The sequence below is a fragment of the Trachemys scripta genome, chromosome 4 (assembly GCF_013100865.1).
Source record: "Trachemys scripta elegans isolate TJP31775 chromosome 4, CAS_Tse_1.0, whole genome shotgun sequence".
NCBI classification, from domain to species: Eukaryota; Metazoa; Chordata; order Testudines; family Emydidae; genus Trachemys; species Trachemys scripta.
In genome coordinates, this window is record NC_048301.1 from 78,474,452 (window position 1) to 78,546,540 (window position 72,089).

Here is a 72,089-nt window from a genome sequence, read left to right on the forward strand (position 1 = left end):
TTACAGAGAAAAAAGGAAACCCATACATGATTAGAAATCAAATCTCTTCTCTGAGTTCCCATGGTCAGAATGAAAGCCTCTTTCTGCTGCACCTATATATCCCACTCATTTCTTCTCCCCACCTCCCAATTTATAAATCTATCCACCAGGGCAATAGCCCCTTCCTCCCCCCATTTTCTGTAACAGCTTTCTGTAGATAAAATACAGGACGGGGTTGCCTCCTCTATTCTACTGAGCATGAGGTAAGGACTTTTGGCAAAGAACAGTAGCTGTCTTTGAAATGCCCAAACCAAAGTACACAGTGTTGTTGTAGCTGTGTCAGTTCCAGGACCTCACCAACCAAAGTACAGCCTTTCACAGATCATTAGAACGGTCTGGCTCCAGTTTATTCAGACCTCTTTTTAAACCCATTTTTAATAAAAATTTTCCTGCCATGAATTATAAAATTAATGACAGACTCCAACCCCTGTCATAATAGAACTCCCAAACTACCTACGAGAGGTAGCTGTCATTTTGAGTTTCAGTTCAAGATCATTAATACTACACTCTCTCATGGAGAAATTTTTTTAGTTTTTTATTTTTTTCCCCTCACCTAAGATAAATATCACTCAGGCTGAAAGTATAGGAATACTATTATTTTTTTAGGTTGCTATTTGTTCTTAGAAAACATAAGTGAACAACATTTTCTACCTAATGAAAATTAAGTGCTTTAGGATTGTCTGAGGATCTTACTTGCAATAGTCAGCTAACAGGAAACATTTTTTCCTATAGTTAAATAAGCAGGGAAGAAGGGGTGGCTATCAACCGAAAAATACAACTAGACTTTTATAAAAGGTGTTTTTAAAAATACGGATCCAGCTCTTCACCAGAGATGCATGCTATTAGGCAGCACATAATTCACACTGTAGTTACTGTCAACCTAAAGATTAGCATAATTCCTTTAAAAATAAATAAATAAATACATAAATAAATAGTTTGCCTCATAGTGTGCTGGATAGATGGGAGAAAAGAAACATTTGAGCTGAGTGTAAAACATTTTGTTTCTACTAAGCTATTCAAATTGCTTTTTCTGCAAGATAACTACCTTTCAATTTTTGTAAAGTTGCATATTTTTGGGTAGAAAAGTGATGATATTTTGGAAGAATTTTAAATTAAAAGGATTTTTTTTGTCATTACTTCTTTTCACGCTGTCTGTTTAAAGCAAAAAGAAAGCCATTCAAGCTGTTGAAAGATTACTTTCATTTTTAAATTGTCACACAGTGCATCCAAAAAGTGGTGTCAAACTCCCCTGCGTGCGAGGAATTAAGAAAGATGTCCTAGCTTCAAAGTGCCATTGTCTGATAGGAACATGTTTTCCTATCCATTTGTGTCAGTTAATTCAGCAGAAAAGTGTTTGTGGGGAAAATAATTAACGCTTGAAATACTTGCAGGAAAATAACTTCTCTGGCTTTTGTTTCAAATGAACCACAACAATTTAATTATTGAGTCCTTTGGCAGTAGAAAATCACCCTGGCCAGTACTGTTAAATCACATAGAATGGTTTTTTAGGCTTGACTGCTGCTAGATGAGACTTAGTCAAAGCTGTCATATTTACTGGGGCTGGGCTCAAGCAGACAGCATCCTAGGTTTTCTTGGAAGGAACTTAACCCACTATGTGTAAACACCTGGAAGGCAGCATGGTCCACGGACACAATACAGGACTAGGAGACCTATATTCTATTACTGGCTTTGCTAGAATTTTCAAAGCCTGTTAGTGTATGTCTACACTGCAGTTAGACACTCACGATTGGCCCTTGCCAGCTGATTTGGGCTCATGGGGCTTGGGCTTAAGGGGCTGTTTAATTGCAATGTAGACATTCGGGCTAGGGCTGCAGCTGAAGCTCTGGAACACTGCCACCTCACAGGGTCCTAGAGCCCATGCTCCGGCTGAAGCCCAAATGTCTACACTGCAATAAACAGCCTCTTAGCCTGAGCCCCATGAGCCTAACACAGACCAGCCAATCTCAGTGTAGACATATTCTAAGATGCCTAAGTGGAAGGTGGGTGTGTATAAGTGACTTTCCAAGAGTGACCTCTCTGGGTTCAAAGAAAGACTTGCCTAATCTCGAAGCATTGGGGGTATGACTGAGTATAGACAGGCAAGTAGAATTTTCTAACTGGACAAGGTGGTGGCTAGCAAGACTTAGGCATGTTAAAGTTAGATCTGTTCATAGCACATCTAAACTGATAGGCACTGATCCAGGTTATCCACTTCAGAGCCACGTGCGTGCTATGGAGAACACCTGAGGTTTTCTGCTAATAGAAAAAGGGGTTAGTGAAGAAACAATACACATATCAGTGTGATGGAAATGTGATTTTTTTTTTTTTTTAAGTATATTGGGTACAGGATAAAAGGCACATTTAAGGGAAAAAAACACATTGGCAAGAAGGGTAGAAGAAATACTTGCCATTTTCTCTTAGTCTTTTGGAGGACGACTCTGGGGTCAGTTGAGAGTGTACCCTAGCCAGTTGAGTGTTTCAAATGGAAGACACGTCATTTAGGAATTCTTATAACTGATCAGAACAGAGCATTTTCACCACCAGTGCCTTTTCACCATCAGTGACCAGCTCCTGATGCTCCGAGAAAGGTGCAATGCTCATTTACTATACAAAGGAAGTTTCTTCCTATACTCCTTCAGTTACAGGATGGCTTGTGCCTTGAAGTATGTGGTTTTGAATATTCATATTTTTATCCTATCTAATATAACTGTTGATGTTCGAATTATCTATATATATGTCAAATCATTTTTAAAATTCTGCTAAACTGTTGGCCTCAATGGTACCTTGTGTCAAGGAGTTCCACAAGTTAATTGTGGATTGTGTAAAAAAAGGGACACTTTCATCAGATTTTAATTTGTTGCCTTTCAACATCCTCCAAATGTCCCCTTAGTTTTGTACTATGAAAAAAGAGTAAATAGCAGAGCCAGATTTACTTTCTTTCTACCATTCATTATTATTTGAGAAACTCTATCATGACCCCTTTTATTTTTTTCCTCTCTAAAATAAACTGCCGAAGTCTTTTCATGCCTCTAGTCATTTTTGTTGCCTATGTCTGTCTGAATTCCTTCTATTTCTACTTCTTTGAGATGGGGTGACCAGTGCTGAATACTGAATACCTGGCATACCATTGATCCATATAATAATGTTAGAATGTTTTCAATTTTATTCTCCAACCTAGTCTTTAATGCATCCTAACATTGTTTGCTTTTATGACATCAGAGGTTTTCACTGAGTTGACCACAATGGTGCCCAGATTGGAATTTGGAGATCTATCAGAGGAAATAGCCTGGTGGTCCATGTCCAGTAAAGGCAGGGGTGAAAAGGGTTGAAGGACAGAGGGTTGTGATGATTGGTCTGTGGAGATGATTCTAGGGGTAATGGTCTAGAATAAGCAGAGCAAGAGAAAAACTCATGGAGTCAGCTATTCCACTTAGGTTCTGTGGTGAGGGAGTTAGAACCCCACTTTCAGTTTCTGCAGTCATGCAGACTCAGATTACTGATCACTGATAGGTGAATACCATCTATTCTTTGATCTATGCTGTGAGCATCAAATTCCCTGCAAAACGATCCTGTAGGAGGACATTAACACCTCCTTCTCCTTGGTCAAGTCCTCTGGGCCCTGCCCTCCACAGCTCCTTTTGCAGGACAAGGTATCCTGATATGATCCCTGTAGTGGCACTGAGAAAACCATCCTCTGCATAGGGATGGTGCCAGTCCAGAACTCTGTGTGCCTCCTGCTGACAGGACAAGAGGAAAGGATTATACACTGCCCTTTTGGCTCAGGTCCATAAGAAACTGGAGTTGGCTTTCCAGTAAAGGGTTGTCAGGGAAGAGTCAGGACATAGATGTTTTATGCCTAACACAATATTATCTCCCTCATTTGCCATTTCGGGTGTATCCCCTCTAGGACTGGACTGAATTTTCCAATGAAAGACCTGGTTTGCTCTGGTTGACTCCTCTTTTGGACTGGGGCATTGGAGGGAAGGGGATGCGTGGGGAGGAGGCTCTGGTTGTCTTGATAGTTCTGTGAGCAAAGAACCTGTTACAAGGTTTCTCTGTTTTTTTCATAGATTCCAAGGCCAGAAGGAAGCATTGTGATTATCTGATCTAACTTCTGTATAACACAGGCCATAGAATTTCCCCCAAATAATTCACAGAGTATATCTTTTAGAAAAACATCCAGTCTTGATTTTAAAATTGTCAGTGATGGAGAATTCACCATGATCTTTGGAAAATTATTCCAATGGTTAATTACTCTAAGTGTAGTTTTTTTAAAAAAGTCTTGTTTATGTCTGAATTTGTCTCATTTCAACTTCCACCCATTATCATGTTATACCATTGTCTGCTAGATTGAAGATCCCATTATTAAATATTGGTTTCCCATGTAGGTACTTATAGATTGTATTCAAGTCACCCTTTAACCTTCTCTTTGTTAAGCTAAATAATTGAGCTCCTTCAGTCTATCACTATAAGGCACATTTTCTAATCCCTTATTCATTCTCGTGTCTCTTCTCGGAACTCTCTCAAATTGTATTAATATCCTTCTTGAACTGTGTGCAGAGCTGGACACAGTATTCCAGCCGCAGTTGCACTAGTGCCAAATACAGAAGTAAAATAACCTTTCTACTCATACTTGAAATTCCCCTGTTTAGGCAGGATCCCAGGATCACATTAGCATTTTTGGCCACAGAATCACACTGGGAGCTCACGTTCAGCTAATTATCCACCATGACCCCAAAATCTTTTTCAGAGTCACTGCTTCCCAGGATAGAATCCCCCATCCTGTAAGCATGGTCTATATTCTCCATTCCTAAATGTATACATTTACATTTAATGATATTAAAATACATATTGTTTGCTCATACCCAGATTACGAAGCAATCCAGATCACTCTGAATCCTTGACCTATCTTTTTCAATATTTACCAGTGTTCCATTTTTTGTATCATCTGCAAATTTTTTCAGTGATGATTTTATATTTTTTTTTCTAGGTCTTTAATAAAAAATGGTAAGTAGCATAGGGCAAGAACCGATCCCTGTACAACTCCAATGACAACACACCAGCTCAATGATGATTCCTTATTTACAATTACATTTTGAGACTTGTTTGTTAGCCAATTTTTAAGCCATTTCATGTGCAGCATGTAATTTTATATCATTCTAGGTGGGTTATCAATTAATCACAGTTAACACAAGGGATTAACGCAAAACAAATTAACACTTTTTTTTAAAGAGTGTTAATTGCACACCTCTGTTTTGACCCTCTTCACTTACTGCATTTCATCACTTGGAGGACATTGGCACAGATCTACCGTGTTCTCATGATTTGGAATGATTAAATATCAGAAAAAGTTAATGGAGCAAAGCAACAAAACTTCAGGTATTTTGAATGGGTATTTATGATTCTCTGGTTAAAAAGATGATTATCTGTAGCTATTGCAAGGTTGAGTTCCAATACCATTGGAGTACTTCAAGTCTGTAGTACCACCTATGCGCTAAACATGCTTTCACCTCCAATTCTTGTGCTACAGATAACCCACCAAAAGCAAATTAATCCTACCAGCAATGACAGAGTATGCTTACAGAGTTTCAGGATCACTATAAACCCATGGATCAAATAAAGTACAACAGCTTAACCAAAGCTATTGCAAAATGGATAGCTATGGGGGGCAGACCACTCAACACTATAAACAAGGAGGACTAAGGGATGGTATTCAAATTGTATCTTCCAATCAGTCATACACCTTGCCCTTCTGAGGAACCATTGCATCATGAATACATGACCTATGTCAAACTAGAAGACTACAAGTTGGAGCTGCTGAAAAATGCACTAGCTCTTGCTTTGACTAGTAATCACTGGACATCCTTGAGTAATCACATCTATCTTTGACTTGTGGCACACCTGATTGATGCTGCATGGACATTGCAGTCGTTTGTTTTAACAGTAACTCCTACTGAAGAGAGACATACTGAAATATGCAGCGAGTTTCTTGGATGTTGCAAAATAATGGAATATTCAAGAAAAGGTAACAACAATTAGTACTGACAGTGTATGTAATATGATAGCAGTAGCCAGTCATTTGTCTGTTGAACACATGACATGCACTGCTCACAGTCTGCAGTGATCCATTACAGTAGTGCTCAGTGATGATGGCTTTGAAAACGCAGCTGGCAAAATGTAGAAAACTTGTGGGCCATTTCAAACACAGTCCAGCTAACAATACAGAGCTAGAAATACAAGCTGCAAATGGGTAGAAACAAGAACCTCTTATATAAGGTATTTCAACCAGATGGAACTCCACATTGGGTATGGTTCAGCGCCTGCTTAGAAATAAAGCTGCTATCAGAGCCACATTATTTCTTCAAAATGACAATCTATCAGTGCCGACAGGTAGAGATTTTGAAAAACTGCAAAAGCTAGATACATTAATTGAACCCTGCAGGTTTGTGACTGAATTCCTTTGGGAAGTTGTATGTCTCCTGCTCCATGGTTTTACCTGTATTCTGCCATATATTTCGTGTTCAGTCAGTCTCAGATGATGACCCAGCATGTGTTGTTCGATTTAAGAACACTTTCACTGCAGATGTGACAAAATGCAAGGAAAGTACCAATATGAGATTTCTAAATACAGCTACAGCATTCAACCCATGGTTTAAGAATCTGAAGTGTCTTTCAAAATCTGAGAGAGACGAGGTATGGCACGTGCTGGCAAAAGTATTAAAAGAGCAACATTCTGCTGCTTAAACTACAGAACCCGAACTGCTAAAAAAGAAAATTAACCTTCTATTGGTGACATCTGACTCAGATGATGAAAATGAAGGTGTGTTGGTCCGCACTGGTTTAGATTATTATCAAGCAGAATCCGTCATCAGCATGGAAGCATGTCCTCTGAAATATGTTCGAAGCATGAAGGGGCATACAAATGTTTAGCATATCTGTCACATAAATACCTCGCAAGGCGGCTACAACAGTGCCTTGCGAATGCCTGTTCACACTTTCAGGTGACACTGTAAATAAGAAGCAGGAAGCATTATCTCCCGTAAATGTAAACAAACTTGTTAGTCTTAGTGATTGGCTGAACAAAGGGAACATCTACATGCCCGAAGGCCCAACAAGGCTTCAAGTCCTAATACTCTGTCATGATGCCCCTCTTGCAGGGCACTTCAGCCTCTTCAAAACTCAAGACCTGGTACCTAGGAGCTTCTGGTAGCTGTCCCTATGCACTTCTGTAGCAACTTGCATAAAGTCTTGTGATCTCTATGTCTAGACCAAGATACTTCGTACTAAACCACTTGGGCTCCTTCAGCCCTTACTCATTCTGCCTAGGCCTTCGTCCACCATTTTCTCAGACTTTATTGTGGAATTGCTACCCTCCCAGGGGACCACTACAATTTTTGTCAAGATTAACTTTCTAAGAAAGATGGAACATTTTGTCTAGTGTCACACTCTTCCCACTGCCCTGCAGACAGACAGCCTTTTTGTGGATAACATCTTCAATCTCCATGGGTTACCAGTGAGTGTAATGTCAGATCTTGGGTCCCAGTTCATGTCTGGCTTCTGGCAGGAATTTCTGTCTCCTCAGTATCAATGCTTCACCTTGATTGTGTATCATCCAAACACAAATGGTCAAGCAGAGCAGGGCAATCAGGTCCTCGAACAGTATCTGCACTGCTTCCTTAACTATCACCAAGACAACTGGCTGCCCCTGATTCCTCACACTGAATTTGCTTACAACAATGCTACACATGCCTTGACCCATCAAATGCTCTTTTTGTGTGTGTGTGTGTGCTAACTATGGGTTCCAGACTCACTTTCACTCTGAAATCCCCACCATATCACTGCTGCCCTGAGCTCACCACTTGCATCCACCAAAGACAGCATTCAAATGGTGTGCTGACTGGCACCATCAGCTGGCTCTCAGCATCTTTGTAGGGAAAAAGGTCTGGTTATCTGACTGAAACCTTAAATCCACTCATACACCTGCGAAGCTGGGCCATCAGTACATGGGGCTCTTCCATATCACAGAACAGAGTAATTCTGTAGCATCCAGTTTGCAATTACCAGAATCTTTTAAGGTCTTCCCCATGTTTCATGTCTCCCTTTTAAAACTGTATGTTGAGAATACCTTCCCACAACACATCACTCTTCCCTCCTGCTAATAACAGTTTGGGGCCAAGAGGAATAGATGATCTGGCAAATTCTGGACTCCTGACAAGTCCAAGGAAAACTCCAGTATTTAACAGATTAGGTAGGATATGGCCCAGACAATTCACCATGGTAACTTGCAGAACATGTCCACTCCTCAGAATGCCTGCTCACCTTTCACCAAATACCCTGAGAAACCCAGCCTTATGGCTCTTGGAAGACCCCCTCAAAAGGAGGGGATGCTGTCAGGGGTCAGGCTAGCGAAACCGAGCTGCTAGCCTGCTTTCCTGCTAACTTTGCTACTAGCCAACTAATAAACCAAAATGTTCTGCTCTGGAATGATCTGACTGGCTGCAGGGCCAGCCGCCTGGTTTATAAGCTCAGCAGCAACAGCAGAGCACTGTCTGCTAAACATGCCTTGGCCCCTGGCCTCAGCCCCCAGCTCTCTCCTGGTTTTGAACTCTCAGCTCTGATGCTTAGCTATGCCTTGTGGCCGTGAGTCTGGTTAATCTTTTACTTCAGCTTTGGTTTCTGACTCCTGGCTCTGACTCTTGGCTTCGCCTTTTTACTGAGCCTCTTTGGCTTACCCTGGGGCTTAGGCTTTGGCTTCTGACTCCCAGTTCTGACCCTGGGCTCTACTTCAGGACCACCCCTTCTGAGTTCAGCTCTAATTGATAGGCCAGATTCTTGCTTCAACCATTAGGTCAGACCACACATGACTTGGTCATTGACACAGGTATGGCTCAGTAACTCCAACTGGGTTATAAAGGAGAAGGGAGTGGCTCTTGAAGGAAAGAGAAGTAGGAACTAAGATAGAGGAGGGTCCTGGAAGGAAATTCTAGTTACAGTCCAATTCAGGGAAGAAACTTAGGGCTTAAATTTATGTTTTAATATATCAGCAAAGCCAAGTCCTAGATAGGGAGTGAGTTTTGACCCTGGCTCAGAATCTCTGCTCTCAGCATGTGGTAGGAATTCATGCTTTAAAAGCCATGACCTTGGTTTCAGCATTATCTTCTTCTGTTTCAGCCATTCAGCCTTTATTTTATCCTCATATTGCTCTATTCTTTGTGGCATATTATTTTACCCTTTGAGTCTCCTCTGCATCCAGCCTAAGTTCACTTCAGCCAAGACAAACAGCTATAACCTGGAGCTGTGTGTGAATAGATTGCTGGAGTGATACAATTATTGGAATTAAAGACTGGCTTCCCAGTGAATTTTCACACATACCTTGTTCTCTCCACTGTTTTTGAAGTGATTATTGAGATCAGGAACAGCAAGTGCCAGGTTCAGTAGAGAACATGTTTCAAAATAAAGCTCTTATGGTATTGAAAAATGGGGGGTGGAGGGGAGGGAGGTGGAATTTTGTGAACAGTGGCTGTTTCAATTAGAGCAGGCAAAACAATGAGACTCATGGCAAAAAGCATTGCTGAACTGCTGTGAGCCCCTGAATACAGGTTCAGAATCAGTTCAGAAGGATTTTTTTTTCTGAAACAGCTACGGGGAGGTCACCCAGCCTAATATCTTCACAATAAAATATTTTCTATCATTACCAACAAGGCAAGGACATTTAGAGTTATTGCTTCCTTCTGCATTCTTATCTCACCCCATTGAGTAGAAGGATAATCAAGCTTCATAACGTTATCTATGTATAGCGTGCCACACACCTCAGAACAGCTGAGTTAAAGATGGAATGGAAGCCTTCATCACTCTACCCCTCTTTGCATTGGGTAGGCTGAACTCCTTAAGAGTTATTTTAATAACATTTTAAAAGTTAAATACTTTCTAAAGCTTATTTTTAAAATAATAAAGGAGACTGATGAGATAAGCCTCAACTCTAGCCATTTAGACTAGTCATTGGTTTAGGATATAATTTAACAAAAATATAACCCAATTGGCAATGTGATGCAAAACCATCTCTAGCTATCAGATAGTTGAAAAATCAGAGAACAGAAACATTCATAATAATGCTGCGATCATACCCTCTGCTTCTTCTAGCGGGGATGATGAAAATCAAACTGATCTTTCCTTGAGACCCATGGCATCACATGCTCTTTCTCTTACTCCTCCTCCCCCCCCATCTCCTGGTAAACAAGGGAGCATTTCTACTGAAAAATTAGTTCCACGGAGCATCCATATGGGGGCAGATATGAACAGTATCATATCCTGTTAACCACATTGTGCTCCATTTAGAAATCCCCACAGGAGTTAATCTGTGGGAAATGAAATGAAACATGCTCAAACTTCTATTCAGATACCCAGCTGAAATTAACAAAATATCAGCAAATGCAAGAACAGCTACAATTGCCATGGAGATCCATTCTGTGGTCTCCAAAAGGAATAAGAATATGAAATTTTACTTCCATCAACCAAGTAGGCCTGATCAAACAGCCATATAATGTAAGGACAGGGACAACAGATAAAACATATTTGATCATTAAGGGTATGTTTACACTGCAGCTGGGAAGGAGTGCCATGGGTCAAGCGAGCATGCTAAAAATAGCAGTGTGACTGCTGCTGCCTGAGGCTGGAGCTTGGGCACTCAAGCCCAACTGACCCCTTCTGCTTGACACCCTAAGCAATTTTTAGCATGCTGGCTCGAGCTCTAGTCGCATAAGTCTGGGAGGCTCACTCCCAGCTGCAGTATAGACATGCTGTAAGGGGGGTTCAACGTGAATAACAATCCAAAGAGTTACTAACCTACTCTATGTAACTGCCGTGACATCAGCTGAATTTGCCTGATTGAACATGTGCGCCATTTACATGATTAACTGAAGCTGGTTTTGACTGAAGTATTTAATTTGTGGTGCAGTGTTGTATATTGTCCATATTCAGAACAGTTTGTTTAGATCTAGGGTTTTGATTCAACCTATTCTGTAATTTGGGAACATATGTGAAATTCTAATCTAGAACTAATTTCTTATTTCCGACACGCTCAAAGTTCACGGTTGTTTAAATGAGGCCTATCTGTAATAGGGATATCCCTCTCAGTCTCTTTTCAGAATGTACATATGTAAGAAACAACTATGAACATGAACATACTAACCATAGATACAAGGGCATTTTAAGATTTTGTGTGTGATATATATACACATACTCTATGAGCTATATAATTCTCCCATGATATGTAGTTTTAATTAGAGCTAGTTCAAAAAATGCAGTTTTCATATATTTTTTTAAAAATATATTTCACTAAGACATTGTAGATATTTCAACAATTTTCAGCCACGCTAGTTTTTGCATCTCCAGTCTTCCTGTTTTCAGAATTTTATCAGCCAGCTTTCTAATATATCTTTGTATATTTCATATGCTTTACTCCACCCATATTATTTTCCGAAACCCCATTTTCTTTTGATTATTTTCCAACCTGAAAGTGGTGCATATTGATTTGACTATTTGACTGCAAACTGTGGGGCAAGGACAATGTCTGCTTCACAGTACAAATGAATAATGAATTTCTTGCATTTCTGGAATGGGAAGTAGCTCCATTTGTTTTCCAGCTGTGAAAATAATGCTTTTGGAGTATTGTAAATATAGGGAGCACAGTTTAATGGTTACACCAAAAGAAATGAGAGTCAGAACTTCTAGATTCTATGTCCAAATTCTGTCTCTGACCCATTGTAAGAACCTAGTCAAACCACAGCCTCATATTAATCATCTAAAAAAATTTATGTTATAATATTTAGCTAACTCAAAGGAACATTGTTAAGCTTAATTAATATGCTGTGAGTCTTAGATAAAAGGTGTTATACACAAGTGCAAAATTGTTTATTGCAGACACACAGCAGGAAGGCTGGTGTTTAAAGCTTTTCTGAAATTGGAATCTGCAGAATTTTATATAACCTGTGATAAGCTGTAACTTTCCAAACTGCTTTTTCTTTAAACTTTTATTTATATGCAATATATAGGTGCAGTATTTTAAAATATAGTAGAGATAGCCTTAGAGATTTTAAGAACTAATCAGGAAGAGAGTTAAGGATCAAAAAGTCTAACAGTTCTACTTTATAAGTATCAAAAAAATCATTAAAGTTTTTGCCATTAGGTTTAGGGCCATATATGTAAAATATGTAGAGTAACCATAATGAACAACTTGATACAACTGCAGTAGAAATGTGTATGAGTAGCAGAGTGGAAAACTGTCATGAGAAAATATTCACCAAGCTATTTTATTCCTATGTTTTCTTCTAATGGTACATTAGTTTTCTACTGTATTAATTTTTTCAACGACCAAATGTTGTTTTGACTGATCTTAAGGCTGGAGGTATTATGTGCTGGCTGATGGGGCTGGCATTGTACTCATCACGTCATTTTGATGGGGAAGTCTGGAGCATAGGTTCTGTCGTCCTCAGTGACTGTCAGTGTCCTTTATTCCAAATACTCTTTCCTTCCGTCTAGATTTGTGAGATCACAGGTGCAACTTATAAATAAAAGAGATGGGCGTGAGCTATATTTAAACATTACACTGGTCTACAATTTAGGAGAAGTTGTCTGCTTCAGAGATAAAATGTGCTATTTATTATGTATTTTGATGTGCTGAATTCAAATATGACAATTAAAACAACTGGCTACTGTTTCTAAGATATTTAAGTTTTTACATTTTATGTCTATGTATATTGTGTAGATAGTAGAGTTTTAATCATAAATTGTAAACTTAGGTCTTTTCATGTGTTTATGGTTGCTTTACATGATAATATTTCACCTGTCCTATTTATGTAATACTTTAAAAATCAGCAAAAGGGTTATATAAATAAAATGTATTATGAAACAAAAGGCAAAAAACAATTATGTACATAGTTTAGTCCTATTCAGTGTCTACTCGGCGCTTCTTGGCTTGTCTCTTGTATTCATTAAATGGAGCATCTTTTGTCACTGTCCAGCAATAGACTGCAAGCATTGATGGGCTCCATTTGCCTAGATAGCGTTTCTCCATTGTTGCAATGTCCTGGTGAAATCGCTCGCCGTGCTCGTTGCTCACTGCTCCGCAGTTCGATGGAAAAAAATCTAGATGAGAGTGCAAAAAATGTATCTTTAGTGACATGTTGCAACCAAGGCTTTTGTACGCCTTGAGGAGGTTTTCAACCAACAACCTGTAGTTGTCTGCCTTGTTGTTTCTGAGAAAATTTATTGCCACTAACTGGAAGGCTTTCCATGGCGTCTTTTCCTTGCCACGCAGTGCATGGTCAAATGCATCATCTCGAAGAAGTTCACGAATCTGAGGACCAACAAAGACACCTTCCTTTATCTTAGCTTCACTTAACCTTGAAAATTTTCCACAGAGGTACTTGAAAGCTGCTTGTGTTTTGTCAATGGCCTTGACAAAGTTCTTCATCAGACCCAGCTTGATGTGTAAGGGTGGTAACAAAATCTTCCTTGATTCAACAAGTGGTGGATGCTGAACACTTTTCCTCCCAGGCTCCAATGACTGTCGGAGTGGCCAATCTTTCTTGATGTAGTGGGAATCTCTTGCACGACTATCCCATTCGCAGGGAAAACAGCAGTACTTTGTGTATCCAGTCTGCAGACCAAGCAAGAGAGCAACAACCTTCAAATCGCCAGAAAGCTGCCACTGATGTTGGTCATAGTTTATGCACCTCAAAATTTGTTTCATGTTGTCACAGGTTTCCTTCATATGGACTGCATGACCAACTGGAATTGATGGCAAAACATTGTCATTATGCAGTAAAACAGCTTTAAGACTCGTCTTCGATGAATCAATGAACAGTCTCCACTCATCTGGATCGTGAACGATGTTGAGGGCTGCCATCACACCATCAATGTTGTTGCAGGCTACAAGATCACCTTCCATGAAGAAGAATGGGACAAGATCCTTTTGACGATTACGGAACCTGGAAACCCTAACATCACCTGCCAGGAGATTCCACTGCTGTAGTCTGGAGCCCAAAAGCTCTGCCTTACTCTTGGGTAGTTCCAAATCCCTGACAAGGTTATTCAGTTCACCTTGTGTTAGGAGGTATGGTTCAGAGGAGGAGGATGGGAGAAAATGTGGGTCCTGTGACATTGATGGTTCAGGACCAGAAGTTTTAGCCTCTTCCTCATCTGACTCAAGTGAGAATGATTCTGGTGCATCAGGAACCAGCAGTCCTTCTCCGTGGGGTACTGGGCGTATAGCTGATGGAATGTTTGGCTAATACACAGTCCACTTTTTCCTCTTTGACACACCTTTCCCAACTGGAGGCACCATGCAGAAGTAACAATTGCTGGTATGCTCTGTTGGCTCTCCCTAAATCATTGGCATTGCAAAAGGCATAGATTTCCTTTTCCTGTTCAACCACTGGCGAAGATTTGTTGCACAAGTGTTACAGCATATGTGTGGGGCCCACCTCTTGTCCTGATCTCCAATTTTGCAGCCCAAATAAAGGTGATAGGCTTTCTTAACCATAGTGGTTCTACTGCGCTTTTGTGATGCAAAAGTCACTTCAGCACAAACATAGCAGAAGTTATCTGCACTGTTCACACAAGTACGAGGCATCTCTGCTCACTTTGGCTAAACAGAAATGTGTCCCTTTGCAAAATCAAACACTGACAAATAAGAGAGCATGACACTGTATGATTTCTAGAGCTGATAGAGGGCAATTTGTTCAGCAGAGTGATGTAAGCGTTGTTATGATTGCATTATCCATGACTTCTAGGAATAACATGATGCAATTCATATCATGTATGACGCAATACCAGCTTCAAATTGCATCATTCATTGTTTTGCCTAAAAAGCAAGTACTGTCCAATCCCAGTCATATATTTATTCATAGATCTAGTCAAAGATGTATTTTAGTCATTTCTGGTTTAAATGGAGATTCCTTCCCTTTATAACTCACTTATCCTCCGCCATTCCCAAGTCAAGGGTCGTATATACTGACCCAATAGCATATCTTGAAAACTAGCGCCAATCAACAATTTTAAGGATCATTTTCATTCTCAGTGACCAGAATTAGTAAAGTTTGACTACATTTATTTCAGAAGCATTTTGGCTGTAGAGGAGTGATAAGCCTCATAACATTTCTGTTAAAATTGTGCTAATATGCCTACTTTAAAGATAATACCCTTGTGGTATAAGTGGGTAGGTATCATTATCCTTATTTTACAGATGTGAAAACCGGGACAAAAGGTAAAGTGATTTGTCCAAGGTCACACAGTACATCTGTGCCAGAATGATGATTAGAATTCAGGATCCTCTGATTCTCAACCCTATGCTCAACTTCCTTCAGCATCAAAAAATGTAAGATTTTAAGCTTTGACTGAAAGCGGATAGACTTTAGCATTAGAGGGCTCCACTGACTAGAAACTGAGGCACAAGGAGACAAAGTGCCATGCTGTATGCCACAGAGAAAATCAGAGGCATATCCAAGGCAGAGAAGGATTCCTGAGTCATTGTCATATCCAATACAGCACTTCCCTTGACCACTGTTCACGTGGATGAGTTTTCCTATTAATTCCTTCATTGTTTGTTTCTCCTCTTGAGCTGAAGCTATAATCTATTCTAGACCTGGGAATTAGCTCACAGAAAGCCCTTCTAGCTTTTTGTATCTGTTTTCTGTAGAACCACTCATATTGTGAAGAAATGAAAGATAAATTATCAGTTCTTGTTTGCAAGTCAATATCAAATATATTTACATAACATCTAGAGGAGAACCATAATGTAATGTGACTTTGTGTTAGTCATTTTATTTATTTTGTTTTTAAGATATTTAAAAATATTTTAATCTATAAAGGACGAAGTTTGGTTCCCTCTGATTCATAGGTTTCCTTATGTGTTACTCTCAACTAGTATTTAGGCAGCCACCTGGCATTTGCCAAAAATGTTCATGAGTCCTGAAAATGTCACACATTTTTGAAGGAATGATCACTGATGTGAAAATTCAGACTGGAAAGCTACTGTATTTTATTCATTTATCCTCTTGTTTATAAAGCTTGAGTCACCCAGACAGAGAACATATCATGTGACTTTAGTGACATCAGAAAACATTAATAATTAATAATGACTAGTCTGTGAAAATCATTCATGAACAATCCATAGGCTGAAAATTATTCCTCCATGCTATATGATGAGAGCTTGTGTATACAGTCCAACGATTTGGACTGGTAAATGCACAATTGCTAACCCCCAAAAAAACAGGGGAGAGGGCTAGCTCAGTGGTTTGAGCATTGGCCTGCTAAACCCAGGGTTGTGAGCTCAATCTGGGGGGGGTCATTTAGGGATCTGAGGTAAAAAACTGTTTGGGGATTGGTCCTGCTTTGAGCAGGGGGTTGGACTACATGACCTCCTGAGGTCCCTTCCAACCCTAATATTCTATGATAACTAAATCCAGCCAGATCTACACTTAAGAAAATGGAACCATTTTCGAAAGCTCCATGAAAATTCATTTCCAAGCTAATTAGGTTCAAGAAGGAAATGTACTGTAAGTTCGGTTGCTGGTGAATGAGCTCAGATGGCAGTCCACATGCTGAACTGCAGCAGGTAACAGAAATAAAAGGAGCGTGGGGTAAAGATCACAGGGCTATACTTAGGGAGAAGATTATAGACTGAATCAAGCAAGTATTGACTAATTGAGAATAATACCAGCCATTCATTCATCATCAATATATCTTCCTGTAGCACGATTTGTTTTCCTTTGGAGATACTCAATGCAACTATTAGCTCAGCTGAGCTTGTGAGATCTGATGGAATCACAGAACATGCTGGCATTATTAAACAATTTTATTCCAGCTGAAACATTTAAAAAAGTTATCCACTAAGCTCAACATACTGTGTAGTCTATTTACTGCACTTATGCTTTAAATATGACAAGAGAGAGTGTGTGTGAGAGAGAAATTGTTCTTGCATTGCTTAGTACCGTAGTTTCTAATTTACTTTGCTTGTCAGGGGATTCTTGTAAATAAAACATTACATTTCAGGAGCTCCCTTCTACTGGAGAAATATTTTGAATAATTAATAAAGCAGCAGCATTCCATTTCCCAGCATTTAATTTAATGTTTACTCATAAATGCATTGTAGTAGATGATGACATATCACACCTCGCCATGGGAACATGAAGGCTAGGATTTCTCATTTGGTTTCTTTTCATACTATATTTAGTGTGAGCTCTTCATCAAAATCTAAGTATTGTGGGTGAAAAGGAGGACAGTGTGACTAGAGTTTAAATCTTATAAAAGAAGTAACCTCATCACCTCTTGTAGAATCCAACTTTAACCATTACTTAGTAACTATGTGCAATGAAAGTGAGTGGGTTTGGAACCTATTAGATCTCATCCTGTTCTCTGCTGAAGCTGTCTCAATATTTACAATTTTTTTTTCTTTCCGTGGTTGGCTGGAGATGATAAAGCACCAGAATGGGCTTAGCTGCTGGTCCTGGTAGACCCCTGAACCAATGTGGAGTTACATTAAAGTTATTTGCAGGATCAGGTCCCTAGTGACTATAGGTGGGGGAAATGGCTAATATTTTACTTGTGACTGTTGCTTATCTAAATTGATATTTCATGGCAGGTGCTGTGGTTACAGCAGGGGATTCCAATTAGACTAGACTAGACTAGACAGTGCTCACAACCATCTGTTGGAATTCAAAATGGCTCCTCAGTTCAACTATGGTAAACAATTCCAACCTCACCAATTTCAGTTTGCTGTGATAGGACATAAGTGTAACAGGCAGTTCCTTCATTACCACTAATTACTATCACACATTGCCTAAGCTTATACTTGAAAAATGTAATCACCAGCCTAAATTCATTTCGGGGCTCATTCTTGGTTATCCTGGTAGAGGCCTCTGTCAGCACTCACTGAGGAGGTCCCAGTGATGGAAATGAGTGAATTTTTTTTCTCTAAGGGGCCAAGGCAATCCACAATGTGTTTGGTGCTTGTGGGAAGTGGGGTAGCCAAAGCAGCAAAGGGATACTCTTCTGATTGGGTACATTCCCTTCAAAAGTATTCTCTGGCAGGGTTGCAATGAAGCCATAGTTATGAATTAAAGATGCCTTCAACTGGTAGTAATCCTAAAAAAGAGCAAACTCTGGCCTTATCTATGCACAAAAATTGTACCAATTTAACTATACCGAAATAGTTCCCTATGGGAATAACTATACTTGTATCTTGATGCCTGTATAATTGTGTCAAAACTAGGAATTGTAAAAATTGTTTTTATATCAATTTAACTATTTTAGTTAGGGCTAGAAAAATCACACCACTAAAAAAATAGTTACATTGATATGTAAAAAAAAAAAAAAAAAAACGTGTAGACAAGACCCAAAGTAAATTAAATCTCACTGTATCAGCTTTACATAATCCGGCCCATTATTTATTAGTTATGTAGGGAATGTGTTTTGCTGATAATACTGAAAAAATGAACCAACAATAATTGCATATTTATGAAGTGCTCTGCCCTGCAGGGAGTCAGTTAAGGCCAGTTCTCTCTTCTCACATTTCAAGTATGTTCTTATTAAATGAGAACTTAGGCCTTTGAAGCTAATTGAGGATCATATGGTTGATGCACTAATAAAATAGTGTTTTACTGACTCTGTGTTTGACTAAGGTAAGATGTGTTTTTTTGGGAGGGGGAGCAGGAGGGGTATTTTTTTCCTTCTTTCCCACATTGGAAATTGCTCATCACTGATATAGAAAAATGAGAATAAAAAGGCTATAGTGGATGTCTGCGATAGGTCAGCCACTTTTCTACTTTGATTACAAATTAGGAACTCTGTGTGTGCTGGCAAAATGAAAAAGAATCAGAGTTCACCAGTCGAGCTTTAACTAAAGGATACGAGAAGACAAATCAAAACATCATTATGCAACCCAGAATTAGAGAATGTAATAAGTTATTTAAAAAAAATGCTTGTTACTGTAGGGAATATAGAGGCAGGTGATCTATCTGTGTGGTAGAGAGATTTCAGCTGAAACACAGAAAGGGGAAGTTAGAAAACCATCACACAGTTATGCCAATACAAAAGGTTTATTCAGACGGACAAACCAGGGATTATTTTCATTCAAGCAGGATCAATGATTCCCTTGGATATAAGCAAGGGCTAGATTCACCCACAGTTCTATGTAGGCAAAAGTCAGTGTATGCCGTAATCATGATAAGATACAAAGATACGCTGAGTTGTAACAGTGGGGACACACATTGCCTATGATCTCCTTTCCACCAGAGGGCTTAGAGGATGGGTAGAATGATCCAAAAAAAATTGGTGGTACTGGCTGAGGATAGATGGTGAATATGGCAGCAGGAAGGTGGAGGAGATTCAGTGCATCACCATTGCTGTATCTATCAGTAGGGCTCCTACAGGTAGCCCAGCTTAAAGCTGCCTGTCCCATTAGGAATCTCCAGTCAAAATTTGGCTGCCCAAATCAATAGACAGGATATGCAGAGATGTTTCCAAATACAATGTTTTCCAACTGTTCGCCATGTGGGATCAGCCACTCTAACAGAAGATGCATGTAGAAAGAAGAGAGTGAGAGAGAGAGAAACAATACCCTTTTAAATATGATGTGCTTTTTATTTTACATCAGACTTGATCGTAAACCGATTCACTTTAGTCTATCCTTATGCTCTGAGAGAAGCATCTCATTGACAAGTTCTAAAAAAAATGCCTGGTTCACTAACCTTTACCATACATTTACACATGCTATTAAATAGCTGATTCTCAAGAAGGTCAAGACCGAGAATGAAACCATCTCTTTGATAGGCTTGGTGTGGTTCACACTCTGCACTGCCAGGTGGGAGGACCAGGTTTGATTTTCTGTCCTGGATCCTTGCTACTTAAGCCAACATCATGGGAATCATCATGGAGAGAGGGAGAGCATCCTACCTTGTGATGTAGGACTTTAAGCATATAGGCTCTTAAGTGAGGAAAATTCATCACAACGGCCTATAAAGGAAGCAAAGGACACTTCCAGAAAGATTTCATCCCTCCCCAACTGAGTCCTTAATCCAACTACAGACCGGGATATATTTTGCTCAGCTACCCAAAGCTTTATTAAGGCACTTTACATGTCTACATATTAAGTCAAGACTATTACCTCTTTCTTCGATATCTGTCATTTGTATCTCTGTATTTCTGTATGATGGGTGGCAAAAGGGATGTGGCTTGGTTTGAGAAATATCTAATATAAAATAAAAATCAGTATTTTGGCAAAATGGTCAAGGTTATACTGAGAAATGCTTCTAAACCTTTACAAACGTTATATGATTTCTAGAATATACGGAGATGAGTTTCTCCACACAGAATGACGCAGATTGTATGGTCACCAGCAGGGATCTGTCATAAAGCAATCTGGTTTGCACACGTGTATTAGCAGCCCTTGAACTTTGCTTATAATTTTATGTTTGAACCAGAGATGGGCCCAAACCAAAATGGCAGATGTGATCTCCCCTAAATGTTGGGCTTTTTCAAAGTCTGATTCTGGATCTGAATTTTGCAAGTGGCCTTTTGTTTATAATAAAACAAACCAAAACCTCTTCTCCAAATATCCCTAGCTTTAGTGGTGCTCAAAATCCAGATGTGATGTTTGCAGTTTGATACTGTAATTTGAATTAAACTTAAAGCCTGAAAGGAAAGCTCAGCTATAACAGCCAAGTCCATGAATATTTGATTAAAGAAGTTCTTCCTGGCATCAATTTAGGTCTAGAAGATACATATTTTACCTTCTTTAATGTATTAGTTCCCTCTTTGAGTGAGTTTTTATGCTGGTGACAGGTGTGGGTTTGACTGCTGTGAAGACTGAAGTTCTTGATTTATTCACAGAGCAGCTGCAATGCATGCAGGAGCAGAGCAAACTCCTCTCCACTTCCATCCACAACAATCCCCATCAGTGTGGTTCAAACTGGAGCTGGAGGGACATCATGAGGGCTGAGAAGATAGCTCAGTGTACGTGTTCATTCATTCCTTGGTTTCTCTGCTGAGACCACAGATCAGTGTCAGTTGTCAGTGATTTTGTGGTATGGAAGTTCACTAATGAGATCACCAATTCATTTCACTGAGGTCACCAAACAGCCACTTTATCCTCAAGTGACCTCATGTAGGGTGCCGCAACGATCAATCTTATTCCATCTCATTTTCAAAATATGAGGATACAAGCTATACTTGACCAATGCATTTCACAGATGCATAGTGCTTGCAGTAGATAAATACATGTACAAAAATCAGCTGGCTGTATCCTATTAGGGAAGGCAAAATGCTGCTTGCTAGAAGAGGAAAACACCTCAAGGAACTAGCTAACACCTAGACTGTACCCTCTACAGAAGACTTCCATTTGATTATCAGAGTAGTGCATGGCCTCTGGGTATTTCTAGATTTCCATTGGTTCATTGCTAATGAAGTTGCAGCAGCAGTAAGGATCTCCTTTTTCCACCTCTGGAGAGCAAGTAGACTGTGTATTCCTCTTGGGTAAGACCTAGCAACACCTCAAGTCTGAACTATTGTAACTCTCTACCTAAGATTGTCAGTGAAGACTAATACAAAACTCTAGCTATTATCCCACTCAGCAGCCCACCCTTTGAGCAGGCTTGTCACTGAGAGTGCATCATACAGTGCTCCACAACCTTCACTAGCTTCCTATTTGACTGTGGCTTCAGTTCAATTCCTGGGCTTCATCTTTAATGTTCTGGGACCAGGCTACTTCAGAGATTCATCTAATCCATTGTGGCCCACAAGGCAGCTGTGCTCACCAGTGATACAGGATATTAGAAAGACCCAGGATTAAACTTGGGGGAGCTATAAGCCCACCGGATTCTCCCTATTGCATCTGTAATGCCTGAGCAGCCTACCTGTAGAAATCAGAGTGAGCCCTAATACTATTTTCAGATCCTGATACAAATTCCACCTATTTCAAAAATGCTGTACAACAAGAGACGGATGGGGGTGGGGTAGGGAGAAGAAGAAGAAAAAAAAGCTTAAGCAGATGAATACCAGGAATGCAGATACAGGTGAAAGTCTTAATTTTATTGCTAATCTGTTTCAGATAGGAGTCTTTGGTGGATTTTTGTCAGTGTCAAATTGACTGAAAGCTGCAGCATATGGCCCTGATGAAAGCACAATGATAAAATGTGTCTTGTTTTTACCTGTCAAATTAATTTCTGCATTCATTCTACTTCATTCTTCATTTATTTCTCAATTCCAAGAAAGTGCCATCTGCCTCCGCACACACAAAATAGCAACTCACTGTCCAAATTTTCTGAAGTAAATTCATAGTTAGAAAAAGCGAGGGGGTCAACAAATAGGCATTTCACCTTATCAAAAGGCCAGTGAATGCTCTTCTACCTCATGAGGAACTCTGCCTCATTCAGGGCACAATCCAGTTCTTGCTTAAATCAATGGCAAATCTCCCATTGATTTCAGTAGGTCCTCCCCACATACCTTCAAAGAATTCTTCACTGATCAGCTGGGCTAGAGTAGAACAGTCCATGTTTTCACTCAGTTCACCCATCACTCAGTTTAGACAGGCATGTGCTGAGCTCACATTTTTGTATACAATTTTTATTAATTTCATGGGAATTCATCATATAATGCTAATTAATATGTAAGAAAGAAAACTCTCACCAAAAGTTCAGGTAAATGTGTACCATCATTCATTATGCCCAATTTAAAAATAAAAAACCCTCTATAGCAGTCTTCATATTGTAGAAATTGGCATTTTGATTAATAAAGCACTACAGTATGAAAAGTGCAGTTATGTATTTTGGGAATTCTCTTTGAAAAGCAATCCCCACACAAATGTAGTTAAATTACGTAATTTTTTTCTGTATATATTATTAATGGTGTTAAAGGAAGTAAACAAGAATTAATGGATAGCTGGAGGAGAATAAACCAAATTAAAAGTTCCCTAGGAATGGCTGAACCATTTAAGGTGTAATATGAACTGACTCAAAGTTTCTCCCAAACCTCAAATTAAGGCCCAAATTTGTGAGAGATTTGGAAAAGGAAAAAAAGGAAAAACATCTACAATTTTGCTTCCCCGCTGACTTCCTAGTTTTGGCCAGAAATTAATCAAAAAAGGCTGTCCTTGCTATAATTCCAACCATATGATAAACTCTCTTTTCACAAAATTTCCAGACGTTGGTGAACGGTGACTCACAGGAACAGATATGCCATAAACTCATTGGTGTATCACTTCTTATTTGATAAATATAAAATAGTCACAGCCCTCTAATACTGATAAGTAACTTAATATTTTGATCTGATTTTAAGAGAGCTGAACAGCCACAGTGCCCACTGGAATTACATGGAAATTGCTTGGTTAAATTCTGATATTCAGGGGTGCTGAGCGCAAAGTGGAAGAGAACTACCCGTGCACATTTCCATTATCTAACATCTGTTGCTAATGCAACATTCACAGAATGGGCTTTTAACAGCATCTTGTAAGAAGTGAATTATCCCATTCATTTTGTTAATACAAAATCCTGCTAAAGATACACACCCTCGCTAACCCCCTTTGGAGTGTAATATGTTAGTCTCACTCAGGGTAACAAACTCTTAAGCCTGGTCCTGTGTTTATTAATACTAATGAAATTCAACAAATGGCTGGTTTCAGGGAAAGCAATGAAAGCAGAGAAAAGGGCAATAACAGTAATGAGTCTGTAATTATTTCTAGAAATGAAAGAGGGAGAATTCTCAGACAAGAAAGAAATATCATGTAAAGACGATATTAATAGACGGTAGAGAGACATGCAAGTTTATTCAAAGTTGTGTAATGAAGAGAGAGGATTAAAAGAGGAATTAGCAAAAGCTGAAACAAATGTTATTCATGAGTTAAGAGCATTAACAGAGTCAGTACATTATCTGTGTTACCACTCATCTTTAATGTAATGAAATAGAAACTTTATCTCATTAAAGATCAAGCAAAAGGTTCTTTATCTGCAGCTTATTCCATGCATTGCAATACTCCAGCTATTTCAACCTGTTGCACTCAAGAGAGAATTCGATATAAAGACAATTTGCCAGACATAATGACACCATAAGAAAAAACTGACTAAATTAAATCACAAACGGAAATAAAAGGATAAAGAGACTGTTTAGCAATTAGGATATAAAAAGTGAATATTTTACTTTTTATAGATATATAGCTATGTGATGAATTATGGAACCATGCAATAAATCAGGGATCGGGGTTGGCACACGGTCTGCCAGGGTAAGCACCCTGGTGGGCTGGGCCGGTTTGTTTACTTGCCGCATCCACAGGTTCGGTCGATCACGGCTCCCACTGGCCACAGTTCACAGTCCCAGGCCAATGGAGGCTGTGGGAAGCGGCGCAGGCAGAGGGATGTGCTGGCTGTCGCTTCCCACAACCCCCATTGGCCTGGGACAGCGAACCACGGCCAGTGGGAGCCACGATTGGCCAAACCTGCAGACACAGCAAGTAAATAAACCAGCCCGGCCCGCAAGGGGGCTTACCCTGGTGGGACGCGGGCCAAAGGTAGCCAATCCCTGTTCTATAATTTATTCAATTATAGAATCATGTAATAAATGAAATTTGGACTCACCTCTGGGCAAGTCACCAGCCTACCACCCATTAACTTGTCACTGCAGGGCTTATTTTAACATTTCAGATTTGCAAACATTTCTAATTTTGTGAATTATTTTCTCTTTTTTCAATGCTATTTCTCTTCATTTTTTTTAAATCAATCTGTCCTAATATATCAATTCTCACCTCAGAGAGTTATTCAACCATTTCTCTTGCTCTGATGAGACCCATATACCATATGGGAACCAGACTTCCCTTTTTGTGGGAAATTCTGCAATTTTGATTTTTTTTATTTCAAATCAGACCAAAACCATAGAATTTTGAATTTCCTGTGAAACAAATTTAATTAAAAAAAAAACCACACACACACATCTGCAGTCAATTGAAATAAAAACAAAATAAAAGTGTTTCCATTTTAAAAGATTTTTACAATATAATTTTTTTAAATGAATAGTCATTTTGTTACAAAAATCAAACCATTCTGTTCTGAGAATGCTGACACTACTGGGAGCAGGAGCAGGCACATAGGTAAAATATTAGCTACAGCATTGCAAACTATCTCTGTAGTGTGATCTGAGGCCTCATGAAGATCTAGTTTTTCCCTTTATGTAATCTCCCCATTGTTGTACTATTCATGTGTCATATCACTTTAACTCTCTTTTCGCTGAGAGAGCTGAGCTTCCATTGAAGTTGGGTTAATGTCACTCTATCAGCCAGTGCTGTGAAATGATGCAAGTCTAAACCTCCTCCTGGAGGCTGAGGTCACTGCCTAGAATGATGAGAATTTGTTCATACCAAAAACATGTTTGTTTGTTTGTTTGTTTTTTGTTTTTCAACAAATCCAGCTGGGAGTGAGAAGGAGTTTTCACAAATGGAATAACCCCCCTGCTTTTTCCACTCAGACATTTCCAATCAGTGGGGAAACTGTAGGCTGTGAAGGTCTCATGGAATGGAATATAAAGGAAAGAGAGGAACTTCACAAGTTTAGTCAGTGCTGATATAATTAATAAAGTTCATGGGTTTGTACATCACTGTTGAGTACCAGGGATTTTAATTTTTGAAAATCTACTGAGTAAAAAACACCAGACAGTGAGACCTAAATAACACATGAGACAGGATTTGGCATAGAAATAGTGAAAGTCATCTTCCAATATACCCTCCAGGGAAAGCTTTTAAAGAATAACATTGCTTCAGACTTGAGCCTCTGAGACCATAATGACACTTCTTGTGTATGGGCTAGGTGTAGACACATAATGGCACAACATTTTGGAGAGAAAAAGCAGCCATAAACAATTTTGCAAATTGAAAACAATACACTAGTTCAATCACCTACTTGGTAGTGTTTCCCAGTGTCTGCCAGCTTTGAAAGAGAACTTGAGTACAAATTTCAAATCTTGATCTGTTACTCAGCAGCATATATCCTAATCTTACTGGCCTTTGCTTTCTATTTCTAGATGTCTTCATTATCTGGTGGAGCATGAACAGCAATATGTCTCTTCTCTATATCTCCAGGAGTGATAGGAAACTGGCAATGTCATATAACTCATATATTGTTTGGTCCTGAGGCCAGCTATCTGTCAGAAAATTCATTTAGAGCAAATGGGTCAATGAAAGCTTTGTCCAAGTAAGAACCACAGGATTTGGTCCGTATTGATTAGTTGTCTTTAGCGAAATGTCTATAAATAGATCAGTGTACTGACTAGGGAAACAGCCTTATGATTACGCAGTCTTCAAAAGTTATTTGAAATATGGCTTTACTGAGAGAGCCTACGTGATGTAGTATTTTTAACCACAGGAGGAAAACCGTGGACCCTTTGTGTTAGAGGCTGTAAATCCCTTTAACCTCTTGCAGAGGTTTAAAATTGTCTATCAAATCTATATCACATCTATATCTTTAGCAAATAAGTTCCTCTTGCAAAGTCAAGAAAAGGAGTCTTACTCCATAAATTGTGTCCGTTGGAAAGTTTTGTTAGTATACTCTCTCTCTCTCTCATTTTTTTTTTATCATAAACACTTTGTAAGGGGGAAAAAAAAGATGACAAGATAATTTTGGCCTTGTAGCACTTCCCTTATCTACTGCAAATAATTATTCAACTATTTAATTCTTCTAAATTTGTCTGAGCATCTATTTGGCTGCCCACACATTTTTTTTTTTTTTACATAGAATTGCAACTGAACAACTAAATCAATAGACCTGCCCATATCCACCCATTTCACTATTGTTAATTTTAGGCTATGTCAAGATAATACATTCAAGAAGTCTATTTTTAACAGTAACTTGTCCACCCAGTTCCCCTCGACCCACACTGTTAATTAATTTTCCCAGATCTTATAAGGATGTTTATGACATAAAAAATTGAGGCAAGGTTAGAGGTAAACTGAAGGGTAGAGGCTAAATTGTTTTAGTTACTACTCCATGGGTATTAGCAAACAAAAACGACATTTAGTGATAGTTAAGGTTGTGGCAGGACACATTCCATCATCCATACCTTAAAATAATGAAAACAATAAGTTAAAGGGAAGACTTGTGTTTTCTTTTCCACCTTAACATTGTCTACAATAGTGTCAATAACATGTCCCTGTGCTTCACATGGCTTTCACTTCTATCTCCAGCAGCCACACAAAGTAATACATACCCCAGTTTCATCCCATTTGCACTCAGAGGAAGAACTTTAACAGGAACCTCACACGCTTTAATATCAGGAGATCAGCATATCTGACCATCACCCAGTTCGTGCATTTGGGAAGTAATTTTGCATTAACACTGCTGAGGTGACTGTTCATATTTTGTGATACGGAGTGCACTAAGACACTTTGGCGAAAAAATTGCTAAAGGGGGTGATTTTTATTACTCTTTCTATATCAATTCATTTTTCATCAAACCACCATGAAAAATGCAAATAGAGCTCAAATAGAGCTGTTTTATGCCATTTCAAAAGGATTTTTTTACAAAATGAAGGTGTAAAGCCCCTGTTAAAATTGAACTCTTTAACACACCCTTAACTTTGGCTACATCATCACTACAAGCAAGGGGTGTGATTCACTTAGCCATCCTGAGTACAAACCTGCTGGAATCCCTTGGATATGTACTCAGAGCGGCTAGTCCATGTCACTGCTGCCTGTGTTACTGTGGCTACCTTACTGTTTTTAGAGTGATAACTCAATGAGATCTAGCGCAAGTATGCCTATGTGAATAGTGCATCCACACCCTTAGTTCATAGTCTAGACCAGGGGTTGGCAACGTTCAGCACGTGGCTCGCCAGGGTAAGCACCCTAGCGGGCCGGGCCAGTTTATTTACCTGCTGACGCAGCAGGTTCGGCCGATCGCGGCCCCCACTCGCCGCGGTTCTCTGTCCTGGTCCAAGGGGGCAGCGGGAAGCGGCACAGGCCGAGGGATGTGCTGGCCGCGGCTTCCCGCCGCCTCCATTGGCCCGGGACGGCGAACCGCGGCCAGTGGGGGCCGCGATCGGCCGAACCTGCCGCGTCAGCAGGTTAATAAACTGGCCCGGCCCGCCAGGGTGCTTACCCGCCAGGGTACTTACCCTGGTGAGCCGTGTGCTGAACATTGCCGACCCCTGGTCTAGACATAACCCTGTAATGCAGCTACTACTACACCAAAATACAGGACATATCCATAACAGCAGCTCCTGTAAGGTTCTTTAGACCTATGTCCCTATCAGCAGGGATGTATGAAACTGAAGAAAATATTTAATGAATTTTTTTCATAATATTTTTTTCTTATTTTCCACCCCTGAAAATTTGAAGAAATTATACAATAACTGCAATTTAGGTAAAATATATATACCAGAGCAGCATAGGCATCACTCGTAGTAGCTTTCTCCCCTGGGCATTTCCCTAAAGCCCATGTTGATTCAGTAGACTCCCAAGAAGAAAACAGGAGAAGAACTTTAAAATGGAAGCTTGGGCAGCCAAAGGGGAAGCAAGATTAAGGATGGTGGGAAATGGTTATCTCTGACCATTCTTGCTAAAGTATAGTAGGTGGGAAGCCAGCCTGCTTCCCAAAAGGCTTCATAATAGACACCTAGTGCATTCTTTCATTATGACACTAAAAAGAATAAAATATGAAGTCCATGATTCCCATTTGTACTTAGGTCACTTCACATCACTCTGACAGTGTAAAGAGACCTTCAGTTACATTTATACTTTACCCGAAAGCCCTTTTTACAAGCAGAGCAGTGTAAAGTGACCTTGGTATAAACAGAAATCAGTCCCAATATATTTATTTTAAAAAGACATGGAAAGACTAAAAAAAAAAAGTAAATTTCATGAAATATTTAAAATAAAACATTCAACTAAAATTTTTGTCATTTATCATTGCAGAAATAAGTATCAGTCTATTAACTGGGCTATTTCTAAAAGCTTATCCTTTGGCTGGTAATCTGAACTATTTAAATCTAGGTATGATCCTACAAGCTGTTCCATGCAGGTGTTACCTGGGGTTCCAGTGAACCTGAAGAACTCAGTACTCGGGTTCCAGTGAACCCGAAGCTCTTAGTAAATTTACTCTTTGTGAGTCAGTATCAGGACAAACCAAGGGAGATGCAGAACCTCTATCTGCTATATGGCTGACACAAACAAATCAAAACCACGTTTCACTTAAAGCCAGTACTTTATTAATTCTCTGCACTCCCAACATAATGCCTCTACTTAGTCACTGCTTTATCTAGTGTCAAGTACAAACAAATATAACGGCAAAATACCCCTCAGGATTACCCCTTAGGCGTTTGGAGTGGTCTTCGGGTGATTCAGCCACAGATTTCCAGTGGCCAGTTTTCCATCTGCAGCTGGAGATCTTCTCAATGTGTTCACAAAACGCTTGACCCAGACCCACAGTCTCCCTTTTATACCCCCAAATTACAAAGACATGTCAATCAAAGGTGTTACATAGCTGATCAAATGGAATCAATTGCTGGTTACAAAGAAAGTCAAAACAGGATTCAGTTTTGTGGTTTCCAGCAGTTAGTAAGTGTAATGTAGCAGGTGTAAATATTTCCAGACTGCCTGTTTTTCACAGACTGTCATCCCTGCACATCAAGAAAAGGGCACAGAGAGTCAGGTTCACCTCTTCTCCCTTCTGGCTTTGCCTTAACTAAGCCAAGTTACTACAAAGATCTACTAAATAATTATTCCTAGCAATAAACAAAATAATTGATAGTCCATCCCAATAGTTGGCAGTGGTTAGTTACCTGGTTGTTTATTAAAATACCCCTATACACATATGGACACCAAAACCCCACTGAAGTCAATGTAGTTGCACACAGCGCAGGGTTCCAGCCCCATGGAAAAGCTTACAGGATCAGGGCACTATGAAGAATCCATCAGGATACGCAGTCACCTGTTTCAATACTTCTCTCTCTCCAACTAATCCAGCAATTGTTTCTCTGCTGACAATATGTTCTAATGCTATTGAAACAAGTGTCAACTGCTCATCTCAATAAGATTATCTGAGAGGGAGAGACTGTTCCTGGCCGTTGGACAAGCCCGGGACAATTGTAATCCTTGCACCCTGAGGCACAATTTCTTCACAATAAACCATGACATGGTGCACATGTGCACCCCCAATACTGGGCAGTACCTTTTAGTTTCTAGGCCAGATCCTCAGCTGCCATAGTCAATGGAGCAATACTAATTTACACCAGCTCAGGATCTGGACCTATATATTAATCTATCCCACAATGAATAAAATATAGGATTTTTTTCCAGTGAAGCACTTACTCATATTTGGAAATCTACTTCTCTTAAGTGCAGTTCATTATCTCTGTTTCCTCGTAGTATTAAAATATATGGGTGTGTAAGAAATGTAATTTAGGCTCTGGTACAAAACATTAAAGAATTTCTCTTCACAATAGAAAGGACTAAAGTGTAAAATCCCCTGAAGCAAAAGAGCTCACTCTTCCTTTCCTTTGATATTTCACTTTCTCATTTTATTTATTTATTGAAGTGTTGAATTTCTATTAGAGTTTTAAAGATTTTGTAGCTGGCTAGAGGAAAACATCTGAAGTGAGCTAACATGGATAAGACTGGCTTTTTTGCACCCTCTATAATTATCCACTGACCTGATTTCTAAAAATAATGCCAGATTCCCCCCCTTCTAAAGTCTTCACCTTTGTCAAACAAACTGGTCTGAGCTACAGCTAGAGACTGCTGTTTTAGCCTACAAAGGCTGGAAGTTGCATGTTGCTATTTAAATAGTATAATACAGTCTAGAGTTATAACAAGCATTGTCAAACAAAGTCACCCACCTGGGTGTGTATATGAGTGGAAAATGGAAAGAATCCAAGTGTGCCATGTACTACCTCTCTCAGAGGAAACCCTTTGCTTTTCCCATAGCTATGTATGCTAGCATGGGAGCTGCTGCTGCTGAGAAATCAGAGGCTAGAGATGGCAACCATGCTTGCATGTGTACTGCCTTTGTATCTCATCTGAAATCATCCTGAACAACTAAAGAGTCCATGAGCAATAAGAACCCCAAATGAACTTTAGTAGACCAGTAGTAAACTGTGTATCAGTGTGCCAGAGTGCTGAGATCTGACAGGTGGGTCAGCACACTCATTACTGTAGCCTCAATTAGTTCCCCCAGTGATGGCCGATTGAATAACTAGCTAATCAGAAGGGAAGGCTGTGGAGGTAAGGAACTAATTAGCCCTCAGATGACCAACCTAACAAAACCCAGTCAGGCAGTGTTATAGGAGGAGAAAAGAGGACAGGGGTAGGGAAGCCCAGGCTGAAAGAGCTTGGTAGAGAGGAAGATCTCTTCTCCACCTAACGCCCTAATAAAGAAAAACTGAAAGAAGTAGGGGTTTAAAATCTGTGGTGTTGCACTGTACTGGTATGGATGCAAGGGTGTAAGCCTGAACACTAAAAGAAAGTGGATCTCAGCAGTTTCTGGGACATCAGAAGATGAGAACAGGTGTGATCCCATCACAACAAGGAATCCAGTCCAGGGTAGAGAGAAAACCTTGTTGATGTTTATTTTATCTGGGGTATTGCTAAAGAAGTCCTGCAGATTGTCCCTATGACATACAAGGGTATAATCCAGACTAATGAGCAGCAATATTACCCCTGCCCTGCAACCTTGGGTGCCTTGCCATGCCTTCCTGAAGTAGCTCCTACCTGAACCGCTCACAAACAGCTTTCCAGCATGCAAGTGTCTGTGCATAACTGCAGCCTGTCAGCTACACTTGGGTTACACTTTGGATCTCCCCAGCCTTTGTTATACTGCAGGGTGACCCCAACACATCCCCATTCTTAGATTTACCCCCAGAAATGTATGTCCTGTACTGCCCAGCCCTCTGCTGGACAATATGAATTATATTAAGTCTGTTATTTCTTTAAAAGAAATAATATGCACACAACTTGTCACTCCAAATGGAGTTACCCAGACACTTCAATTTAAACACACTGGATTAGATTAAAAACAATATAGTTACTATCTAACTGAGTACAAGTAGTGAAGCACAAAAGTCATAAATGTTTACAAGAAAAATAAAGATAAAATGCTACTGGTACCTAACTTAAATTATGTAAAATTCTAAGCAAAGTTTTCACACCACATTCTTTCAGCAGTCTTACTGACCAAATTTCTTAGGTCAGGACCCCTTCTCCCAGAGTCCAACAGAGGCTTTCTTTGTTGCGTCAGGTGCAGTGAATGTGACAGGCAAAAAGAGAGAGTGCCTTGGAGTGTTTGTCCCTCCTTTTTATAGTTTCAGTCCACCTCCTGAAAAAAAAATTTCAGCTGGACATCAGGAGACAAAACGTTTGTGTGGCAAAAGTCTACCTATCTCTCTAAGTACTTATAGGGCATCTCTCACTGTGTTATCTGAGTGACATGCCTAATTTTTAGTGGACAAGTGTCCACGTTAAAATTTACACTAATTGGCATTTGTCTTAGCAATCTCCAAATGACTGAATAGACGTGGAACTATCTTCTCATCCTGAGGCTGAAACCTCCAGAATATAGGTTAAAGGAACGTTGGTTGGAGAGTGTGGGAGCAATCATGTACTGTCATTTATTGTGTTGTATGGGTTCTGTAGATAAAAAGAAGGCTTTATCTACAGCTTTGTTTATTTCCACCTTTCAGCAACACAAAATGTAGTTTAAAAACTGTTAATTTACCAAGACAAATAAATCTCTCTTTGCAAAATCTTACAAAAAGCCCTTTTAATACTTACAAATACACAGTGTCCTTTCCCAGCTATTATCCCGGTTAAAAGAATTCATTTTCAGTGGGCTAAAATAAAATGCAATTGAAAGCTGACTTGCTGAAAGAAATAAAATTGCTAAATAAACACACATCTTCCTGTCTACAAAATCCAAATATATTTCATAATGTCCTCAGCAAAATGATATTCCTGTTAAAGGAATAGGTGTGCTGAAAGAATGCATTCTGTGTCCATGAAACAAGGTTAGGCATTCAATAGACTGCCATTATATACTGTATTGTGTTGCCGAGATGGATTGTCAGAAAGAGAGAACATTTTCTAAATAAGTTAAAATGGTACCTAACTGAAGAATACAATAGTGCGAACAACCTGACAGTGGCTCTTCAAATTCTAATTCCTTTAATTTAAGTAGTGCTTGCTTGTGTTTGTATTGCACTTCAAACATGCAAAATGATTTACATGAGCGATTGTTGTTACTTATTAAAATACAATATTGCATTTTTCAGAGCTTACGCATTAATGTGTATCTATTAATAAAGCAAAATTATTTAAAGGAACAAGAGGAGGAGATACTAAGCTCTCTCAAAGAAAGAAAGAGAGAAAGAAGGAAAGAATTGCAAGGGTAATTTCTAAAGAAAAAGAAAAAAAAAAGATGGCTTTCAGCAGTCTGGTCTGATGATAAGTGATGGTATTTTAGAAAGTGGCAACATGACTTTGAAAAAAAATAAGAACATCAACATCCTTCCCCCCTACATGAAATGTCACCCAAAATATAAAGTAACCCCCAGCAATACTTTTTAAAAACTTTGAAATAAATAATTCTTGTTTTCCCTCCTATTTTTCTATGTTGTTATCTTTCTTGTCCCCTTTGTAAATGGCAGTGCTAAAATAGCTCAAAAGAAGTTGTATGTGTGAGATTTGCTGTCTACTTTGGCAAATCCTGGAGGATCAGCAGCCATTACAAAATCAAAATTTGAAAACTGGCACCAGAGAATTTCCATAGATAGTTCCTATTCTAAGAAAAGAAATGTTGGCATCTCTCTGTGGCAATTATTGGCAAATAATTTTAATGGCAACTACTGTAGTTCGATACATTTTCAGAAAGTATCTAAATCAAACTTCCAAGCTCTTTAAATTATTTTATATTATATATTTTAATCTTAAAACAGAAAAGTTAAGAATTGTGCATTGTCTCAAGATCTGTCAGCAGTGGGGAAATCAAGAAATTTCTGAAAATTGGTAAAATTCAGAGCCTCTTTGTAAGAGTTTTGGGGGTGGGAGTGGGTGATGTGGTGAAATAGTCAGGGGTGGTTAATTTGTTTTTATTATGGGGGAGATGTGGTTATTTGCTTCATTCTCTCATTTTCATTGTACATGTTATTAATCAAAGAGTAGAACCTTCAGTCCCAAAGCATCAACTCCCTCTTGTAAAGCCATGACAAAAATGAGAAAAAAGGGCATCCATCACAAAACCGGAAGTGACATTAGGCACTGTGACAAAATTCCAGTGTAGATAATTACATTCTGTTTTCTCCCTGAAATTTCAGCTGGAGGCAATATCCCTCTTAATTTTCTCTCCAACGGTCTTTATTATAGTTAAGACAAGGTAGGTGATATACTATGTTGTGACAATGCGGTTCTGGCGGAACCCAACTGAGAGTGCCAACTCAGGACAAATTGCTCAAACAGGGCAGTTACAGCCCAAGGCTGGGGTTTTTTCCACCTCCAAGGCAAACCAAACCAGCCAAACTAAGAGGACTTCGGTCTCACCCCACTGGCTAACCGCAAGTCTCACAAGCAATCTCCTTAGACACTCCAGTTTCCCAGTATCACCACCAGTGCCACTTGTTATGGGGACAAATGGTTATGAAACCAATACCCAAGTAAAAGAAAAAGGTTCTCCTGATCCCAAAGGACCAAGCCCCAGACCCAGGTCAATATACAAATCAGATCTTACCCACAAATCACGCTGTTGCCAATCCTTTAGAATCTAAAATCTAAAGGTTTATTCATAAAAGGAAAAAGATGGAGATGAGAGTTAGAATTGGTTAAATGGAATCAATTTCATATAGTAATGGCAAAGTTCTTGGTTCAGCAGCGATAGAATAAACTGCAGGTTCAAATCAAGTCTCTGGAATACATCCCCCGCTGGGATGGGTCCTTAGTCCTTTGTTCAAAGCTTCAGCTTGTAGCAAAGTTCCTCCAGAGGTATGAAGCAGGATTGAAGACCCAATGGAGATGAGGCATCAGCCTTATATAGTATTTTCCAGGTGTAAGAACACCTCTTTGTTCTTACTGTGGAAAATCACAGCAAAATGGAGCCTGCAGTCACATGGGCCAGTCCCTCCATACTTTGCTGAGTCTGAAGGCATATTTGCCTTCTCTCAATGGGTCCGTTGTATAGCTGATGGTCCTTAATGGGCCATCAAGCAGGTAAGGCAGAGATAATCCCAGCTTGTCTGGGATGTCACCCAGAAGCATAGCATAAGTTTGCCATACAGACAGTATAGAGCCAATATTCATAACTTCAACTACCAAAACTGTTACACACATATAGACAGCATAATCATAACCAGTAAACCATAACCTTGTCTTAGACACCTCATTTGACCCCCTTTATACACGATTTGGGTGCCACTACAGGACCTTGGTTGCAACAATGATCTATATGGTCCCAGTTTATGTCAATAACGTCACAGCAATATCCCTCTTAATTTTCTCTCCAACGGTCTTTATTATACTTAAGACAAGGTAGGTGATATAGTATGTTTTATTGGACCAATTTCTTGGTGAGAGGAACAAGTTTTCAAGCTTATATGGACCTGTACTTAATTGGTGATGTTAAACAGTGCCATCTTCCACTCCATACTGGCTGTATTTCAGTGATTTGTGAAGTAAGTATGTAGCTAAATTAGGGCTATCTCTTCAGGGGTGCAAATAAGTGGACCGATCACATGAAGCCTCTTTTCCCTCTGGGAGCAGTCATGTGGCTTCTTTTGCTCCCTGAGCACAATGGAGGGATGTGTGGTGTTGATATGTTGGACCTGTGCTTTGCTAGGCCTTTTAGCTAGCCTAAGAGCCATAATATCAGAGTTCTTTGCGGTTATGCTAAGAATGGAAAAATACCAGCTTGAAGGTAGTATCAGGAGAAAGATACAGTGCTCTTTTGATTTAGTAAGCAATGTATAAAGCACAATAGATAGTGAAATATATAAATATTATGTACTAACAGTAAAAATAATGAATAAGCAACAAATGTCTGACTGTGCAGTTGGAAATTTATGAAATGTACTAAAAATAACGATATGTCTGTATAAGAAAAACAGGAATGAATAAAAACTGAAACTGTAAATAACCTGGGGTATAATTGTACCAGGCTATAGGCAGACAATCAGAACCAGACAGGACCGACATCACTGTCATTAAACTACAAGGACTAGTTCCACAAGTTATGGTAACTATACCTTTATTATGTGCTGTTACTTAACTGATTGTCTAATATATCCATTCAAATGGACTTATTTGAGGTCTCTCTGATTATGAATGACTCAACCTGTGGATATATATTTCCATCAATTGACTGGTTATGTAGCCCTTACAAATAATGACAATTGATTTGCCACACTTATAATGTTTATTATGAAAAGTCAATCACAGGTTCTTTTCCAAAATGAAACTCATTTTCCCTTAGAAACTCATTTTCTCTCTGGGGTTTAAGTGACTGGCAATAAAGTAGTATAGACTCAACTATAGCCTTACAAAGAAACCATATAATAGTACTACATGTAATTATCAAACAGCATAAACCTATTCAAATAAGCCTCATACTAATACAACAAATCCTTAACATAGCAAGTTTGATAATCCAATTACTTATGTTCATTTATTTTCCCCCATGCATGTTTCATAGTAAAAGCTTGTGCTTGGGGTGGCACCTGGAGGGGGGCGGTGCGGTACTCTGGCCGCTGGGGAGAGCAGAGCTGCGGCGGGCTCACCGCCGGAGAGAGCAGAGCCACGGTGGGCTCGCCGCCCTCCCCCCGGCACTCTGGCCACTGGGGAGAGCGGAGCCCCGCCCGGGCTCTTCGCCCTCCACCCGGTGCTCTGACCGCCAGGGAGAGCGGAGCCGTGGCCGGGCTTTCCGCCCTCCTCCCGGCACTCTGGCCACCGGGGCCAGAGCGGAGCCACGGCGGGCACTCTGCCCTCCTCACAGCGCTCTGGACGCCGGGGAGAGCGGAGCCCCGGCCGGGCACTCCACCCTCCCCCCGGCGCTCCCCCCGGCGCCCGGCCACCAGGGAGAGCGGAGCCCTGGCCGGGCTCGCCGCCCTCCTCCCGGGGCTCCAGCCGCCAGCAGAGCCATGGCGGGCTCGCCGCCCTCTCCCCTAGGGTGACCAGACGTCCTGAATTTATCGGGACTGTCCCGATTTTTGCTTCTTTGTCCCGCGTCCCGACTGATGTTTGGTCGGGACACTGGACAAAAAAGAAATGTTGCGGTCCACCCCAGCTCCGCCCCCCCGCCCCAGCTCCGCCCCCCCTTCCCCATTGGCTCCCTCCCCAAATCCCCGCCCTGGCCCCGCCTCTTCCCCAACTATGCAGCATTCCTCCTCCTTCCCAGGCTTGCAGCATGGCGGCGCAAGCCTGGGAGGGAGGGGGTGGCGGTGGTGCCTGGATCCTGGAGCTGGTGAGTCAGCTCCAGCACCCGGGCACCCAGCGGGCAAAGGGGGGCTGGTAAGGGAGGGAGACGGGGGACTCAGCTTTGAGCCCCCTGCCGCGACAGAGGGCTCCTACCCAGGCCGCTGCACTCGAGGCCGGGAGCACACCCTGGAGGCTGCTCCAGCCCTGCAGCCCGCGTGGTAGCGCAGTGGGTCCGGGTGGGGGCAGCGTGGAGCGGGCAGGGGCCGGGTGGGCGGCGTGGGCCGAATCCGTGCTGCTGCTGCCAGGGAGCCCTGCGTCTCTCCCTCCCGCTCGCGGCTGTGGCTCCTTCCCGGCGGGACATGCTCCCCGGCCTGCCCTGGCCACATGCGGCGCACGTCCAGCTGCTCCTTCCCGGTGGGAGGGAGANGGCCGGGTGGGCGGCGTGGGCCGAATCCGTGCTGCTGCTGCCAGGGAGCCCTGCGTCTCTCCCTCCCGCTCGCGGCTGTGGCTCCTTCCCGGCGGGACATGCTCCCCGGCCTGCCCTGGCCACATGCGGCGCACGTCCAGCTGCTCCTTCCCGGTGGGAGGGAGACTAGGTGCGGGGGACGCACGCCGCATGTGGCCGGGGCGGCGGGAGGTGCGTCCCGCCGGGAAGGAGCCACAGCCGCGAGCGGGCGGGAGAGGCGCAGGGCTCCCTGGCAGCAGCGGGGATTCGGCCCCTGCCACTCACCCGGCTCCTGCCCGCTCCATGCTGCCCCCGCCCGGATCCACCGTGTGCCGCATATGCCTGTGGCGGGCCGGGGGGCGGGAGGCTCCATGGGGAGGGCAGCGTGCGGGGTGCGGGGGTCTGCTAATGCCCCCGGCCCCTTTTAAACGCCTTTTTTTTTTTGCTCCGCTCCCCCCCTTTTTTCCCCTCCCCCCCATCCCGATATTTTGGACTGCTGATCTGGTCACCCTACTTCCCCCCGGCACTCCGGCCGGTTGGGGAGAGTGGCCCGCGGCCGGGCTTGGTGCCCTCCCCTGCCGCGCTGGGCGGGGGGTGGGGCGGCGGGACGCTTTTTTGCCTGGAGCGGCAAAAAAGCCAGAGGCAGCCCTGATAGTAATAAGCAGAATATCAGTGTTAGTCATATACTGCTTATAGCATCATTGCACTTACTGCAAACAGCAAATGCAGAGGAAGCAGTGGAAAGGTGGTAGGTTAACAGTTAAGTGTACTAGCACTGTCTGAAGATCTCATTACTCAGTGGGAACATAACTGGGTGAAGTAAGAGAGTGGCCAATTCCTGGCACTCCTATGTACCAGCTTGTGGTTGGAGTGTTGCACTGAGGGAAGCATGATCTAAAGTGCCTTCAAAGATATAGATATGTTACCCTCAGAGCATATATAAGCATTATAGCTTCTCCTATTCTGAATCCACAATTTGTAAAGTGCTTTGGAAACTTTTGGTATGACGGAGGCTATAGAAGATAAATAATTAAACACTTACTTTAATTTGAGGGTCACTGCAGTAGAAAAGTTCACATCCATAATTAGCAATTCTTATTACCCTGGTAGACAGCTGGGTTGACCAGTATCTCTGAGAGACTTCCATTAGTTTCTAACACACTTAAACAATATATAAAACACATTTAAAACAGCAAAGCTGAATGAAAACTGTTGCCTCTACAGACTTCTGGCCCTCTGCCATTCAGGGTCGTACAGAGGCTCCCAGACAATTTGAAACTGAGGCCCCCCCACTCTTCCAAAAAATTACCAAGGGTACAAAAACACTAAGAGGAGGTGGGGGGGAGGAAGAGATGGAGAGTGAACCCACTCTGCACTCACCTCTCATCAGTGGCTTCTATCCCATAGAACTGGGCTAGGCTCCCCACTCTGGGTGTTGCGACCTGAGTGGCGCTGTGATCCTGTGCACCAGGTTGCAATGCCACTCAGTTTGGGGGTCCTTCAAACTGCTCCTTTTTCTCCTTCTCCTTTGGTGGTTCTAGAACTCTCCCCTCCTTACTGGGCTCACAGGGAACAATTCATTACACTAATGTGAGTCAGGAGCACCGCCAGCTTTTTTGCCGCCCTAGGTGGCGGAAGGTCCCGCCCCTGAAATGCCGTCCCCAACCGGGGCGGCCGAAGATCCGGCCGTCGCGGTCGCCGCCCCCCAAATGTTAGCGCCCTAGGAAACCGCCTAGGTCGCCTAATGGGTTGCGTCGACCCTGATTTGAGTGCTGTAATGTGCACTCATGGGTAGTGGTGGGCTCAACGGGTAGTGATCAATGGCTCCATGTCTAGTTGGCAGCTAGTTTCAAGTGGAGTGCCCCAGGGGTCGGTCCTGGGGCTGATTTTATTCAATATCTTCATTAATGATCTGGAGGATGGCATGGACTGAACTCTCAGCAAGTTTGCAGATGACACTAAACTGAGAGGAGTGGTAGATACGCTGGAGGGTAGGGACAGGATACAGAGGGACCTAAACAAATTAGAGGATTGGGCCAAAAGAAACCTGATGAGGTTCAACAAGGACAAGTGCAGAGTCCTGCACTTAGGACGGAAGAATCCCATGCACTGTTACAGACTAGGGACCGCGAATGGCTAGGAAGCAGTTCTGCAGAAAAGGACCTAGAGGTTACAGTGGACGAGAAGCTGGATATGAGTTAACAGTGTGCCCTTGTTGCCAAGAAGGCTAACGGCATTCTGGACTGTATAAGTAGGGGCATTGCCAGCAGATCGGGGGACTTGATCGTTCCCCTCTATTCAACATTGGTGAGGCGTCATCTGGAGTACTGTGTCCAGTTTTGGGCCCCAAACTACAAGAAGGATGTGGAAAAATTGCAAAGAGTCCAGCGGAGGGCAACAAAAATGATTAGGGGGCTGGAGCACATGACTTATGAGGAGAGGCTGAGGGAACTGGGATTGTTTAGTCTGCAGAAGAGAAGAATGAGGGGGGATTTGATAGCTGTTTTCAACTACCTGAAAGGAGGTTCCAAAGAGGATGGATCTAGACTGTTCTCAGTGGTACCTGATGACAGAAGAAGGCGTAATAGTCTCAAGTTGCAGTTGGGGAGGTTTAGGTTGGATATTTGGAAAAACTCTTTCACTAGGAGGGTGGTGAAGCACTGGAATGGGTTACCTAGGGAGGTTGTGGAATCTCCTTCCTTAGAGGTTTTTAAGGTCAGGCTTGACAAAGCCCTGGCTGAGATGATTTAGTTGGGAATTGGTCCTGCTTTGAGCAGGGGGTTGGACTAGATGACCTCTTGATGTCCCTTCCAACCCTGATATTCTATGATTCTATTGTTAAACTCAGAGTGAAATTCACCCCAGTGCAGAGGGCCACACAAGTTCTATAAACCACTTAAGTCTTTGACTTAGCACGTAAGGGGGACATAGCCCTTTCACACTGACAGAACATGGTCCCTTCAAGCTACCATGAAGCTTAGGGAAAGATCACACCCTGCCAAACATCGGAACAAGAGTGTTTTGGAGTAGATAGCTTAACTGACTATCAGATAATAGCTCACTTGCAGCATAAACGTATCAAGAATCTGTACTCCAAGTTATTTTCCTTTTCCCCACCTCTATTAGGAAACATTTTTCTTGCTCCTCATTTCTTCCCTTCCTTCATTGCTTCCCTTGCTTTTCTGGTGTTAACTGACAAGTGGTACTAGCCCTTTAAACACAGTGGGCCTGATTCTTGTTTACACTAAGGACTCTTTACACCACCCTGGCTAGGTAAAGAGATCTTAAAGGAACAGAAATGTAATTTATCTGCGGGAACCTTAGTTAATAGGTTTTTTTCAGTTCCAGCCCATATCAAATATTAACTCTCTTCAATCCTCAAGGATTTTTTAGCCTGGGCTGAATAAAACTGAAGAGATAGCTGCTATTGCTTATCCAATTTATCTTCTTATCTTTCTCCTGAATTTTGATGGGGCCCTGTGCATTCTGCACTTCAAACATCTCTGATCTTCTGATAATCACCAGTTAAAAATTATTGAGATTATTCATTTCCTTTTTCTTGATTATCTGATTTCTAAGTGAACCTTTGTCCTATTGCTCTGTAGCATTGGATGCACAGTCATTCACAGCATACTTACTCTCTAATGTGGCATGTACTCTGTCAGAAACAGAAGTGTGCCAATTAAGCAATCATCTTGATTATCAGAGCCTCATAGCAAATGAAGAATATGTTGTGCAGGCAGATTTTTAATTCCTTTAACTGTTTTTTTAAACACTAACCCTAGAACAAATTATTAAGAGCAAGATTGTGACCTTGTCCTACACAGTTGCATAAAAGAGTAGGGGAAAATAATACTCTCACCTGCCACTGAGAGGCCATATAGGTCTGCCGAGGTCTTGGGTCCAGATGTATGTGAGAGAGCAGGAACGGCATGCTTAATATGCCTCTTATCCTCCTCAAGCAAGTGGGCAGAAAGGCCGTGGAGAAGGGTAGGGAGAAGATGGTGCGATGGGTCCACCCCTTATGTATAATGCCAGCAGGATGAAGGGAGGAATATGCTGTATCAGGTAAGGAGTGAAGTGGCCCACCCTTCTCTGTCTAGAAAACAGGAGCGTCAAAGGAATTGTGCCTGGAACGATGCCTCTGAGTTAGAATTCCTTTCTGAGCTCCTCCTGGGACAATGCAGCTACATGCTACCCCATACACTCAGGGCCTGCTCCAGGGTTTTGGCCGCCCCAAGCAGCCAAAAAAAACAAAAAAAGCCGCGATCGCGATCTGCAGCGACAATTCGGCGGAAGGTCCTTCGCTCCGAGCAGGAGTGAGGGACCGTCCGCCGAATTGCCACCTAATAGCTGGACCTGCCACCCCTCTCTGGAGTGGCCGCCCCAAGCACCTGCTTGCCAAGCTGATGCCTGGAGCCGGTCCTGCATACACTGAGCTGAGCCTAAAGGCTCAATCTAGTCTTAAACCTTATACATATACCATCAGATCAATTCACTTACAACCCACAAGAGAGAGTGGGGAAACAGCTATTGAACAGAGGGCTGCACATTGCATAGTTTATGCCACAGCACACCAATCCATACCTTATAACTACTGTGATTAGACTACAGGCAACACTAGGTTCATTATTTCTCTATTTTCCAGTGTCTCTGAAATGCATTGAACACACCAAAAGGTTCCATGACAATGGTCCCAATTCAATAGTTATGCCATTTATCAGTTCAAATGTCACCTGATATCTATTTCTCTGTTTATAGGTACACTTTTTCTTTGCTTGCTTTTCTAGACTACAGTGTATTGGTTCCATGATGAACCAGCAATAGTTTCCTTTGTGGTCTACCTCCAAGTGCAGTAGGTTGCAGTAGTCCAGCCTGCAGATGATAAAAGCATGAATTGACATGGCTATGTCTGAATCTGAAATCAAAGAGCTATCTCCTGGCTAGCTGAAGATGTCAGAAATGCCCTCCTTCAACTGTTCTAATATAGATGTCAAACAGTAGCATTAAACAGAGCAGGACCCCAACACTGCACACGACTTTGACCATTGGTGGGGTGATGTCCTCGCTGGATGGCACAGGCCTTCATATTTTGTAAGAAGGCTCAGTTTTGTCTATTCCATACTGTATTGCTCTTTGGCGTTGCGCACATTTAATTTTACTCGTGTTTCTAAAAGGCAGTTGGATTGCTCTGACTGCACTCTGTTGCAGAGGGCAACGTGAATAGATGCCAAACCTGGAGGGAATATATATTTCAAGTGGCTCAAAGTATACAACTGACATTAGGCATAATTAGTTATTCTCTCAGCACTTGCATGGGTAATCATAGCTCTTCTGCCAACTACTTGCCACAATGCTGTTAACTTCCGCAAGACAGACTAGCATTGGGATATTCACAAAAAAGTGGCATAAATTATGTACCTGAAATTGTATCCACAGCACAATTAATGTGGCTAAAGTGATCATCCTGCATTATCCACTAAAGAACTTACACCTAAACAAACATCCCAGTGAGTTTGTACAGAAAATATCTCCTTTTGAATCATGCGGGGACAAGAATCCAATGTATGAGTTACCATGCAGAAATCAGCATTGTAATAATAAAGACAAAATAAGACTCTGAGATCCAGAAGCAAGAGACAAGTATCACATTTCAGCATGATTTCAGTATTCCCTAGCAGTTTTATGTTGCAAAACATAATTTTATTACATTAATACTGCACTTCATAAATGAATATAAAACCTATATATTATGTATAGCCGAAATTCCGGATCCAGATTTCTTATCTTTGTAATGAACTGAGCAAGGATTTAAACACTAGACCCAAAGCTAAACTTTCCCAGATGTCAGGGTACTTGGATTCATTGTCCAGATTTGGTCCATTTTAGCCACAGATTAGAACAATGAACTTGGATCCAAACATAATGGAGTCAGATCTGTGTTTTTGGTTCAGGTCCTTCTGTAAATAATAATAATAATAAATAATAAATATTAATTTATTTTATTTGTATTCATGTAGCAGCTAGGAGCCTATAACTGGACCAGGAGGCCATTGTGTGAGGTGCTGTACAAATACAGGATGTTTTCTCTCCTTAGTTAAGTGTAGTCACTTTTGGGATTAAAAGTGTTTACCAATGCATAGCTGCAAGAGTTCTGTACATGAAGTAAAGAAAAACACTGTCTCCAGCTGAAACTGCAGAGGGAATTTAGGTTGGCAGAATATTATTAACCCTGCTGGGTGATAAACACCATTGATTTTATGAAAAGTGCCAGGGTATCTTTAATGGCCACAAATCATCAGCATTTCTGTATTATATCTCATACAGAAGTCCATATTTCCAGCTGCACGGCACACTCTAATGCTGTGCTGGGGCACTGGTTCAATACTGACTCACCAGGAAGAGTAGTATCTACTTAACCACCAACACACCACACAGCTGTGACTAATTAGAGTGATGAGAGAGGTTTTTCTGAGGACAAGATTAAAAAAAATAATAAAAACAAACAAATTAAAAAAAGAGCAAATTTATGTGGTACATGCTTTTATTTTCAAAGACCTTACTGGACTTCAGTTGCAATAGTCCAGCTGTTTCTTGGAGACAAGAGGAAAAAACAGAGAGACCTCTAAAACTTCATATTTAAATTCATTGTGGCAAGAGATTTAATTTCTAGTACATTTTCTTAATTTCTTGCTGCTCTCATGTTTTTTCTGTTGACTATAATTATGCAGCTCATCTTGGCTTGTAAGCTTCAGTAATTTAAAAAAAAAAAATACGCATCATTCATCCAAGAGCTTGATCCTGCACTTCTTTTTTGGCCAAACATCTTTGGAAACAATAACATCCCACAGAGTTTTACATAAGTAAGAAATGCAGGATTGCACTCCAAATGTATTTTTTCCAAGCTCATGTGTCACCGTTCATTTGTGCTTGGCTATTACATTTAGTTGTTTTGGGCTCAATTGACTTTAAATGGATTTAGGCCTATGCTTAAGTACTTTCCTGAATAGGATCTTTTCCTGAATGAGGGCCTTTATGAGGTCCAGTTCATCAGCCTTATTACACAACACCATGTTTGTTACAGAGAATCATATAAAAACAAAACAGTTTAGATTCTGGGAGCACTTTTACCTATTTGTGAAAGAGTCTAATAATACCATATTTGTGGGAGTGTTGTATAAGGTGTTTTTTATGGAGCTCATAGAGAGAGAATCAAAGGCTCATTAAATTGATCATGCCCTCACTTTTTTATTAAGTAAGCGCAAGCATAGAATACACACAGACACAGCTCATTATTAGTCTATAGGCTGAAACATTCACATGAAATATTAATCAGGTAATTTCACTAACAATTTGTGGACTGAAAAAGGGTGAGTTTTTGAATGAATTGTTTGTTGACTGTGAATTACCATAGTTCACTCAGCTCTAACATAATGGGTGTGACACTGAAGTCTATTATTAAAACAAGAGCAGACCAGTTAGTGGTCTAGCCCTTTTTATTTCAATTAAATTAAATGCTATAGTTAAACTACTAGTTCCCAATGTTCAAGTTTACAGTATCACCTTCCTGGACAACTATATTTTAGTTGCTTTGGATGTCTGTTTGCTTCCGTCAGGATTCCTATATTATACTGAATCTATATGAGCAGAATTAGAATCTCTTATTGAGATGCTGACTGGAAATTATCCAGCAACATTTTGTTTTAGGTGATCTTAATGCCAGATTGGGTGTGGAAGATAAGGAATTGCTAAATTTATCAAATAGTGCATTTAATGTTGTTTGCCCTTCCCCCATGAAATTCTAAAGATAAAGTAATAAATTCAGCAGACTAAATATTTTTGGTGATTTTGGATGGATTCAGGCTGGAAGACCTAAACAATAGGGGAAGTGATGACATCGAGGGTCACTTCATCTACACCTCTCTTAGAAGCGGGAGAAAATTTGACTGTATTGTAGTTTCTGTTTTAAGTTGGCTTTGTTTTTTAAACTTTTCAGTGGCCCTTAAATCTGATAGTGACCATCAACCCTTCCAGGTTAAATTTTGCTCCCCAAGCTCTATTACATCAGTTGATCGCAGTTGGACTATATTTCACTGTTAATTTCGAAGCCTTATGTGCAAGGTGAATTAAGTGGAATCCATTAAATTGAATTAAAGAGAATCCATTCTTCAGTCATCTGTAGGGTTAAAATATGAGTTTTTAGATCTTAGTGATGCGAGTCTATGCCTTAATGTATTTAACAATATTGTACATAAATTACAGGTTGATCTAACTCCCCAAAAGGACTATTCTTTCCCTTTGAAAGATAAAAGAATTTGGTATGATGGAGATTTTTTTTTTAATGATGAAAACAAACAGCTACAGATTATGGCAAGGGAGGTCAGGAAAGATAGCTCACTGGATTCTATCCAAAAGCTAGTTAATTTTAGAAAGCTTTACAAAGATTGCTGAAAGGAAAAAGTTGGAACATTGCATGGCACTGTGAAAGGAATTCAAATTTGCTGCCAAAATGAAAAATTCTGTACAGTAACTCTTCACTTAAAGTCATCCCATTAACGTTGTTTCGTTGTTACGTTGCTGATCAATTAGGGAACATGCTCGTTTAAAGTTGCGCAATGCTCCCCACTTGCAGGAAGAGCAGCCCATTGCAGCTAGCTGGTGGGGACTTGGAACCAGGGTGGACCAGCAGCCCCCCATCAGCTCCCTGCTCCCCTAAGTTCCCTGTACAGCAGCCACCCAGCAGGCTACCAATTGCCGGCAGTTCAGCTGTCCCTCCCCCCACTGCCCAGTGCTGCTCCTTCCTCTGCCTTGGAGTTGCTCCCAGGAGCCTCCTGCTTGCTATGCAGGGGAGAGGAGAAGAAGGGGGCTAATGTCAGGGTGTCCCCCTCCCTCCTACTCCTGCCCCCCGCTTACCTGTTCTCCATATAGAGCAGGGTGGGGACAGGACAGGGCACAGGATGGAGAGAGCTTGCTGGTCGCAGCTGCTGTCTCAACTTCCTGAAGTTTTTAAAGGCAATGTACTTAGAGTGGTGTCAGCGTATTTAAAGGGGCAATGCACATCTCTCTCTCTCTCTCCCACACACAGGGTGTGTGTCTCTGTCTCTGTCTGCCATGCTGTCTCCCCTCCCTCCATTCATGCTGCCTTGTAGAGTGTAAGGCTACATTAATAACAATGTGTTAACTCTTGAGGGCTCAGCCAATTGCTAGTTCATCATTTAGCAGTAAGGCAGTCCCTGGGAAATACCCCACCCTCTGACTTCACCACCTAAACCAAGCTATATATATAATATTTTTTTTTTTTTTTTGGTCTGGTGAAAAATTGGATTTGCTTTCCATTGTTTCACTTAAAGTTGCATTTTTCAGGAACATACCTACAATGTTAAGTGAGGAGTTACTGTACATCTTTGGAAATTGGTAGCTTTGGGTTCCAAGAAGATAATATATGGAGGTATACCTATCTCATAGAACTGGAAGGGACCCTGAAAGGTCATTGAGTCCAGCGCCCTGCCTTCACTAGCAGGACCAAGTACTGATTTTACCCCAGATACCTAAGTGGCCCCCTCAAGGATTGAGCTCACAACCCTGGGTTTGGCAGGCCAATGTTCAAACCACTGAGCTATCCCTCCCCCCAAGATCAGGAGTAATATTAAAGCTCTGATTCCCAATCATAGTTAGGAGAAATATTTTTCTGTACTATATAATCATAGGCCTGTATTAACTTGTTGGCACAATCTGGTAGCCTCTATTCCCTGTTCCCTTCCAGACTGGTCTCAATATCCAGTGAGAATGTTAGATTTGTATTTGTTCAGTGTTGTAATAAAGTGCCAGGAGAGGATTTTAACCTCATGGAACTATTTAATTTTGAATGGTGGGTACCTGTTTTGGCTAAACTTTTCTCTAATATAAACAATACAGAGATTTTCCCCTCAGGTTGGGCTACCAGTATTATCAATCCACTTTATAAAAAAGGGAATAGGAAAGACCCGGAGAATTACCACCCAATTTGTTTATTGGATGTTGCTTTAAAAATTTACTTTACCTATCTTATGGGAAGATTAGAGGATTGGGCAGGAAAATGTAATTTATTTACAGAGGAACATGCTGGTTTCTGAAATGGCTGTTCTACTCCAGGTAATTGTTTTAGTCTTTCTTATCTGATCAACAAATATGTGCCTCCTCAGGGGGGACAACTGTATGTAGCTTTTGTTGACCTAAAATCATCTTTTGATTCTATTGATAGGGGCTGTCTGTGGGGCAAATTGGAGATTGCTGAAATAGAGCCTTAGTTCCTTTTTATTTTAAGAGCTCTTCACAAACAAACAGTAGCTAAGATTTGGATAGGCCTGGATGGGAATTAACTGATTACAGCCAATTACAAAAGGGCGTCAACAGGGCTGCCTTTTAGCCCCTTTTCTTTTTAACTTTTAGCATTAAAAGGGGATCAGTATTTTCTCCCTATAACTATAAATCACCCTTTGTCTTTCTTATTAATTGCAAGTGACTTGGTTCTACTATCACAAAACCCTTGGACTGAAACATTTATCAAATGTGTTTCGTTGATACTGTCAATGGGAGGGCCAGGGCCGGCACAACCCATTAGGCAACCTAGGTGGTCGCCTAGGGTGCTACAATTTGGGGGGCAGCGACCGCGGCGGTATTTCAGCGGCGGGACCTTCCGCTGCGTCTGTGGGGGCCGGCATTTCGGGGCAGTACCTTCTGCTGCCTAGGGCGGCAGAAAAGCTGGTGGCGCTCCTGGGGAGGGCATCTTGATAAATTATTTAAGAACGAGAATAATTGTCATTAGTCAGAGGTTGAATAAATGAAGGATAAATGAGCAATATATTGAACAAGTTAGCTCTTCCCCACAACCTGAGTATCTGGTTCACACAAAATGGTATGTGGAATAAGCATATCCAGGTAACAAAAGAGACGGCCTTGAATTCAATGCAAGTTGGGCTACATTTTACCTGGATTCTATGACAAATCTGAGGAACTGTCACAAATTGAGGTGTCAGTAGGGGGAGGTTTTGGAACATAACTCATAAATTAAATAGTAATAAGATTCCAGGACCAGATGGAATTTGCGCAAGTGTTCTGAAGGAACACAAATATGAAATTGCAGGACTACTAACTGTGGCATGTAGCCTGCTGCTTAAAATCAGCCTCTGTACCCGATGACTGAAGGATAACTAACTTAATGCCAATTTTTAAAAAAGGCTTCAGAGGTAATTCTGGCAATTACAAGCTGATAAACCTAACTTCAGTACCAGGCCAATTGGTTGAAACTATAGTAAAAAACAGAATTATCAGACACATAGAAGAACATGATATGTGGGGGAGGAATCAAGATGACTTTTGTAAAGGGAAATCATGCCTCACCAATCTATTACAATTCTTTGAAGGAGTCCACAAGCATGTGGACAAGGATGATCCAGTTAGTATAGTGGATATTCTTTCCACAACTGTGAGAGGTAAATAGCGGAGTCTCCCAAGGATCTGTACTTGGGTTGTGTTGTTCAACATTCATAAATGATCTGGAAAAAGGGGTGAACAGTGAGGTGACAAAATTTGCAGATGATACAAAAGTACTCAAGATAGTTAAGTGCAAAGCTGACTGTGAAGAGTTACACAGGGATCTTACAAAATTGGGTGACTGGGCTACAAAATGGCAGATGAAATTCTGTGTTGATAAATGCAAAGTAATGCACATTGGAAAATATAATCCAAACTATATAAAGTTTATAAACTATATAACTATATAAACTATAAAGAGATCTTGGAGTCATTGTGGATAGTTCTCTGAAAACATCTGCTCAATGTGCAGTGACAAGCAAAGAAGCAACAGAATGTTAGGAACCATTAGGAAAGGGACAGATAATAAGACAGAAAATACCATAATGCCACTATATAAATCCATTGTACGCCGACATATTGAATATTATGTGAAGTTCTGGTCACTCCATCACAAAAAGATATACCAGAATTGGAAGAAGTACAAAGAAGGGCAATAAAAATGATTAGAGATATGTAACAACTTCCATATGAGGAGAAATTAAAAAGACTGGGACTGTTCTGATTAGAAAATTGAAGACTAAATGGGGATATGATAGAGATCTATAAAATCATAAATGGAGTGGAGGAAGTCTTATTTATCCCTTCACATAACACAAGAGCCAGGGGTCACCCAATTAAGTTAATAGGCAGCAAGTATAAAACAAACATAAAAAAGTACTTCTTCACAACGCACAGTCAGCTTGTGGAACTCATTGCCAGGGGACGTTGTGAAGAACAAAAATATAACTGGGTTAAAAAAAGATTCAGATAATTTCATGGAAGATGGGTCCATCAATGGCTGTTAGCCAAGATGGTCAGGGATACAATCCCATACTCTGTGTGTGTCCCTAAACCTACCAATGGGGGCTGGGGAAAGGGCGGCCAGTACATCCCTCAGCCCGTGCCGCTTCCCGCAGCAACCATTGGCCTGGAGCGGCGAACCGCGGCCAGTGGGAGCCGTGATCGGCCGAACCTTTGGATGCGGCAGGTAAACAAACCAGCCCAGCCCGCCAGGGGCTTTCCCTGAACAAGCAGTGGACTGGCTTTGAAAACCACTGCTCTAGTGTTTCTTTACATCTTCAAATACTTTCTCAGTGGTTTATTAGAAACTCTGAGAAGTCTGACGCTTTCATAGTGGATGGTCAGTTAGTGGAAAACATGTCTGACATAGACATTTTCCAAGTGAAGTTGCAGGCTTTGGCAATATAATAAAGCCTTTCTTTGCCTTCACATTGGACATCAAGAAATATGAAAGCCAAGGGCTTGATCCTGCAAAAAACTTAAGCAAATGCTTAACTTTAAGCATGTAAGCAATTGCCTTGGCATCAGTGGGAACTTCTCATGTTTAAAATTAAGTGGTTTGATCAACTGGAGCCAGCGCACTTAAGTATCAAAGCCTCAAAAAAGGGAAGCAAAATCAACACAGAAGTGTTTCTATCTCAACCACATAAAACTCAGCGTACTTACTTAAACATTGAAAAAGAAAAGATTTGACAAAACTGATGAAGCACAGATTACATGAGAGTGTATTCCAAGCATGCACTTTCCTCCCATATACTTAATTTACTAATTTAATAAGAACTAATGCTGTGCTTCTATATAAATAACAAAGCAAATTACATATGGTTTCTGAAATACAGAGGATGGTTTGTAATGGAAGAAACAGACCCATTTGTAACATGGAAATATACATCTTTTAAAATTATTTATGGCCCTGGATTCTGCAGTTATGGGTCTTTACTGTTCTGTTCATAAAAAGTGTTGGATTTGAAGGGATTAAGATGTTTTAAAACCCTGTCTACAACATGAAACAATTAATTAAGGTTCAGGTTTTGTGTAAATGCCAGCATTCCCCTTTCTGTACCATACAGATGCAGGGAGTCCACCCATGTGTATCTGATCTCAGGCTGGGATCTTTAAACCTTAAATCTGTGTGAAATCATCAAACAGTCAGGGTTCTCAAGACAGCTTCCAAAGGTGCACTGCTTGTTGGTGTGATCCTTATTTTAGCAATTACATTGTGCTACAAGCCTCTGTTTCATTTCAAAATTGCAAGCATCTGGGTTATTCGGTTTGAAAATATAAATCCAACCAAAAAAGAGTTTTGTGCCCTGTGAGTAATCCCAAACCTTTTATTCTTCTTTCCAAAGCTGGGGGGAGGGAGGTTAAAATAAACCCCACAAAAGTAAGCACCTGAGTATATAAGTGAAAAAATAAAGGTGCTTTTTGGAGCCCAAACTTTTTCATTTGATCTTTCAGTTTCATATTTTTCTCCTTCTATTTGGCAATTTTGAAATAATGAAAATGCATAGCAGCAGTGGAATCTATTTTTTAGCAATGTTTTTACACAGGTACATCATTGATATTTCCTATTTCACTTAAAAATTAAAGGTTATCTGGAGACATTTCTCTCTTTTTAAGATAGAAAACAGTTAATAAAACTCATTTATGCAGAACCAGGCTTTGCTGCTGTTGGTTTTTACTATCTTTCCTTTTCTCCTCCTGCCATTACTTCTTCTTCTTCTTTTTTTTTTTTTTTGACTTAACAAAAAATGTTCCACAATTGTTTACATGTTTGAAACTTTTGTCACATATAACCCTGTTGGGCTGAAACCAAAAACTGAACATAGGATTTCTCATACCAATAGGCTCCATTCTCCAGGAATAAATGTATATAGCTTTATACTTAATTTCTTTTATTTCTTAACAAGCAAGAGCCAGATGAATTGTGAAAGCTTATAGGAGCTTCTTGCAACATTAAAGATGGAGAAACAGCCTAAAAATACATCTTGTAAGTATTAATTAATTTCCGTTGTTTATAAACCAACTATTCCAAACACACCCATCAGAGATCTCACAATGATAAAATCAATGTTGTTCAGGAAAAGGTTCCTTTTGTTTTCATTTTACTTCGGGTGTGAATGAGACTCTGAGGCAGGCAGGCAGACACTAAAGCATTTTCAATTCATCTGCCACAGCTGTAGCCACTGACCCTTGAAGGATAAAAGGCAAACAGGGAATTTCAAGGTCTTACCGCAAATTATTAGAACTATACAATCATGGGAAAACATACCTAATGAACAGTCTCTCTCTCTCTCTCTCTCTCTCTCTCTCTCTAAAACATAATATTCTCCAAGATTGCATCAGTTTATATAATTAAAGCAATAGATAAATTACACCATGAAAATAAAGGTGGGCAGCTAAAAATAATGATGTAAATTTTAGAAGTTGAACTCAGCCTAGAAGGACTAAATACATCAAAAATTGGGTCAAGGTCGCTAGCTATGTTGTAGAAGAGAATAATGGATCTACTGGTCTACTGTTTCTTGAGACTGTTTCTTGGAGTCTACTGGCCTCATAGTTGAAACCAATATTTCAATAAGATCCTAATGAGTCTACTAAAATTTCCACTAGGAAGGATAGGAAAGCACTTGATAAATTGTTTTTCCAGAGAAATAATTGATTGCAAGGAGTCTGCACTATATCTGGCCCTAATTCAGACTTAATTAGGTTACATTTTTCACAGAATCATTGTCAGTTGTGATGAGGATAGACCCATTGTCTCTCTCTCTCTCTGATATACAGACATCAGAACTCGAAATCTAGGTTCCATAACCAAAGGATGGCTTCTGTATCAAGGGAAGCTAGATAGTGTAGACCGTCCTCCAGATGTTTGGGCACTATCTTCCACATGAGTTATTGTCTCTGATACTGCCCTGAAGTCACAGCGTGACTTCTATTCTTTCTGGATCCCCTAGCTGGAAAAAAACAATTGATTTCATGAACATACATTTATTCAGAAGGGAAAAAAATAATCTCTGCCCTTTCAGAAAGTCAAAATTGTAAAATGAAGCTGGTTGAAATATCTGGATTAAGCATCACAAAAAATGTCTATAGCAGAACTAAACTTTGAATTTTCATAGCTTTGTAGAGTTTAAGGCCAGAAGGGACCATTAGACCATCTAGTCTCACCTTCTTTATATAAGAGGCCAATTAATTTTCACCTATATATTCCTATATCAAACCAAAGATTTATTTAAACTAATGCATTTTAATTCCCAGAAGACTACATAAGGCACCACAGGCAGAAAAGGGAGAGATCAAGGTGCTACCAATGCCCGAGACCCCTCAAATGGCTGGGAATTGGTTAGGTGTGATATGCCCAGATGATCCCAGCAAGTGATGCACGCCCCATGCTGCAGAGGAAGATGAAAACCCCCAAGGTCCCAGTCAATATCACCCCAAATGTGGTGAGAAGTACGACACTGAGCATGTGAGCAAGACACACTAGTCAGGCATTGAATTTTGCAAAAATGTTAAACCTTGCCTCATATCACTGACTTTTTCCATCTTGATATGTTATCACTATTTCTTACTTTCATTTCCATTAAGTTTATTATTTTAATTTCTTTATTAGAGCTGGTTGTAAAATTACATTTTTCATGAAATATTTCTTTTTATTTTTCATTTTAAAAGCTTTTGATAAAATTTGAAACAGCTCTATTAATTGTATAGCTTTATGCAAAAAGAAGAAAAAGCCAAAATTTACTAATTTTACTTTTTACTCAAGATTTAGGACCAAACTATGTGTAGGAATGCACAAGCAGCTCCTACCGATGTCAATTCCGCTTGAATCAGAGAGCATCATTTGTCCCTTATTTGTTATTGTTGCTCAGATGTCATAGAATTCTTGCTACACATAAAATTTGACTATACTGTAGCCTTGCCTTTCAAGCTGACTACCCTATATACCCTATATACTCTCCTTCTTGATAAGTGATGTTTATCTTTAAAAATGTCTTGATGTTTATCTTTAAAAATGTAAATTATGGTAAACTCTCAGTAACAGGTTTCAGAGTATCAGAGTGGTAGCCCTGTTAGTCTGTATCAGCAAAAAGAATGAGGAGTACTTGTGGCACCTTAGAGACTAACAAATTTATTTGGACATAAGCTTTCATGGGCTAAAAAGTGGGTTTTAGCCCACGAAAGCTTATGCCCAAATAAATTTGTTAGTCTCTAAGGTGCCACAAGTACTCCTCATTCTTTTTTCTCAGTAACAGGAATTTCTGATTGGTTCCTAAATCCTCTTAAAATAGGTTTCAGAGTAGCAGCCGTGTTAGTCTGTATCCGCAAAAAGAACAGGAGTACTTGTGGCACCTTAGAGACTAACAAATTTATTAGAGCATAAGCTTTCGTGGGCTCTTAAAATACTTCCTTAATGGGACAACTGGATGGCACAAGAGAACTGGAGAAGACTTTCACTTCAAGATCACTTGTTTAAATCCAGACCCAATGAGTAGTAATTAAACATTGCTCCTTTTTTCATGTCTGCTTGGTAGCCTATGTGCCAAAATTCATAATTTTTTCTTTAATTGTACCGATTACTCAAGTAAAATAACAATGACTCAACTACATGTTTATAACAATTTCTGGGAAGGACACCTTCCATTCCTCCTGAATAGCTAATTATAGCATGATCCATTGAGCAATAGATGGCTTAAATATAATATAATCATAATATATTATCTACCTATATAGCAAAATAATTCCAAACAATGTCTTTCATATATTTCTCAGGTTTACTCATTTCATCCTACTTTTGTTTAGAAAACCTAAAGCCTAAACTAAGTTGACTGTGTCCCTTTAAGAAAAACATAATCAGGTTTTACAGTATTTACAGACTCCAGAACCTCAACTGCTCTTATATTTTTGACTTGTAATCTGTTCTCAATTTGATATAAGTTTGCCCTTGAGTCCTGTGTGTTCCTGAATAAATTGAGTAAACGGTGATTCATGACCCTTTGGGATGGCCTCGAGAGTAGCAATTTTACCGTTCATACCAGAAATGTTAACAACCAGATCTGTGTAAAGTTATTATTTTTCACAATAATAACTCCTCCTGGGGAATTGAGTACTTTATTAACAGCTACCTTGCTGTAAATTATCAGGTGTGATAATCTTTTAAATTCAGGATCCTTTTGCAGTTTCTCCAATGGAATGGAATTCTAGTAACATTCTTTTGGGGCAGTGGTCTGAATTGGAAAAAAAATGGACTACTTAATACACATTTTTGTATGCTGAGCTATTGTAGCCATGTCAGTCCCAGGATATTAGACAGAGCAGATAGGTGAGGCAATATCTTTTATTGGACCAACTTCTGATGTTGAAAGAGACAACTTAGCTTTTAAGCTTACACAGAACCCTTCTTCAGGTCTGGGACATGTACTCAGATTGTCACAGCTAAATACAAGTTGAACAGATTGTTTAGCATAAGGAATTCACACATATTTCAAGGGACCATTCTAGGTAAAGTGGCCTGTTAACACCCCTCCAGTCATAGGGGGAAAAGGAAGGGGGGTGAATGCAGCTGAGGGTGGGTTGTTAGTGGATTAGAGTGTTGCAATAAATTTAAAATCCAGTGTCTCTATTTAGCCCATGAGTTTTATTTCTGTATACAACTATATTCATAGGTTTCAGAGTAGCAGCCGTGTTAGTCTGTATCCGCAAAAAGAAGAACAGGAGTACTTGTGGCACCTTAGAGACTAACAAATTTATTAGAGCATAAGCTTTCGTGGACTACAGCCCACTTCTTCGGATGCATATAGAATGGAACATATATTGAGGAGATATATATACACACATACAGAGAGCATAGACAGGTGGGAGTTGTCTTACCAACTCTGAGAGGCCAATTAATTAAGAGAAAAAAAACTTTTGAAGTGATAATCAAGCTAGCCCAGTACAGACAGTTTGATAATAAGTGTGAGAATACTTACAAGGGGAGATAGAGTCAATGTTTGTAATGGCTCAGCCATTCCCAGTCCTTATTCAAACCGGAGTTGATTGTGTCTAGTTTGCATATCAATTCTAGCTCAGCAGTCTCTCTTTGGAGTCTGTTTTTGAAGTTTTTCTGTTGTAATATAGCCACCCGCAGGTCTGTCACTGAATGACCAGACAGGTTAAAGTGTTCTCCCACTGGTTTTTGAGTATTTTGATTCCTGATGTCAGATTTGTGTCCATTAATTCTTTTGCGTAGAGACTGTCCGGTTTGGCCAATGTACATGGCAGAGGGGCATTGCTGGCACATGATGGCATATATCACATTGGTAGATGTGCAGGTGAACGAGCCCCTGATGGTATGGCTGATGTGATTAGGTCCTATGATGATGTCACTTGAATAGATATGTGGACAGAGTTGGCATCGGGGTTTGTTACAAGGATAGGTTCCTGGGTTAGTGGTTTTGTTCAGTGATGTGTGGTTGCTGGTGAGTATTTGCTTTAGGTTGGGGGGTTGTCTGTAAGCGAGGACAGGTCTGTCTCCCAAGATCTGTGAGAGTAAAGGATCATCTTTCAGGATAGGTTGTAGATCTCTGATGATGCGCTGGAGAGGTTTTAGTTGGGGGCTGAAGGTGACAGCTAGTGGTGTTCTGTTATTTTCTTTGTTGGGCCTGTCTTGTAGGAGGTGACTTCTGGGTACTCGTCTGGCTCTGTCAATCTGTTTTTTCACTTCAGCAGGTGGGTATTGTAGTTTTAAGAATGCTTGATAGAGATCTTGTAGGTGCTTGTCTCTATCCGAGGGATTGGAGCAAATGCGGTTATATCTTAGAGCTTGGCTGTAGACAATGGATCGTGTGGTGTGTCCTGGATGGAAGCTGGAGGCATGTAGGTAAGTGTAGCGGTCAGTAGGTTTCCGGTATAGGGTGGTATTGATGTGACCATCGCTTATTAGCACAGTAGTGTCCAGGAAATGGACCGCTTGTGTGGATTGATCTAGGCTGAGGTTGATGGTGGGATGGAAATTATTGAAATCATGGTGAAATTCCTCAAGGGCTTCTTTTCCATGGGTCCAGATGATGAAGATGTCATCAATGTAGCGCAAGTAGAGTAGGGGCGTTAGGGGACGAGAGCTAAGGAAGCGTTGTTCTAAGTCAGCCATAAAAATGTTGGCATATTGTGGGGCCATGCGGGTACCCATAGCAGTGCCGCTGACTTGAAGGTATATATTGTCCCCAAATGTGAAATAGTTGTGGGTGAGGACAAAATCACAAAGTTCAGCCACCAGGTTAGCTGTGACATTATCAGGGATACTGTTCCTGATAGCTTGTAGTCCATCTTTGTGTGGAATATTGGTGTAGAGGGCTTCTACGTCCATAGTGGCCAGGATGGTGTTTTCTGGAAGATCACCGATGGATTGTAGTTTCCTCAGGAAGTCAGTGGTGTCTCGAAGATAGCTGGGAGTGCTGGTAGCGTAGGGTCTGAGGAGAGAGTCTACATAACCAGACAAGCCTGATGTTAGGGTGCCAATGCCTGAGATGATGGGGCGTCCAGGATATCCAGGTTTATGGATCTTGGGTAGCAAATAGAATACCCCTGGTCGGGGTTCTAGGCATGTGTCTGTACGGATTTGTTCCTGTGCTTTGTCAGGGAGTTTTTTTAGCAGATGGTGTAGTTTCTTTAGGTAATCCTCAGTGGGATCAGAGGATAATGGCCTGTAGAATGTGGTGTTAGAGAGCTGTCTAGCAGCCTCCTGGTCATATTCCAATTTATTCATGATGACGACAGCACCTCCTTTGTCAGCCTTTTTGATTATGATGTCAGGGTTGTTTCTGAGGCTGTAGATGGCGTTGTGTTCAGCATGGCTGAGGTTATGTGGCAAGTGATGTTGCTTTTCCACAATTTCAGCCTTTGCACGTCGACGGAAGCAATCTATGTAGAAATCCAGTCTGTTGTTTCGACCGTCCGGAGGAGTCCATGCAGAATCCTTTTTTTTGTAGTGCTGGTAGGGAGGATTCTGTGGGTTAGTATGCTGTTCAGAGGTATGTTGGAAATATTCTTTGAGTCGGAGACGTCGAAAGTAGGATTCTAGGTCACCGCAGAACTGTATCATATTCATGGGTCTGGAGGGACAAAAGGAGAGGCCCCGAGATAGGACAGACTCTTCTGCTGGGCTAAGAGTATAGCTGGAAAGATTAACAATATTGCTGGGTGGGTTAAGGGAACTACTGTTGTGGCTGCTTGTGGCATGTAGCAGTTTAGATAGTTTAGTGTCCTTTTTCCTTTGTAGAGAGGCAAAGTTTGTCTTGTAAATGGCTTGTCTAGTTTTTGTAAAGTCTATCCATGAGGAAGTTTGTGTGGAAGGTTGGTTTCTTATGAGAGTATCCAGTTCTGAGAGCTCATTCTTAATCTTTCCCTGTTTGCTGTATAGGATGCTGATCAGGTGGTTTCGCAGTTTCTTTGAGAGTGTGTGACACAGTCTCTCAGCATAGTCTGTGTGATATGTAGATTGTAATGGATTTTTTACCTTTAGTCCTTTTGGTATGATGTCCATCTGCTTGCATTTGGAAAGGAAGATGATGTCTGTCTGTATCTGTACGAGTTTTTTCATGAGGTTGATGGATTTCCATTCCATACGGCTAAATGCAGTGCCTTGCATAATGACAGGTTTCAGAGTAACAGCCGTGTTAGTCTGTATCCGCAAAAAGAAGAACAGGAGTACTTGTGGCACCTTAGAGACTAACAAATTTATTAGAGCATAAGCTTTCGTGGACTACAGCCCACTTCTTCGGATGCAAGAAGTGGGCTGTAGTCCACGAAAGCTTATGCTCTAATAAATTTGTTAGTCTCTAAGGTGCCACAAGTACTTCTGTTCTTCTTTTTCCCTTTATAACTCACTTATCCTCCACCATTCCCAAGTCAAGGGTTGTATATACTGACCCAATAGCATATCTTGAAAACTAGAGCCAATCAACAATTTTAAGCCTCATTTTCATTCTCAGTGACCCAGAATTAGCAAAGTTTGACTACATTTATTTCAGAAGCATTTTGGCTGTAGAGCAGTGTTAGTTGTGAGTAGCCATACAGTATTATTTCTGTTCTCTGATTGGTTGATCATAATAATCTTAGGAGTTCAGAGAATCATAGACTATCAGGGTTGGGGAAGGGACCTCAGGAGGTCATCTAGTCCAACCCCCTGCTCAAAGCAGGACCAATACCCAGACAAATTTTTGCCCCAGATCCCTAAATGGCCCCCTTAAGGACTGAGCTCACAACCCTGGGTTTAGCAAGCCAATGCGCAAAGCACTGAGTTATCCCTCCCCCCCCCATGCAGGTCCTAAGAAGAGATAAACTACTCCTGTGAGGTAAAGCATTCCCTTGACTTTCATGGAAGCAAGTGTCAGGCGCTCACACTTTTTAAGACTGGGCCCATAATCAGGAGAGATGAAGTAGCCAGTGAGGCTTTGAATCTCTCAAGAAGAAATTGGTACCGGAGGAGAAGTAGCAGATATGTTAGAGTAAGGAAATAAATATATTATATTGTGACCTTTCTGAGCCACACATGCATCAAGCTTACAAAATAGGCTTCTATGAGATATATTGTCTAAAGTGCAGATTTATAATGACTTTTCTCCCATCTGATTCACAGAAAGTAATTAATTGCTTTGTCCAAGTTGCAGTCAGATTCTAGTATAAGCTCATTTCATTGCTATTGTGCCAGAGCTTCAGTGGGATTAGGAAATACTGCCCTCCATCATATCAGGTTGTGTCCCATCCCATATAAAATGTCCTATTTCCAAATACTCAACCATGTGAGCTAAAGATGTGTTTTATGTCAGCATTATGTGTTTTATGTCACCTATAAATTCACAAAAAGCAAACCCAAAAACAAATCCAACCCAAATTCACTTTTAAATTCAAGCAAATATTTTTTTGCTTTTGGTAGTTTTTGCCTAGTTCTAGCTATTATTACCAGTCAAAGTACTGTTTGTTTGTTCACTATGTAGGGATTGTTACCCACATACAATATGAGTGAAATTTGGACTAAGATTTTTAGCTCACAAAAGGAAATGCCTCTTTCAATAAAAACAATATAAATCTACGCACTAGAAACTGTCTTTGGCAATGCTTTTGTTCTGTTTCATTTTTTTTCTGACAAGTTTAAAAGCCTTGACTGCAGTTCTTGTTCCACAAAGCAATAGTCACAGTTTTTGAATTCTTGAGCATTCATAGAGGTATCAATTGATAGCCTCTCTTTTATCTTTACGCTGAGGCTCTGACATTACTTGTTGGTATTATTCCTTCAAAATACTTTTGATGTTAGCCTCAACAACAGCAACAAAAAAGCTATAGCTAAAAATGGCTGGGGGAGAGGTTTGTAAGGGGAAGAGAGGGAGATTACAGTCTACTCGGCAAACAGAAATGGCCTTGAAAAATATTGTGACTCCAGGTCTTTGGAAGTAAATAATTCCATTTATCAAAGGATGCCAGAAAGAATAGCTCACATTAGAGGAGCATTCCCAAAGATAAAAATGAGTTTCTTTTTTTAGTTTTTAATTTTTGCAGATTTAGGAGGGGGGAGGATGATGCTTTGAATAGCTGACTGCCAAAAAATGTAAAAAATCTGTGAAAATGAGGAAACATATATAGTGCCAAGGAAAGTTGTCACATAGAGATCCCAGTTTTATATCTCAACCTTGAGCTGCAATCAGTCTCTGACTGCTAATTGGAAAATGGACTGCACCATCAAAGAATATCTTTTTAATGTACAGGTAATGCAGTGTGGACTATATTATAGACTATAATTAGGGAATAATGTTGGGTATGCCAGGCTCCATGGCAGCCTGCAAATCTGTCACACACACTGTTTTAATATCTAGAGGTGAAGACATTTTAGAATGATGCTTGAAATGGCTGCCCTTGTTTTTTGACTTCTTTTCCTTTGCACCATCCACTAAATTGTGACGCCTTAGTCTTGTTGATTTTAATTGCCATCTCACCTTAAAGTGGGTCTCTACTACTTTAATTGTAGCCATGAGGATTATCCTGAAAAGGAGAGAAATAACTACTTTTCCAGCATATCAGAGAGGCTGTCTAAGATAGATAAAACAGAAAAATTCTCTAACAGACACATTACAAAAACAGTATAAAATGTGGTGTTTTGTAACAAATTGTATTTTAGGTACTGTAATCTGCTAACTGTGTGTGTTGGGGGCAGGGCCGGCTTCAGCGTTTTTGTCGCCCCAAGCAGCCAAAAACAAACAAAAAAAGCTACGATCAGCGGCACTTCGGTGGCAGCTCTACCGCCGCTCCTTCATTCTATTCTTTGGCGGCAATTCGGCAGAGAGCCGGACATGCCGCCCCTTCCCGTTGGCCGCCCCAAGCACCTGCTTGCCGAGCTGGTGCCTGGAGCCGGCCCTGGGTGGGGGAGTGAGAGACAGACAACCCTTGTCCTCTACTAGACAGAATCAGAACAGCTAAACTGTGCATCATAGGTCTATAGTGGTACTAGTTAACAGAGATTCCCCTTTGCCTCAAGTGGCAATTACTTTGGTTTTAAAGCAAAAGGAATCTGAGTTCAAATCCTGCCCCGCTGTACATTCAGAATGGCCTTGGGTATATAGTATAGTGGTGATGACAAAATCCTTGCTGGCCTCAGATTTGACACAATATTATCGGAAACCCTTCATTTTCTCTATCTTGTGGTAATAGACAAGAGACCTTCAAAATATTTGTTTAGCTAGTTCACTTCATTGATGTTGTTAGGGTAAGATCTATTTACTTTTATGTTTTTTCTCTGCTTGCAAAGTTTTTGCTGTTGCTGTTTGTTTCTTCTCTCTCTTTCTCTTTTCCACTTGTCTCTTTTAGTTTCCCACAGGGAATTTTCCTGCGTGGCATTAATCATTAGCTTTCATTATAATATTGTTTCATTCTACAACAGTGGGTGGAAAACTATTGTGCTTTTCAAACTCAGACTATGTGAAAACATATGAATGGTTTGCAAGTAAAATCACAGTAGACTAAAATTTTGTCAGGTTTCTGCTAGAACATCCACTAAATCTGCATATACACCCATCTGTGCACACATAAGCCAGTATTTCACAAGTTCTAAATAAATAGGTACCATGCTTCACACACAACTCAAATCTAATCCCCTCCAATTCAAAAAAATCCAGCCTGTTGCTTTAATTCCTCTCATTACTTCCTGTTTTCTACCATGAACGAAACAATACATTATGAAATACTGGCAGTGGAATCTGATCTCATTTCCCCCTGTGTTACAGTTGCCTGCAATGGAGTAACTCGTGGTTTACAATACTGTAATGAGTTCAGAATCAGACTCAGCTTTTCTGACTGATTGAAAGCAAGAAGCACTGAAAAATCTCACAAGCTTCTTCTCTTGAAATTCCTAACTTTGAATAAGCTTGTCCATGCTGGGGTTCTGAACTGTTTGAAATTCCCCTGTCTCTATTCTCTAGCAGGCTTACTGTGAAGACTTGGTAGAACCACACATGAATGCATCTTTATGTCAGTGCAACTTCCAGTCCTATACACCTTCATCTTTAAAGAGACAGAAAATAGATGATAAAAAAGACTGCAATTCAACACTGTATTACACAAAAAGTGCTGGCTTGATTATCCTCCCCACATATTTATTTGAGGGACTTATTCAAGAGAGGGAATGATTCCAAAGAGTGATATGAAAAACTCTATTGTAAATTAAAATGTGATATCAAGAAAAGCATGGAGAACCCTCCACTTAAGTCAGTTTTATCGCTTCAACCTTCTTAACCTTTGTCCTCCATTGCTGACCAAAATGGGCCTCCAGCCTCAGTTTTACGGCTATTCTAAAGTGCACTTGTCAGCTCCCATCGTAAATCCTTCCTGTCAAATCCCCTAAGAAGCCTGACACGAGATGCTGTGAATGATCCGACCTGGTTCTACAATTATAAATAAGCATGCCATGCCAATAAGGTGCCACCTCAAGTAAATGATGACTGAGTCAATTAGTGAGTAGGACAAATGACATTAAATTAAACAGTATGGGATTCTTTAGACTGGGAAAATGGTGCTTTAAAATGTGTTAGTTATTGTGATTAACACCAGGGGGACCTCTGACAAGGTCCCTTTTAAACAAAACAAGAATAAAAAAATATAGGGCTAGATTTTGTTCTCTACAACACAGGAGTACAAGGAGGAAAAGTGGTTATAGGGTGCATTTTTGTCTTCAGTGCATTCCTTGTGTAAGTGGCATAGAAGGGATACCTCCTAGCATTCAAATGCCCACTAGGAGGTGCACTGCAGAACCAAGGGGAGTGATCTGCTAGCTAAGGATCCTGCACTCTAGTTATCCAGTGGAATAACTGCTGGAAGCAGTCACTAAACACGGATATGCACTGCTCTCAACTGGGCTAGCAGTAAGTAGTGTGTTCCGGCAGCCCACCCTGAGCCAGCTTTACTTGCAAATATAGGATAGATGTTTGAGCTGAAGACAGAGACAGCATAGTTCTGCTTTGTCTCTCTTGCATATCTCATCCCCAGTATTTCCATCCATAAACATTCAAAATTAATGAGTAATAAGTGAACAAAATGCAAATGGATGGTTAATAAGGGTAGCAACTAATGTTTGCATTTGCCTTTGTTTTGTGATTTCAGCTGCAGTCTGCATAGTCTTGCAGAGTGTTGCACTCTGAACTGCCTTTGAAAAACTCTTTTTTTACTTTAGAAAATAAATTATTTCTCAAGTGTCAAGCTTTTCATTGTACCTTTTAAGTCCCTGTACAGATCTGTCCCAGCAGATGTCTCTTCCTTCATTTCTCCTTACATCACCTCTGCTCTGCCTAGGCTTCTTCTGTCCATCACATTCCCTCATCATCTTCTCCTATTCTCATCTCCCTGTAATTCTTCATGCTGCTTCCTGTGCTTGAAAAAGTCCCCCCTTCCCCCCATGTACCAAGAGTCATCCATTTCCACCTTTGATTCTCATCTTAAAGCTCGCTTTTTCACCTCATCCAGCATTGCTGATAGACTATAAGTATGTCTGATACCATCCTCCTCCTTTGTTTGAACTGTATCCATCCAATTTAGTCTCCTCAGGGCAACTTACTCAACAATTCAGTGTTCCTTATGAAGTGCACAGGAGTCAAATATTTATACATGTAACAGCAGGATTGAGTGTATATAAGGATGTCTATCTGTTCTCTGCCACACAAGTATGTTTCCAAATATTTTGGCAGTTGTCAATGAAGACTTATTGTTGAATGTATAATCTCTGAAGTGGATATGCATTATGAGAAATAGCCAGAGAGCCCAAAGCTAAATTCACATTCATTTATTTAAGAACCAAAACAATACTTTGTTCTCCAGAAATCTCTAGCTTCACAAGAGATACCTTTGTGCATAAATCCTGGAAAATTAATGTGTATTCTGTTTGTCTTAAAGCACATTGGACAAGATTCTAAACTGCCTTTCACCTTGTGTTATCATTTCACTGTGCAAAATGGGTGTATATCACAACTATTTTGAGATGATGGTTTACACTCTCTTTGCACAGGATGGAAATAATGGCACCAGTAGAGAATCAGGCCTGTAGGCCTGAAGGGTACACACCATGTTATTGCCCAGTTTCACCAATCTATGACATTGTCATTCTGCCCATTTCATTTTATTATTATTGACTATTATTACTTTTTTATTTCTAACATGCCCATACCATAGAATCTTTATTTCAATACATAACTTTAGAATAGTATCATTTCCTTCTAGGAAAGAATTTCCCCCTTTGCATGAAAGCCATTTATTTATCACAATGTTTATGGGACTGCACTAGTGCCTTAGTTTTGTAGAAAACAACAAAAGAGTCTTGAAATTCTCCCTGAAGGTTGCAGGACTTGGGTACAGCATGGTCCCTGATTATAGTGAGTTCCAAAACTGGGACCACAGCACTGGGAATAAAATGTTCTTCATCCATGTCAGTTAGAAGCTAAGCTACGTCAGCTGCTGAATCCCCATTAAATACAGCTGACAAAATAAGGTGACAAGGTCTCTTAGGTCACTGGGTTTTAGTCTATTTAAAACTTCATAATTATTTGAAATGGATCTGGACTGGATGCCAATTTAATCATGGATCAATGGATTCACATGTTTTCCTATCCACTCAACAAAGCAAACGGAATTTTGAACCATCTGTAGCTTCTGGGTGGCATTATAGGTCACTCAAGTGTAGATTCTCCTTGTTAGGCTTGTTGGAAAATATGTTTTCCCCCATGAACAATGTTTTGAGTTTTTGCTAAAAAACTGAAAACCTAAGATCTAAAAACATTTTGTCTCAATAGAAACTGAATTTTTTCACAGAAATTCCCATTTTGTCCAAAAGCCATTTTCCATATAAAAAAAAATCTTCTATGGAAGTATTTTGGCAAGCTGTACTATTAATTATTGAGATGTCATTTTAGATATATCTGTTAAATAAAGCATGCTGTTTCCAGTAACTCTAGGCTAGATTGTAATTTTGTCTGGGGTGCTGTCCCATGAGCAGATTAAAGAACAAATTGTGACTCTGAATCATGGCTCCCCTTTCCCCACCCAAAGTCCCCTTTTAAGTTACTTCCCCCTTTTGTTTCTACAACAGCATACTCCACTCTGTGTGCCCAGCCAGCAACGAGGCCCAGGGAGTTGTACCCTCCGATTTCCTGCCCCTTTCCATCCCCTCCCAGTGGGGACTATGAGACAAATAGCTCCTGCTCTTCTTACTGAGGTTGGAGGGCCACAGCAGGGCCAACCATGGGAACATAAAGGGCTCCCTACTCACTCTTACTCCCCTGTGCAACCCAGTATGGGCTGTGACAATCTAGCTCTGTGAGAGGGGATTAGTCGGCAGAGAAAGCAATTTTCACTGTGATTCTTTGTACCATTGTCAATCATAATTAAATGCTATTGCACATTAGTGTTCTTCTCACATAATTAGTGCTGTCTGATATGTCGAATGTCCATAACACACGTTCACCAGAATGTCTTTCCTTGTTGCTCTGTCTGCAGTTGTGCTCCTAACCAAGTCTGCTTCCATGTTCACCATGGGAATAGAGGTGGTTATTTCAATCCCTGGTGCATTTTTAGAAATCTATGTCTCTGACCTTTTTGCAGTTCTCTAGTTTGATTGGTCAGCTGCCTCTCTTATCGCCTTTTACAACCTCAGCTGTAGGTGTGAGAAAGCAGAGGCTTCACGAACCAATCAACTACAGAATATGGAAAAGGTTAAAGCAGAACAGCAGACTATTGTCTTTCCTAAACTCTATTGGGTATTAACATTCAGAGGCCTCCTTCCTGTGACAAAGATCGTAATAAGAACAGATAAGGGCACAGCTTGAATCTATTCTGGTGACAATGATAATAAGCAAAATGTGAAACTGTAGAAACTTTGGCCATTCTCATGACAGTCTTCAGATTGTTTATAATTGAGTGGCCCTTCCTGGATGCCATAAAAATGGTGCAGGTTTTACTGATTTGTTTCAGCACCACAGAGATTCTTACTAGCCTTATCTATATGTTATCCCTTTACATTACATACTAGTTTGTGGTGCTTTGTTTTCTTTTTTTTTCTTTAGTTTCTAGCAAGAAAGTTTTCTGCTCCTCACAAACGTATGCTTTAGCATATTACGAAAATCAATGTATGTAGTTTCTTCTGTTATCAAAAAGACACATTTATGTACTGTCTGCTGTTACAATAGTGTATGTACCCTGGCTTACTTCAGTGACTGGTCATCCTCAGCAGGTCTTTCAAGTCAACGAGGCCAGATCTTTGCCCCACATCAGATTGCTTTATGCTTTCTGAACTGTGAAAAGCAGTTGAAAAGTTGTCCTAAATGGGCAGCTAAGAATTTCTTAGGAATAGGAGAATCCTCTGGTGGCATGAAGCTGTATGCCATTCATTTCCCCTATCCTCATTATTGGGGTTAGACGAGGCCTAATTGCAGGTGGAGCCAGAGCATACCATTACAGCCAATTCCTGCTAATGAAATGACACCTAGGGAGCTATCACAAAGCAGAATAAGTTATAATAGCCCTTAGCCTGCCCAACTTGTTCCTGTCTCAAGATCAAGGTATGTGATCTTTGTCCCCTCTCCACCATCTCAACGGCTTATTAAGCCCAGACTTTGGATCCAGGCTTTGGTTCATCTCTTATGATTTGTTCTAGTTTGGGGGGAAGGCATCAGAACTGTTTCATCCATCCACATTTATCAGCAATGTTTTCCTCTGACCCACTCATCCATGCAAGCATCATTGAGTTTGTCAGAGGTTAATTAGAAACGATAGCAGATATATAGGCCAGGGTTTATAAATGATACAGGTGACTCTGAGGCCTATAATAGAAGACAGGGCATTCCACTATAGAGAATGTGGAACTGAACAAAAGAACTCAAATGCTGTTGATATGGGAAAAAGTCAACAACTTTTCCAGAGTGAAAACTATTAGTAGCTCAAGGGTTTTATCTACAGAGAGTTGCTTTTTTACAAATGGAAATAAATGTTTTGAAATTAGTCAGTGCTAAGAGGCTATATTTCCTTTCAGAGGCTATTCTTTGACTTCCTGCACCTGCTTATCTACCTTTTCCACTGTATTTCCATATGGGAAACCATGCTGTGTTGAAAATTGGCTTGCAATTGATTTTTATAAAGCCACAGGTGTCAACAGAAAATACTCAGTTGAGAGGCAATATAAAATTGAATACTGTGACTGTGAAATATATATAAAACATTTAAAAACACACATTGTACACTGAAGAAACTCAAAATGAACCAATATGTGTATTCTTATAAATTCAGATGCCAAGATAATAGAATGTCTGCAGTGTTGTTGTAGCAGTGTTGGTCCCTTTTATTGGACCAACTTCTGTTCATGAAAGAGATGCACTTTTGAGCTACACAGACCTCTTGTTTCTGTTATATAAACAACACATTATTTGTCAAAAGCCAATTTTGATGGGTGAAAAGTTCCAGAGGCTTGGTTTAGTTTTGATTCGTGTAAGCACCCAAAAATGTAGATAGTGATCCAAACCCTTTAGTCTGCAAAACTGGGCTGGAAAGCTTAGAAGAACATTGTTCCTCGAGGGGTAACTAATTCTCACATTTCTGTCCAATAACAATCACAACATTCATGGCTAACCTTAAATAGTCCATGGCCCCACATTAGAGAGCAGCATGAGTGGGAATCACAGTCTCACCCAGTCACCATTGCTGATGTAGCCACACCATTACAGACAAGTATAAGGCAATCATGGAGGCAGCAAAACACTCCATTCCTGCCCAATCCTGAAACCTTCAGGAAGACCAGTCTGACTGCTTCCAACCAAAGTAGAGAATGTGTATTCTGAAGACATAATGATATTTTACATTTCTATCCCTAAGAATCTCAAAGCACTTTACAAACTGTACACATGACCAACCACTGACATGCAGCCTTCTCTAAGGAAGTCCTATGGTCAGCGGGCAGATAACCAGTGCATGTTAATGGGAGAGTAAGGAAGGAAACTTCTGGAAAGGGGGACAAAGGGGCAAAATTGTGAAATGCATTCTGGGATAATCCTACTATCTTAAAAAAATAAAGGTATGAACTGACCTTTTGGGAATCAAAATTGTGGGCCCAAGAATTCTGGGTATTTAAAACCAAATATTTTAAAAACAACTAGTCAGCCCCACTGGCATGTGGATATCTGCCCCAAAAATCATTACTGACACTAAGCTAAATTATGCTTGTTTGACACTGCTCTCCACTCGGGGCTGTGCAGAGCTGTCATGTCCCAGGCGGGGAGCAGTGCAGGCATTTTGATTCAGAGACTTGTTCTCGGACCTCCCAAGTGCACTGTGGAGAGTGCAATGTATTACACTTCTTTAAGAGGTTCAATGTACACATCCTTCTCCTTCCGCAGCATGGCCAGCCATGACTCCAACTATTTCTTGCTCCTACTTATTCCTTCTGAAGTAACACATTCTCTGTACAGAACACTCTCTGTACAAAGCAAGGGCTGTAAACCTGGCTGGCTCTTAGTCACATAGCAGGGAAGGCACCTTACATCCTCCCACACCACTGCCTGGCAGCATAGGGGCTGTCCAGAAACCATTGTGGTTTCATGGTGCCGTGATCACTCTCCCAAGCATTGATTTTCAAACAGAGCTCAGTATGTCAATTTAACTGAAGTATTTCTCAAAGGGAAGACAACTCAATTAGTAATGTTCTTCTTTTGTTTTTAAATTGTAATTGATCGATTATCGACAGTAACAATTATTTATATGTGCAGAGCCAGAAAGGTCTGATGCTTCCTGTAGGTTTTTTAAACGATTTTCCAGTTAAATCTTATGTCTGAAATAAGTGACACTCATGCAACCAATATACATTCTTAATCATTTGATAAAGTCCCCATGGATAATAAAAATCAAAGTGCAAAATAATCTTTAAATAGGTATTTTCACAGTTGCATTTTCCTTTTGGCTTTTTTATTTTTGCTTGAGTTTCTTGTCCTTTATTTGTGTTGGGATATAATAATAATAATTAATAATGATTAATTAATAGTCAATCACCAGATTTAGGATACAGCGGCTGGAAAATGAAAGGGGTGGGATAGATGACAATTTCATCTGTTTCATCAAAAAATAGAAACCAAAAAGGTTTTGTTTTTTTGATTAAAAGGTTTCAGATTTTTGACAAAAGATCTAAATTTTCTGTGGAGGACAGATTCTTTCCATTAAAAAAAATTGTTTTGCCCTCCTCTCCCTCTAAAAATAAATTCTTGAACCAGCCATAATTCAGGATTTGTAAAATTTTACTTTCTCAGCTAGAAATGTATGGGAATTGGGTAGCATTTTAAGAAGTCCCCTCGGAATTAGCAAATTGAGAGATGAGAAACTCTATTCATTCAGAATATTTGTTAGATACAAGGGGGAAATTCACAAACATTTCAAAGGGTTGGAGATTAGCACCTACTTACATATAACTAATACCTTGCATTTCACTCTCTTGTATAAGTCAATCTCAGTACTCTAATGCTTAGTTAGGCACATGGCTTAAAGAACAGGAGTACTTGTGGCACCTTAGAGACTAACAAATTTATGCATAAGCTTTCGTGGGCTTCAGCCCACTTCATTGGATGCATTGAATGGAACATACAGTAAGGAGATATATATAAGTATCTTATTGTATCTGATGCGCAGACAGAAGGAAGAAGAGTATTAACACTTGAGTATAGATTTCTAGTTTACAATTAGAGTATGTTATAATGTATTAATATTGTACTTTTAAGAACTGACTACCTATGTAAATTGCCAGTCAAGACTTTGGTTTCCTGTTGAGCAGTGGCAATTTGCATAAGTAGTCAGTTCTTAAAAGCACAATATTAATACATAACTAGAAATCTATACTCAAGTGTTACTACTCTTCTGTGAATGTTAACACACATACTTAAGTGTTTGCAGGATCAAGGCCTTAGTTTTCTCCTATAAATAGCCCTATATAGGCAAAAGCCTTGGGGGACTAGGGGGTCAATCCTGTGAGGTTCTGAGTCCTAAACCCTTCAAAACACTGAGCACTTTCAGCAAGGTGATGCTGATATTCAACTTCTATTAAAGCCAATGGGAGTTGAGGACACTAAGCACCAATCAGCTAGTGTTTAGCACCTTACAGGAGCCACGTCTAATGCTGTAGAAGCATGAAAGCCCTATAAGGATCCAGGATCTGCAAAGGTATGGACACTTGGAGATGTTATAACCAGGGGAAGGCAAAGTGAAGGAGGCACAGCCATGATGTCATTTGGCCCAAGTGTTTTGTTTTTGGTCTTTGAAACCATAAGACCCAGAAGCTTTGTACATTGAAATTAAGCAGTTGTTGCCAAAACCAACTATTTGTTTTCTGAAATAAATTTTGCAGAAGTCACTGATGAAATATATGACATGTGGAGAAAAGTGCCAAAATGACAGTGTCGCAGTTGCAGGGTTAACTACATCTTTGCCCCACCCCACCCACTCCTGGTCTTTCTTGAGGGCACCCACTTAAGGTTTCAGGCTCCAGGCATCCCCTAACCTGGGTGGTGACCCATGTCCCTCTCTTCTCACAGAACAGGGTTGTAGGCTTGCAGTCCTTCTGCACTCCACTGTGAGTTCCCTAGAAGGTCTGAGTAGTGGTTAACCTTTCCCCAGTGTACACCAGTTACCAACCAGCCTTTACAAAGCAAAGTTCATTTATTCTTAGGGAAAGCGCATTAGAGAAAAAAATGTAAAAACATAAATGAACCTACAGACATAAGAATAGCTTAACAGAGGTCACCTCAAGTTCCAACACAGGGCTCTGGTAGGTATCAGTCTTTCAAACCTCTCAGTTGGGTTTCCTTTCTTGGCCACCAGTTCATATCAAGTGTCAGATCAAGAACTAGAATAACCTTCAAACAGTCTGGCCATTTCTTTATACAAGTTTGGGCCATTGATCTCTGGTATCCTATAACAGGTAACCATAAGCCAATGGCCCTCTCCTCAGGGTAAAGCTTCAAGAGACTGTGTTTTTACACAGGGTTCAAAAAAGAACTAGTTAAGTTCAGGGAGGCAATGGCTATTAGCCAGGATGGGCAGGGATGGTGTCCCTACTCTCTGTTTGCCAGAAGCTGGGAATGGGCAACTGGGATGGATCACTTTATTATCTGTTCTATTCTGTTCATTCCCTCTGGGGCACCTGGCATTGGCCACTGTTGGAAGACAAGTTACTGGGCTAGATGGACCTTTGGTCTGACCCAGTATGGCCGTTCTTATGTACACAACTGGTGTTGGAGAATTTGCATTAATCACCCACTAGTGATGCAGTATATTATGCAGCTCCTA